The sequence below is a fragment of the Amphiura filiformis genome, chromosome 20 (assembly GCF_039555335.1).
Source record: "Amphiura filiformis chromosome 20, Afil_fr2py, whole genome shotgun sequence".
NCBI classification, from domain to species: Eukaryota; Metazoa; Echinodermata; class Ophiuroidea; order Amphilepidida; family Amphiuridae; genus Amphiura; species Amphiura filiformis.
In genome coordinates, this window is record NC_092647.1 from 25,165,706 (window position 1) to 25,237,794 (window position 72,089).

The following is a 72,089-nucleotide window of genomic DNA, read 5'->3' on the forward strand; positions in this document are numbered from 1 at the left end:
GGTTCAGGATGCAAACCATAAGACAGCATACAATACATAGAGAATATATTAGCATTTGAGCTAGGAACAGTGTAGGCTACTTTTATGTCATGTAAGTCCTTGGGAAAAGATATTGCTATCATGAGCAGACAGCAGCCACTTTACATTGTATATAGAATATATTGCTATCATCAGTAGATAGTATATTTTTAGATTATCATTACCTGGATTCTTTGTACAGCTATATTAAACTGTGCATAGAGTATATATTAGCATTTGAGCTTGGTACAGTGAGCTAGTTTTATGTTTTACAAGTCTTTGATAAACCCTTAGTTGCTATCATCAGCAGATAACAGACACATCACATAGATTGCTATCATCAGTAGATAGTATACTTTTAGACTATAGGAACCCGTATTCTTTGTACAGCTATATCAAACCGTGCATAGAGAATATATTAGCATTTGAGCTTGGTACAGTGAGCTAGTTTTATGTTGTACAAGTCCTGATAAGCCCTATTGCTATCATCAGCAGATAACAGACATGTCACATAGTATATATTGCTATCATCAGTAGATAGTATATATTTTAAGACTATTTCTTTGTTCAGCTATTAAACCGTGCATAGAGAATATATTAGCATTTGAGCTAGGCTATGCCCTTGATAAACCTATTGCCATATGTATCATCAGCAGATAGCAGAAACATATCAATTCTCGTGACATATAACAACCTTGAAAACATATTTCCCTTAAATAATTAGTTTGTCACCAGCTTACTTTATTCAACCTGCAAACCTATATTAGTACAAGACAAATGCATTGCTATCAGCAGAAGACAACATGCAATCTTGCAGCCAGGTTTCACTTGTATCTCACACAACCTCATCTATCAGGACTCTGTTCTCTAACCCCAACATGTTTGCATACTTGCAGGATGACCTTTGAATGTGTTGGGTACACAAACTCATACTCCCTTAGGTGAGGTCAAATTTTGAGCTATGCATATGGAATGGGGGGTCAATGAATTGTGCCATTGGGATTGAGTCCATTTTGCTCATCATGCTCATAGTGTTTGTGCAGGCTAATGAGGCACAAGGACAGTCCATTAGCTCATTCAATCTGAAACTGAATTTGGCCTTGCTAGCTGTGTGTATATGTGTGCAATAAGCATAGCAAAGTGTGATTATTTGTATCACACCTTGTAAGAGTGCCGTGTTTGGTAAACAAGTTTATTATCAATGTTCCATTAAGCAATGACTTTTTCTAGCGGTTAAAAACATGAAGAGTATAGAATTTGATAGAATCAAATGGGTTTGAAGTAGATCTGTAGTAAATGAAGGCATTTGATAAAATGGGAATGGGGTAGATCTGTAATAAGTGAAGGCGTTCAATTTTTGTGTGTGCATTACATTCTTGTTGTAATGATTAACTCTCCACGCAGGTGTCGACTGCAGATGACAATATTCAATTTTTTTTAAATCAAAAATGTCAGAATTGTAAATTTTCATGGCTATATTTGGTATCAGCATGAAAAATGCATTAAAATTAGTACAAACAAGCCTTGTATTGGTTCAGTGGTTCTTAAGATAGTTCTTGATATTTTGAAAAAATATCTTGATGTTTTGCGAAAATATCTCAAAACTTGTGACTTTTTATGTTGAAACCTATGGCTAGCACACAGAGCATTAACGACAACAAGGAGTTCAACATGGTGCTCAATTCTGTCACACTTTGTGTGGATGAACATTGATTCTCTCAATCTCATCTGCCTAGAATAATAAGTGTGCAGAATGGGCATGATTGTAAGAGAATCAAATCTGACTCTCGCAAACCAAGTTTAAGGAGAATCCTTGCAAAAATGGATTATTTGATTCTTGCTAAATTTGTAGCCCTAGTTTAAGCAAACCAAGGGGAGGAACTTGCTCTCCAAACTTAAAGGGGGATCCAGTTGACCAGGCAAACTTTCAAGGACAACCCAATTAAGTAGGCTTAAAATATAATCAAGTCAATGTTCACCTCTATACCACCAAACTTTGTACAGCTCCCAACTTAATGTGTTTTCCAGATATTTATAGTGGCCTTTAAGCTTTGCCCCACTCCCATCAGAACAAAATCACATTGTTTTTTGCAACAACAAAATAAAAAATAAAAATTTAAGGCAAAATTTCCTTGCACTGAGTGGATTGGGCTACCCCATATAAATGACATGCACCTCTATGGAAGACATGACAGGGCGTGTATATTTCTAATAGAGTCACCCATTCAGATAAACCCATTTGAAAGTCACGCTCCCTGTGTGGGAGATTAAGGTCATGCCTTCTATAGGGGGTGTATGAATTTCAACTGGAATAACTTATTTGGATGTAGATTGATGAAACAAAATGAACTCTGTATGAAAGCATTTTAGTATTTAACTAAGGCCAAAAAAAATATATTGTTGTGTTGCCCTCAAGTGGGAAAATGGAAAAGTTGGGTTGGACGGTCGGATTTCTTTCTTTTTTTTCTTCTTTTTTTTTCAAACCTTCAGTTTTTTTCAAATCCCCTCAAATATTAAATAATGCTTCTTCAATTAGGAAACATTTGTCAATTTTGACTTCTGGATACCTGTTAGACATCAATTAAAGACTATTCTTTCAATAAAATATTAATTTTAAGTGAAAAACATTGATTTTTTAAACAAATCTGTAAAAATCATCATTCAAAAAAAAAAAAAATGCCGACCCTGATTTTTCAGGATTTAGGGTAGGGCGGTTCAGGGCAACACAACAATTTTTTTTGGCCTAATTATAGTCTTTTGGGATTATGATTTTTATGATTTTTATGATATAGAGTGTGCACCTTTGGTAGCACCTCGCATCTGTCTCTGAAACAAATTGTGATTTCTCCAGCTACGGTGCATTTGCAACCTTCCATTTGATGTACATATGTTTGGATAACATTTGTGATTAAAGTGGACACATTGTTTTGGAGTTTCTACAACTTTTGAGGAAATATTAACTGTGACTTGTTTTTTCATCATCCTCTTGTATAATCTAGCCCATGGCTGCCATACTTGTACACAGTGTTAGCTTTTCACTGTTGTTGTTGGCTGTACAGTCAATTACACTTGTTATTCCATCAATTGATCAGTCTAATCATCTGAATGATCAATATTTTCATCTTCAAAGTACTTATCTGTGTGATAATCCAGCTGATTATCACTCTACCACAATGTGTTATACTAGGAGTGATCTCCTTAAGTACAATACTGGTATTTCAACTACATGTAGACTGCCTCAAGAAGTTTGGTACAACATTAAGTCACTTGGTTTAAATAAACAGAAACCAACTCGTCGAGGAAAGAAGATACTTTCAAACAACTTTCCAATTATGAGCTGTGTGGATCCATCTGCATCACCTGCAATGATTTCTCATTCCAATGAGCAAACTGTTCAGCAAAACCAATGTGAGCACTCACCAGGTAACCATAGCAACATGAAGTTAGGTCTATGGAATGCCCAGTCTGTCGGCAATAAAGGGGACACAATAACTGATATAATCTTGAATGCGGACTTGGACTTCTTTTTCCTCACGGAAACCTGGCTCCGTTCTGATGATCGTGTCATCACTGGGCAAATGTGTCCTCCTGGTTACTCATTTTTGGGTGTACCTCGTAACTCTGTCCATCGCGGTGGAGGAACTGCCTGTGTTTTCAAGAGCCAACTGAGTCTCGAACTCTGCGAAGAGAAACTACCTAAAAGTGACACTTTTGAACATTCATTATTTTATATGAAGAACCAGAACCTTTACTTTGTTGTTGTGTATAGATCATCATCTTTAAAGCAAATGCCTCAATACTTTCATGTTTTTGAGATATTTCTCAATGCAGTTGACCTCCTTCCTGGACGATCAGTGGTATTGGGTGACTTCAATATCCATATGGACATGCCCGATGAAAGCGACACCAAATCTATGCTTGCTATCCTTGAGTCTCTTAGTTTCGAGCAACTTGTTGATGAGCCCACTCATGTAAAGGGACACACTTTGGATTTGGTTATGGTTAAAGAGAATGATCATGTTGTCAAGCCATATGACATCCACCCTGTTCATGTTTCTGATCATTTTCTCATACTTTGTGACATTGATTTTAAGAAGCAGTCAATTGTCAGAGCCACCAATGTGTACAAAGCGCGTAATTTCCGCAATATTGATCCTGTTGCTTTTGAGGAAGACCTTGTGTTCAAGCTCAATACCACTGATGATTCCATGGATGAGGCACATGTAGACCTTGTCCAGTTTTATAACAAAACCTGTAGCCAAGTACTTGAGACCCATGCACCTGCCAAAGAAAAACCATGTACCGTTCGCATCAAACCTGAATGGTTTAATCAAACTGTTCGGGATGCGCGACGCTTACGTAGGAGGAGTGAACGGCGCTGGCGTAAAACAAGGACTGAAGTTGACCGTCAAGCCTATATTGATTCCCAGAGGGAAGCTGCAACAACCATTAGCAAAGAGAAAGCATCTTTTTATAATGAAAGGCTACTCAATTGTAACACTAAGGACATGTATAAGACTATAAATGCTCTTTTGAATAAGACCTCACGTGACCTTCCTGATAGTAGCTCTCCAGCTACATTAGCTAATGATTTCTGTAAATATTTCATTGGTAAAGTAGAAACAATTGGTGCTGATGTTGATGCTGTCCATGCTACCTCTTCAAACCCCACTTCTCAATGTTCTACATCTAGCACATTGCAATGCTCGCTTGACAAATTTGAAGCTGTGTCTGAAGAAGAGTTATCTAAAATAATAACGCCATGGACCTCCAAGTCATGTACCCTAGACCCCCGCCCGACCTGGTTGTTAAAGAAACATATCCATATCTTTCTCCCTATTCTTACTAAGATCGTCAATAACTCCCTCCTTTCTGGCTGCTTTCCTGCTGAACTACGTAGGGCTACCATCACGCCTGTGCTAAAAAAAGGTGTCCCTTGACAAACAGCAGCTCTCGAACTACCGGCCTGTCTCCAATCTGGCCTTTGTTGGTAAACTGATTGAGAAGGTTGTCAGTGTTCAGCTCACCGAGTATGTTGAGTGCAATAAACTGGCTGAGCCTTTGCAGTCAGCGTGTCGGGCTGCTCACAGCACCGAGACAGCACTCTTGGCTGTTCATAATACCATCCTCAGAGCTATTGATGACAACAGGGCTGTCTTTGTGGTGTTACTGGACTTGACTGCCGCATTTGATACGGTGGATCACCGTATTCTGTTGCAGCGGCTGAGCCAAGAATTTGGCATCATTGGTGATGCCCATAGAGTGTTCCAGTCCTACCTTGAAAATCGCAGTAGTCAGGTCTTTGTGAAGGGATGCTATTCTGATAAGGTTCATCTGCCTTATGGTGTCCCCCAGGGATCGGTCATTGGCCCGATATTGTTCACCTATTACACTCATGCCATCGGGAACATTATTCGTAATCATGGCCTCCAATATCACCTCTATGCTGATGATGTTCAGCTGATTATCACCTTTAATCCTGCCATCCCGGGTGATGCAGCTTGTGCCTTGTTCAAACTTTCCAACTGCATCCATGAGCTACAAACTTGGCTCACCAGTAACAAGCTCAAGCTCAATATGGCGAAGACTGAGTTTTTACTGCCTCTTCTGATTATCACTACATTAATCTCAAGCATCTCACCCTTTATTTGGATGGGTTGGAGATCTCTGTATCTTCATCCATAAAGAATGTAGGGTCATTTTTGACCATGACATGAAGATGTCCAGTTATGTTGCACATTTGTCCAAAACTTTGAACTGGCAGATTGGTAATATTTGGAGGATTAGGCGATTCCTAAGCTTTGATGCGTGTACCAATGCGGTTAGGACTCTTGTCCTGTCCAAGATTGATTACTGCTCCTCCTTGCTTAATGGCATCTCCCAGAAAAACCTCACCCGCCTACAGCTTCTCCAGAACAAGTTCGCCAGACTCATTTTCAGAGAACCAAAATATACGCATACTTCTCCTTTGCTTCATAGTCTGCACTGGCTTACAGTTGCTAAACGTGTCCAGTTCCGCACTCTCGTCCATGTTTATAAGGTTCTTGCTTCATCTACACCTGAATACCTGTCCTCCATCCTTCACACCCGTCATTCTGGGTACTCTTTGCGCTCTACTGCTGCCACTTGTCTTTCCATTCCAAGATCCCACAAGTTGGCTGGTGACAGAGCATTTTCCATCATTGCCCCTGTTCTATGGAATGGCTTGCCTTCCCACATTCGTGACTCTCCCAATGTCCAAACTTTCAAAAAGAACCTAAAACCTAATGTTTCCTCCCTCTTGCATTTTTCCTTTTCCATAGCGCTTTGTTTCTTCATTTAAAAAGCGCTCTCTAAATCTGTGTATTATTATTATTATTTATACTCTGATCAGCTCTTAATAGGCGGGAATTGTTCGGATTTTGTTACTTGGTGCGTTAAGTGAATCCTAATTTACGCACATGCAAATTCACAAAAGTGTCAGTCAATTACACAAAACACATTGCAAAGGTGCTAACACCCAACTACAGTGTGTCCACTTTGAAGTACGAAGTAAGGTACGCACATTTTGCGTAAGCGTACCATGCGTCGTGTATTAAGACGCTCATGTATTTGTGTGCGGCTAGCAGCGTGTTAATTCCTTTTGACATTACAGCGCACTGAAACTACGTAATTCATGTGTATTTTACTTCGTACTTCAAAGTGGACAAACTGTATGTGTATGCCATTCAATATCAATACACAATGTTTTCGAGTCCCGCCTGTTACAAGCTGATCATAGTGTAGCAGCAATATTAAGAAACTGATTTGAAGAAGTTCTGAAGTGTAGACATCTCTATGTACCATCTAATTCAAATTTTCTGGTGAGGATAAGCAAAAAAATGCAGAGAGTGAGATTGCAAGATGGCATTTTAAGAAGATTAACTGAACAAAATATGAAGCTTTTCATTTTGCTTTGAGGAAATGTAATTAAGAGGATTGTATAAGGATAATGTTCTGTCAAGTGTGCACTTCCAGTTCATTATCACTAAGTATTTTGGCTCTTATTGAAAAACGTTAATTTGCACAAATCAAATTACTTTGATGTAAATTCTTCGGTCTTATTTGGTGGATTGCATTTATGTGGGTGTTAAGTGCAGTAAATGGTACAACAGTAATGTTCAAAATCGCACTTTCAAATTTTATCATTGCACTCAGGAATCCATATAAATAATTGTGGAAATAACAAGAATGAAGACTTTTTTGTTTGCTTTTATGGGTGATATGAATAAAGATACAAAAGAAAATTGATGGTTTATACATGAGGGGTAAATGTAAGAAGGTCCTATCTGCAATAGCTGTGCTATACACATTTGACAATTTCTGCATTATATACTGTACGCATCGAAAATATGATCTGGCAACTATTGCAGAAAGGGCTTTCTTGCCTCACCTCATAGGTACAACTATTTGTATAATTTGTAAACTTGAAGTCCAGGGTCTGTTTGGAAAATCTATCATGAGGGAGCCTTTTTACAATAATACAAACTCAGGAATGACACAAACTTAGGAAACCAGAAAGTATGCTATCTTCATAAGATAGCAATATCCTTCATATGTTATAGAAATGTCAGACTTCCAGGTCGAATATAATGTGTTATATCACTCATACATAAATTCTAGACAGTTCATTGGTTGATTACCATTTATCATTTTTACCATCACCCACTCCATGTGATAGTCTTTACCATCATAGTGCTCTGCCGTAGTGCGCCTGCGCCAATCCGCGCGCTGACTCTTGGACTCGCCGATTTAGTTATGGGGTGGACCCCAAAATGTGAAGTATATCACGGCAAAACATGGTGTTATGTTGATGAAAAATGCATTTCCTACCTTAAATAGTATTTTAGTAATAGAATTTATGCATGAGTGATATAAAACCAATATTAACTGTCTTAAATTCGTGTAATGGTCGAAATATAATCACTCGTTGAAAGATGTATTGTTTCATTCCACTCGCTGTTCCGGCTCGTGGAATGGAACAATCCATCTTTCATCTCGTGATTATATTTCGACCATCACACTCATAGACAGTTAATATTTGTATACTATCTTCTGATGATAGCAACCACTCTATCAATGTAACTTTTTATTTCAACAGTTTTGAAATAAACACATACTTTATAAAAGTCACAACGTTTTGGTCGATAATATAATGTGTGCTATCTTCTGATGATAGCAATCATTTATCTATACAAATTTTCATTTCAACATTTTTGAAACAAACACATACTTTAGCTATAAAAATTACGACTTCCTGGTCGATAATATAATGTGTGTTATCTTCTGCTGATAGCAACCACGTTATCAGTACAGCTTTTCATTTCAACAGTTTTGAAACAAACACATTCCTTTAATATAAAAGTCACAATTTCCCGGCCGATAATATAATGTGTGCTATGTTCTGATGATAGCAATCACTTTACCAATACAACTTTTCATTTCAACAGTTTTGAAACAAACACATGCTATAGCTATAAAAGTCACGACTTCACAGTCGATAATATAACGTGTGCTATCTTCTGATGATAGCAACCACTTTACCAATACAACTTTACTTTTCAACATTTCTGAAACAAACATTAAATCCGGTCTATTTTATCTACCAAATGGAACATAAGCCTGATGACACAAACCATGATTACTTTTCAATGTGGTATCATTATTATTAGCCGTAACCTTTCCCATACTCATATCATCAACAGGTTCAAAACAATTTTACAAAAAATCTTACCACTTTTATTAATTTTTTTTCTAATTTTTTCAACACATTTGAAGTTAACATATAAAATGCATTCTAATAAGTTTACACATGCCTTGTATTTCATGAGACAAGTCTTGCAAAATATTTAAGATAAAAGATTATTAAAAAATATATATAAATTATTCAGTACTACTTGTACTGATGAAATACAGACAATTATGAATCCAAACTCGCTACGGTGCTTGGCTTACATCTGCAAACCTGATTGAAACACGGATTGTAATTCATCATTGTCATCATAAACAACCGGTTGACGTTCTTAAAATGCTATAGAGTTTCAAATCTCTATATTGTTTAAATGGTCGGGGCTCAAAATATATGTGGTATTGGTTACATGAATGACGTTGTTTCATCCTACGGAAAGTGTTTGGGTTACTTTTGAGTAGTAGAGTTTCGTGAATGCAACTATACTATGAATGATTAAAACAATACCAAATTACAAACAGCATGGACAAGTATGCATAACTAGAAACAATGATACACATAAAACCAACTATGCTAAGACCCCGTTTACACAGAGAGAAGTCTACTTCATTGCGACATAAAATTCAAATTGCGACTGAGGATAGCATGAATTATTTGTTGACAGGGTGTTTACATGGTAGTCGACTTCAAAACAAATTGTGAATTCGACTTTTATGCCATCACTTGCTCACGCTTCAAATGACCATTATGAAATCGACTTTTAAATTATGTGTTCATTTACACTGCTAAAGTCGAGTTTGTGCGACTTTGAATTGACAAATGTCGCTCTGGGTCGTCATTTGAAGTTGATTTCTGCAGTTGAGTTCAAAACGTAATGACCCTCTTTACACACAAATGAAGTCAAGTTCAAAGTTGACTAAAGACGACTTCAGGCTCTGTGTAAACGGGGTCACTATGTGCCAGTTTGATAATTACCCATGGCTCTTTATATCATACCCTCAACACTTAAATTAAATTTTTGTGCTTGATACAATGTATTACGTCTCCAGGGTATGTATGATAGAAAAAAATCATCGCTCATGCAACGGCCATGAAAACATTTGAAAACGTTCTGAAGGGGAAAAAACACTACAATAACATTCTAAAAATGTTGTCAAAATGTTATTGCAAAATATATTTTTTGCAAACATTTTTCTAAAATATTTTGTCAACCCTTCAACATTACGTTAGAATGTTATGCAGCAAGTCTTCAGAAATGTTTTGAATGTTATTGGAAACCTTTCATACCTTTTATACACCCTTTATATAACCAGCCATATTTCTGACCTTTTGCGAATGTTTTTGAAAATATTTGTGTTTACTTTACTTCACCATCTCCGCTATTATCACAACAGTGTTGTCATGTCCTAGTAAAGTTACAACAACTGTTAACTCAAAAGCCACATCGATGACGACAAATTTGCGCTGTAAACTATCACTCACTTAGTCAGGTTGAAATGTAAGCCCGCAGGCTACACTCCCAATACCATTCAGATCTCTGAAAATAACACGATAAAGATCAATAAAGCCTGCGATAAATACTACCCCTCGAGGTACGCATCCCTTAAACCAATATAAAAACCACTGCTAAAATATTCACTGTACATATATTGTGTGTACAAATTTACCTGCAATATCAAAGATTACTTCTAATGCTACTGAACCAATACTAGGTATGTTTGTACTCATTCGAATGCATTTTACATCCAGATACGAAATATTGTCATGAAAATGTAAAATAGTAAAAATTTAAGAAAATATATAATTTTTGGAAATGAAATCAAAATTTGACACCTATGCCTTTGGTTAAAATTTGACATGTTTAACCTATATAGACAAACCCTGCAACCCGTGCAAACCTGTGGAGTCTATGGTATCATACGACTTGTCTCACTAAAATCTCTTTTAACCGTCTTTATACCTGGAGTTCAAACAACATAATCCACTTTTCTAGAGAGTCTCTGCTATACTGAGCCTAGAACTGCATCTGCCTTCAAAATTTATATCATCTTTATATCTGGAGTTCAAACCACATAATCCACTTTTCTAGAGAATCTCTGCTATACTGAGCCTACAACTGAATCCGCCTTCAAGTATTATACCGTCTTTATACCTGGAGTTCAAATGACAAAATCCACTTTTTCTTGAGAGTCTCTGCTAATCAAAGACAAAAATATTCCCTCAAGTTTTAGGAACACAATGTAACCATCTTTAAATATAACAAGTTCAACTAACATAATCCACTTTTTTGAGAATCTTTGTTAGCCCAAGACAAGAACTTTCACTCACGTTTTGGGAACAAGATTTAGCTGTCTTATACCTCGAGTTCAAACACCGTAATCTGCTTTTCTTGAGAATCTCTGTTAGCCCAAGACAAGAATCTCCCCTCAAGTTTTAGGAGCAAGATTTAGCTGTCTTATACCTTAAAAGCTCAAACACCATAATCTACTCTTTTTGAGAATCTCTGCTAGCCCAAGACCAGAATCTCCCCTCAAGTTTTGGGAGAATGATTTAGCCGTCTTTATACCTTGAGTTCAACCAAAGTAATCCACATTTCTTAAGAGTCTCTGCTACTAGCCTTGGAACAGAAGTTTTATACTGTCGCTATAGTTCAACCAAAATAATCCACTTTTCTTGAGAGTAACTGCTAGTCTAATATAAGTGCGGTTATACGGTGAGGAAAGCCTACACCTGATGCATAGCTTAGCCCATATCCAAATCAGCCCTCCGGTGGTGAAATGTACACCCTTTTGTGTGTCAAGAACATGCACCTATTTGTACTACATAAAACATGGTGTTTAGGCAAGGCAACACTCGCTAGAGTACAATGACGGGCTTTAGCTCGCACCTGAGTTGCTATTCCATGGCTGCTGTCGGTTTTTTGATGCAAACTTAACCATATTTGGTTCAATTTTCAGGTTTGACACATGTTAAAATACAAGGTTTGAGCGCGTGCTTGATTTGCTAAATTCAACTGCTTTTGGTACAAACTAAACCATATTTGGTTCAATTTTCAGGTTTGACCCAAATTTATTTCCATATTTACTTTTCATGGTTCTCCCTTTCCGTATTTTATCATCTGCTTTTCACATATTGTATGCACAATAGGCTATATTTTGATCCTTCATACAGTGCCATACAGACTTTTTATTGGATGTAAAATATTTGATGTATCATGTCTTTGTTATTTAATCTATCCCCATTCTATTTCCAGTAATGTTTGATTTTTAACGTATGTTTGATGACGTAAAATTGATATGTTATGTAGAATGTCTGGTGGAAATATAATATTGATTTTACGTCATCAAACATTTGTTAGAAGTCAAACATTACTGGAAATAGAATGGGAATAGATTAAACAACGAAGACATGATACATCAAATATTCTATATCCACTAAAAAGTCTGTAACAGCCTTCATACTACTATTATTCTTCAGCAGGAAATCAAATAGACCATAAACAAATATGAATTAATGCACATGTATATTTTATCCCTATTTTTCATTTATTTCATCAGCAAGCTATTAAAATCCCATTAACTTAATGTCATAATGCCAAAAAAAAAAGATCATGTATATTATGGTGATAATCTAACTGTGCATACACATTCAAAATGTACTTTCTCTGCTCTTTTTATAATATTTAATACCCTTACAGATCTTTAATCACTATTTTCCTTCCATTTAAAGTGCAAACTTATTAAACTCAAATGAATTTAAAGTAATCATACAGAAAAAGATGTTTATATATGGTAGAAATTAAAAAGTGTGCACACTTTCAAATTTATTTTTCTTCTGCTTTTTGTATTATCATTCTTACAGATTTCTTTCATTGTTGTTTTTCAATTTAATGTGCAAACTTATTCAAATCCCATGACTTTGTAGTACAGGGTGTACCTCAAAGAACTGCACCATCAGACGCTTTAATTCTTGGTTATTTCAATGCCCAAAAGCAAACAGAACTAATTAATTGATGTTGTTGAGGATAAAAAAACAACTATCACATACTTTCATAATTTTGACAATCAACCACTCCATTCTTGAATAATAAGATTGCGCCTTATTTTTAATCCAATTCAGGAGTCAAACAGAAACAATACCACTGAATCACAATCATGACAATCAACCGATATTTAAATCTATGAAACAGGCAATTTTCCAAATTAAAACAGTAAAATTAAACTTGTTTACTGTGTAAATGCAGTCATGTTTAATTTGGGCATTAAAATACCCACAAAGTTTCTGATGGCAAAGTTCTTTCTGGGACACCCTGTAATCATACTGAAAAAGAAAATTAACTATATATGTATATTATGGTAGAAATTAAACTGTGAATAAACATTCAAAATTGATCTTTCTGCTGCATTCCATATAATCCAGGCAGAATAAATATCCAATGAACACTACAAAAGACTATATAGCTAAACTTGCATGTTCCGACAGGAATCGTTCTTGGCGGATATATTTAATTTAATTGACTTTGATCATAAAACATTAACTGGTATAAGCTGATAGGATGAATTACACGCAGCAAGTGGATATGCGGGGAAGCAAAGGAAATTCTTCAGATTTAAAAACACAAGATTTTTCCCCTTGCTTGATCAAATAAAGAGGATGAGAATTCATCAATTTGATTTTATACTACATTAAAATAGATTACTTGAATATTTTTCATAACTCTCTAAGATTATACTGCATAATAGTGCATATCCTCAAGTAAAAATGATGTTCATAAAGCGAGATAGGCCCTAAGTAAAATATTATGAAAATATTATGCATACACAGTTAGAACACTTGGGTAAATTTAACAAAACACAGATTACATAAGAACAACAGTTTAATTTGGTAAAAACATATTAAATAAAAACTTGGTAAAGCTTTACCTCACTCAGCTGGGTAAATGTTTACCTAATCGGAGGATTGTTACCTCGAGTTAGCTTGAGTTGAAATTCCCCTGGACAAGGAACTTACTGCTAATTTGTCTCATTGTAACCCGTACGAAACACGGGGAGCTGATCCTGGTTGCAAAGGTTTATTTGTGGAATGTCTAGGGTGTGCACTCTTGAAGCAGCAAAGTCCCTGATTTGTTGTTAAATGGTTTATGGAATGATGGGCCGCAGTGGTCAGTGACAACCTGTAAAGTGTGCTGAGGCTTGTGGATCAACGTCTAGGCGTTGTGCCTGAGCGTAGCGCACTATAAATCACTGCGCTTTTTTTACCCTGTGTTGAATCAAGTTTTACCCAATGGTTCTAACAGTGTAGGGCAAGTACAGCAAAAAAATAGTCAAATTTGTATTTACTTTCTGGTTAATAGAACAAAATTACAACACAGAGCAGTGGCCTATGTGACAGGAAGGTGAAGGTAAATGAGTCGAACCTGCATTTTTTTAGACAGGACAGAGTGCCCATCCCTTCTTTCGTTAGCGATGCAGCACACTTCCACTGGAGTTTCAATAGTATTTTCTTAACATTCATATGCACACCACGTTAACAGGGTTTTCCAGATCATGATCTAAAACCAAATCAGACTGGACGCAAAGTTCCCGGAACCACCGCTAGGTGGCAGCTTTGATCGAACACCTTAATTACTTTCATATGGAAAAACCAGGTAATGCTCTGAGATGCCCGAGATATCTATGATGTAGCCACAATTTTGACACTGTAGCACATGGAATGCCTTAGAATGGTTTCAAAAGGGTTGGAAACGCTGATAAATATACGAAAACAGCATAGATCAGGGCCAAAAAAGTGCATTCAATCGACAGATCTAATAGACCTGTGACGTCGCACGTCTCCGTGACGTCACAGGTCTATACATGTACAGGTAGCTGGGTATAGCCCCCTTCATCTGGCCAGACGCCACCAACGGCATCTATCTCTAGTTCCGAAAAAGTCTGGTTTATCCAAACTGATAAAACTAATGAGTACCATAACCTATTTTTGAATATGGTGCATATCAAAAATATTAGACCTGCTTATCCTTTCTGATACAATAATATGAGTTACTCACACCAGATTCCCTATTTTATTCTTCAATTATGGGTAACATTAGATCCACATGGCCCCACATCAACACAAATCACACATGTATCATATGAACACCCTCCATCATCAAAATAATATGATTGTCGGGATGTTGACAGTTAACATAAACGATTGTTTTGATGTTTATTGACAGGCAGACATGAACATCTCCACGCATGGCTGGATGTATTATTAATGTCATCATGTCGATTTACGTCATCGCATATTCAAATGATTTAAAGAGCGGAACAAATTTTGATCACAACTGGGTGAAGCGCCCTTTATTTGGGCTATTGCTGTTGAGATCCATACACCCCTGTATGGAAGACATGACTTTAATCTCCCACATGGAATGTGAATTTCAAGTGGGGTTACCTGAATGGATGACTTCATTTGAAATCTACATCCATACCCTATTATGGAAGACATGACTTACATCTCTCACACAAGGATTTTAAATGGGGTTACCTGAATGGATGACTTCATTTGAAATCTACATCCATATACCCTATTATGGAAGACATGACTTACATCTCTCACACAAGGATTTTAAATGGGGTTACCTGAATGGATGACTTCATTTGAAATCTACATCCATATACCCTATTATGGAAGACATGACTTACATCTCTCACACAAAGGATTTTAAATGGGGTTACCTGAATGGATGACTTCATTTGAAATCTACATCCATATACCCTATTATGGAAGACATGACTTACATCTCTCACACAAGGATTTTAAATGGGGTTACCTGAATGGGTGACTTCATTTGAAATCTACATCCATACCCTATTATGGAAGACATGACTTACATCTCTCACACAAGGATTTTAAATGGGGTTACCTGAATGGATGACTTCATTTGAAATTCACACTCCCTGTGTGTGACATTAAGGTCATAATCTTCTATACGGGGTGTATGAATTTCAACTGGAATAGCCCATTGCAGGTGAAAAAGTGCAACTCTGATAATAAAAAACTGAACATTTATTAACCTTGCATTCTTATACCAAATTACTTCTTGATTTCATTTTGAATCCTAAACTGGCACTACTCTTTCCATTTTCTCTGCCTCTGCAGATGATGACAGTACAGGAGGATGATCCAATCAACAACATCCAGTGGCGGTGCCAGGGAAGCATGGGGCAAATGTCCCCCAGTCAGAACTCTCTCCCTCCCCCAGTTGCCCTCCAGTAAAAACCAAAAAATTCCAACTCTCTGCAGTAATTTTGCACAAAATTAGTTGATTTCTGCCCCCCCCTGAAATTCACTTTGCTCCTCCCATCCCCCCCCCCCAAAAAAAAAATTCTATTTCTAGTGCCACCACTGACAACCGCATTCTCGCTTTTACTCCATCAAAATTGGAGTAGCGATTTTGAACTCTGTGAAAATCAATTATTAGGGTGGAAAGATGTTTTTGTTTGGAGTTTGTAAGTCAAACTGTTTCTAAAGTGGGTCAACTCATTCATTGAACTTCACATATTATTTTATGTGACTTTCAAATGCAGAATATTGGCACTCAAAGCCATTCAACCAAAGTGAAAAGTAGAACCAATAAACCTTTTCCCAATAATGTTCTACACTACCATTAATTTACTTCCGATTAATCAAAATCAGGATGGGGAAAAAGCCCAGCATCTGTATACCACATGTGCACGCAATGCTAGGCTGATAATATTCAATGCACTGTCAGCTCAGTTTTTATTTACAATAACACTATGGTTAAAACCTACACCACATTGTTGCTATCATACAAAACACAGAAGAGAAATTTAAAAAAAAACAATTTGAAAATTGAAATATTTATTGTTTCTACTTTGAGGGAAGAGGGTCTGATTCAGGGTGTTAGCTAGCCACCCGTCCACCTATCATTTTGGACAGGCAGTTTGCTCATGGGACAGGCAAAATTAATACCTGTGACAATATGCTTAATTCCTAAAATACTGCTTGAATTAATTCTGCACTACAAATAGGCTGCACTCATCACCTGTCATGTCTGAGATGTGTGCAATCATAGATTCAATACAATACCGCTCTTTTCAAAGACACTTATCGTACAAGTGTGAGTGAAACATACTTGTGCTCTGCATAATGTGCCATTTCCATAGAATAAGGACCCATGTTCTTTATGCATTTTATTTAGGGGGGGGGAATGGAAGATATAGGTAAAGCCATATACAGGGGGAGTGTGGGTTTTTAAATAATTAGCACATTTCAAATGGAATAGCCCAATAGCCGTCTGAGTGAAAAGTAGATCACTAAAAATAACAGGTTTCCATAGCAATATCAAGTTAAATTTAAACTAATTTCTTTGAGTGGCTTCTAACATTTGGCCTAGCTTTTTGGCTTCACTTACTGCAATACTATGCCAATCACCTATTAATAGATAGTAGCGTAGAGTACTATAAAGCGCTACTTCAATAAAGAGCCTCCATGGAAAAATTTATTTAACCTTTTCATTTCAATCTATACTAATTGATAATTTCTTGGATAAACTGTTTGCTGAGAGAAAGCAATAACCTTGTTTTAGTGGAATGAAATATAAATTCATGTATGATGTTCTTGCACTATGATCTAAAACAGCAAAGTCTTAAGTCTAGAGTCTGCAAAGGAAGATCAATTTTCATACCAGGATTTGAACCCAGGACTTAAGCCAGTGCTCTAACCATCTGAGCTATAATGTTCATCTCAAGTTCGGTAGTCCTGATCAACAATGAAAATTGTTCTTCCTTCATCAACTGGAGAGAAAGTATCACTGGCAATTGCATTTGTGTTAAAAAAAATGGAAAAGCCTGATATAGAAGCCAAGGACATATAATTTGTATGCATTCAAAAATGATTTGTATTTACCTGTGACTCCAAGTCCAAACATGTCTCATAATAGTTCATTGGGTCATGGAGAGTTTACATCATTGATCTTTGACAAAAATTGTTAAAAGTGACATTTCAAATGGCAGCCATTATGTTTTGCATTCATTAATTCCGCCACTGAAACAGACACCTAAAGAATGGATTAAACATATTCATTCGTACTAAAATCGAGAACTTGGGACGATAGGATTTCCCACTTCACATTCGCAGTTTAAATAAGAAGCGCGTTTATGAAATTCCAGAGCTGAAATCACTCAAGGTTGTATACGCCCGTAATCCAGTTTACCACGTTTAATGTTTACATGTCTCTTTGCTCTACTCTCTCTATGCTAGCTCTACTTCCTAACTATGGTTCCTGCTAGGAATATATTGCTCCAATTCTTCCATTCAATATGATGCACAAAGCCACTGTCTTCAACATGTAGATCCTGCTTAGTACAGCTTATGTTTTCTGTCTTAAAGGGATATGCATTCATTTCATTATGACACCTAAAATGTATTGATATTTTTGAAGAATACTGAAAGTTGTGATTGAAAAAAGCCAATACTGATTCAATTCGACTTGGAACTGTTTTCTTCTTCTTATACAAGTAAAATAAAGCATCGTTGAAGAACTGCCACATAGGCCCTTTATTCTGTTGTGCAATTAGCATACAACTCCCTTCATACACAGACAATTCTTTTTTTGGATATGGTACTGCTCAACTTCTTCCTCGAATTTATAAAACTTGTGGAACTTTTGGTGTGAAAAACTCTTGAAAAGGTTTGGTTTTCATACATGTACGAATGTCAAAATTGAAATCTACATGCATTTTGCTGGCAAAATGGCAGTACATCTCTCTCTTAAGAGAGTGAATTTCAAATGCGGTTACCTGAATGGGTGACTCCATTTGAAATGTACACTCCCCCTGTGTGAGAGATTAAATGCCTTCCATAGGGGGTGTATGGATTACAACTGGAATAACCCAATGTAAAGTTTGATCATGTTATGAAGATGATACCTTTTTTTTCTCTGGATTGTTTTTTTTTGTGAGCATATCACTGCCTTTTTGACATTTTCAACTCATTACCATTAACTGGAATTGTGTCAAGTAGAAAAAAAATCCAAATTGGTAGCATAATTACGCTGCATTAACAGGCATAATTAACCCGATTGTTGAAAGGATGCCGATTGAATCCCATAGGTATGGAACGCGATTTGTAATTAGCGGATATCGTTGAAGAACGAGGGTATGTTTTACTTGTAATGTATCTTCTTTTAGATGATCACATGCAATGGGCTATTCCAGTTGCGATTCACACACCCCGTATTGAAGACATATTCTTATTCTCCCACAGAGGGGGTGTAGATTTCAAATGGAGTCGCCCATATTCAGGTAACCTCATTTGAAATTCACACTCCCTGTGTGGAAGATAAAGATCATGTCTTCCACAGGGGGTGTATGTATTTCAATTGTAATAGCCTAATGTTTGCTACCGAGATTAATCAAACAGCAACTGCTATTTCAAGAAACTGAGTAACCACTTCTTGAAGTTAATGTAAATATAGCGATCTTTTAGTGGTGGCCAAGTTGAACTGAGAGCAGGAGGGATTAATAGTTTCCCACAATGCACTATGATTTAGAGCTTGGACATAAATTTGCCCAAAGAGGATATATTAGCGAAGCTGACTCCAAATAACTCTGTGTCTGACCATCAACAAACTCACCATATTGGATTGGCACACATGGGGACAAAAACACTGAAACTTGCATTTACCACCAAAGGCCAGAAACTGACATGTTGTTTGTCTTGAAGCTTTTAAAGCATCAGGGCCCAAAATGTTTTTTGGTTATCCTCCACAGCCCACAGGTTGTAGATAACCTTGACCTGTGTATACACCGGGCACAATATAAGGTCCAAATCGCACTGCATGCTGGGAATGCTATCCATCCTCCTCTGAGATGAAAGCAAAGTAATTCATCTTGGGCAATCAAATCTGATGTTTGCTGTAGAACATGATCAAACACCAATTGATATTTAAAGTATCCATCTCATCAATCTTCAGTCATCATTATGAATATGACTAAGAATGATGGGAGAAAAGCAGCTTGGAAGTTACACAAATCTGTTTCTATTATAATGGTATTATAATGATTAGTTCACTCTGTAAATATCAATACCAAAGTGGAACAAATTTCCAAAAGCTGCTATTGGGTGGGGTTTTTTTTACGATATAAATCTTGGAAGTAACATCAAATGATTTTAGAAAGTCCCAAACTGCATATTTCTACTCAGGCAAGGTTGGGGGTTGATAGTGGTTAATGTGTTCAGTGGAAACAGATTGGTTCGGAGTGATGCGGTGTGGACACCCGGCAACCATGATCCACCTCACGCACTGCAACACCCGGTATTTCTACCAGTAGATACACAATGGTTAACGGGAATAACGGTTGCTTGGTGTTGTACTTCTTTAATGTACATTTCATGTATCCTATTGTGACCTCCAGGGTCAGGAAAACATTTTCAGTACTTATTAATGCATGAATACGAAGGGCTGCCAATGACAATGATGTCATTTTGGATCATATACCCTGGTCATATAAGAGGTTCAAATGGAACTTAGGGTAGCTATTGCAGACCTGACTTAGAACTCCCATGTATCAACTGGTTTAATAGTTGTGTAGATAACATGTAGAAACAACATCATCCAAGGTTACTGTCTGCTATCTGTCCGATTGCAGCAAATTGAGTCGCAACAATGTGACACAAATCAGAGAACCCTGTTCAATCGTCGTATTTCTTTTTAGTTGCAAGTGTGATTAAAAGTGAATGTTGAGGAAACACATCTACGGGTGTTCTTCAACTTCTTCTGATGGCCACGGCTCTCATATATAACATCCAGAAAAAACAATTCAAGGTTACTGTCAGCTATCTGCCTGAATGACACAAATTGAGCTGAAATGATGTGACACAAATCGGAGAACTCTTTCCGTTCATCGTATTTGTTTTACGTTCTTGACGTACCTGGATAATTAAAAGTGAACATTAAGAAAACATATCTACATGTATGGGGTGCTCTTGTTCTTATGGCAGCTATTGCTGAGTAAAGCAGCTCTCATATGACCCATCGTTTTGTTGTCTATACAACATCTAGAAACAACATCAGCCAAGGTTACTGTCTGTTATCTGTTAGACTATGCCATAGTCTATTTTTGATAAATAAAAGCATGTTGTTAATGTTAATCATGATGAAAGCATTCAGTTGAACTCGAAATTATACTGATATTTATTACATCAAAATATATACTAGTATAAAATTGTTATGAAAAAGTTTATATAATTATATTAGTGACAGTAAAAGTAAAGTGTACGTAGGCTTATATTATTGAATGCAACATAAATTATCATAATAAAGATTCTGAATGTGATCAATCATGAAGAATCAAAATTTGCCCCTGCAGAGAAAATGGGTGCTTCCATGCCTGCATCCAGGGGCGTTCGTGAAAGGCATGTTAGAATGACCGCGGGTCATCACGTGTTTCGTTTGCATAAAACATCCATTGTGTTCTTGTGGGAGTTTGGCCAATCAGGGCAGGCTCGTTTGTTTATCCGGTTGCGTTGGGAGCCATAGCGAATCACAACACAATCAGCCATCATTGAGGACGGTCATAAATAATTTTATTTACCCACCCAACATCCCCCAAAAAATCTGGTGTTTTTTTTGGCTCTTTTCTTACTTTGCAGGATTCGCATAAGTTGCAAAGTGTTCCAGATTAGAGGTGGATTGTTGGTGGGAGTGCAATTGATATTAATTATATAAAATAATGGCTTTATATGTACAATGTCAAAGAAAAATGTAATAATTCTTTTGATTTGAAATTTTCTTAAGGAACTTGGAAGCTTGGGAATCTCTCGCAGGCTCCAATCAACAGCAGTAAAATATTAAATATGATAATTAAAATATGCTAAAGGCTTCAGCTATAATCTTCTCATTTGCTTCCAAAGTATCTCTCTTTCAGCTATCGGTGTAACTCACATCCAGCTTTTCAGCTTTTGCTTAAAGTATCTAAGCTTTCAGATATAAGGGGTATTTCACATCCAGCTTTTGCTTAAAGTATCTCGCTTTCAGATATAAGGGGTATTTCACATCCAGCTTTTCAGCTTTTGCTTAAAGTATCTCGCTTTCAGATATAAGGGGTATTTCACATCCAGCTTTTCAGCTTTTGCTTAAAGTATCTCGCTTTCAGATATAAGGGGTATTTCACATCCAGCTTTTCGGCTTTTGTTTTCTGCGTAAATGCCAAATACTTTTTATGATTGTTTTTGCTGAATTGAAGCCTTTAGCCTTTGCTATTCATATTAATTAAATTGTGAATTGTGTATGCATGTTTTTTGATGAATATACAAAATAAATCTCGACCGTGTTCAATGGCTGAGTAGTGTGGCAAGGAATATAACACTTTGGATGTGTTTTATTTGGTTTCTCTGTCTTGGGGTAATGTCATAATTGTATTGGCACTTCACTGAACAATCTGCAAGTTTATTAATCGCGAAATTCCAGGTTAAAAATAGACTATGGACTTCCAATTTTAAACGGGATTTTGAGTGGGCAAAGTCCCTGACACTCACACTGTCAATCACACTTGTATATCAATCAAATTTAACATAAGCAAATACAATACGGCTACCATGCACTTAGTGACGCTGCTTCATGCAATTACACAACACAATGGCGGCAGACTTGTGTACCATGTAGTTATTAATGGTAATAATAGGTACCCGGAGGATTTGAGATCTGGGCGACCAATCACAAGCCAGATCCATTTAAAGATGCATTACATCATGGCCAATTTTAGTAGGCCAGATTTCCGACAATCTCATCCATAGAAGCTCATAGACAGCCGTGTTAAGCATCTCTGACCGCAATCCAATGTCAGTAGTCCACTTGGGGAGCTAACAAACAGAGGGTGTAGGGTGACTAAAAAGATCAGATGTGAAAATCTATCAATTGTGCACACATTAATTAAATCAGAGTTTTAAGCTCAAATACAATACCCAGAGTATATGCAGAATGGGCAAGTGGACTACGGGGTAGTCTAGTTATCTGTCCAATTGCCACAAATTGAGTCACAACAAATTATGTGACACAAATCAGAGAACCCTGTTCAATCATCATATTTCTTTTTAGTTGCAAGTGTGATTAAAAGTGAATGTTGAGGAAACAAATCTACGGGGTGTTCTTCAACTTCTTCTGATGGCCAAGAAGCTCTCATATATAACATCCAGAAAAAACAATTCAGGTTACTGTCAGCTATCTGCCTGAATGACACAAATTGAGCTAGAATGATGCGACACAAATCGGAGAACTCTGTCCGTTCATCGTATTTGTTTTATGTTCTTGGAGTACCTGGGTAATTAAAAGTGAACATTGAGAAAACATAGCTATGGGGTGCTCTATAACTTGTTCATATGGCAGCTATTGCTGAGTAAAGCAGCTCTCATATGACCCATCGTTTTGTTGTCATCTAGGAACAACATCATCCAAGGTTACTGTCGGCTATCTGTCCGATTGCGGCAAATTGAGTCGCAACAATGTGACATAAATCAGAGAACCCAGTTCAATTGCCGTATTTGTTTTAAGTTGCAAGTGTGATTAAAAGTGAACATTGAGCAAACATATCTATGGGGTGCTTTTCGACTTATTCTTGTGGCAGCTATTGTAGACCATGGCCAAGAAGCTCTCATGACATAGAAACAACTTAGTCCAAGGTTAAGGTCTGCTATCTGGCTGAATGCAATAAAATGAGTTGGAACGATGTGATAAAATCAGAGAACCCTGTCAGATCATCCCATTTATTTTACGTTCTAGGAGTAATTAAAAGTGATCGTTGAGCAAACATGGGGTGCTCTATAACTTGTTCTTGTGGCAGCTATTGCAGGCTGCCTAAAAACCTGTCATATGACCCATGGTTTTGTTGTCTATATAACATCTAGAAACAACATTATCCAAGGTTACTGTCAGCTGTCTGTCCAATTGCAACAATGCGAGTCAGAATGATGTGACACAAATCAGAGAAACCTGTCTGTTCATCGTATTTGTTTTACATTCTAGGAATAAATAAAAGTGAACGTTGACGAAACATATCTGCGGGGTGCTTTTTAACTTATTCTTGTGGCAGCAATTTCAGTGGCCAAGAAGCTCTCATATAACATCAAGAAAAAAACAGTTCAAGGTTACTGTCAGCTATCTGCCTAAATGCCACAAATTGAGCTGGAATGATGCGACACAAATCGGAGAACTCTGTCCGTTCATCGTATTTGTTTTACGTTCTTGGAGTACCTGGGTAATTAAAAGTGAATGAAGAGAAAACATATCTACATGTATGGGGTGCTCTTGTTCTTATGGCAGCTATTGCAGAGTTAAGCAGCTCTCATGTGATATGACCCATCGCTTTTGTTGTCTATATAACTTCTAGAAACAACATCATCCAAGGTTACTGTCGGCTATCTGTCCGATTGCGGCAAATTGGGTCGCAACAATGTGACATAAATCAGAGAACCCAGTCCAATTGCCGTATTTGTTTTAAGTTGCAAGAGTGATTAAAAGTGAACATTGAGCAAATATATCTATGGGGTGCTTTTCGACTTACTCTTGTGGCAGCTATTGTGGATCATGAAGCCCACATATATGAGATAGAAACAACTTAGTCCAAGGTCTGCTATCTGCCTGAATGCAACAAAGTGAGTTGGAACGATGTGAAACAATGTCAGAGAACCCTGTCCGATCATTCTATTTGTTTTACGTTCCAGGAGTAATTAAAAGTGATCATTGAGCAAACATGGGGTGCTCTATATATGACTTGTTCTTGTGGCAGCTATTGCAGCTGCCTAAAAAGCTGTCACATGACCCATCATTTTGTAGTATATAACATCTAGAGACAACATTATCCAAGGTTACTGTCAGCTGTCTGTCCAATTGCAACAATGCGAGTCAGAATGATGTGACACAAATCAGAGAAACCTGTCTGTTCATCGTATTTGTTTTACATTCTAGGAATAAATAAAAGTGAACGTTGACGAAACATATCTGCGGGGTGCTTTTTAACTTATTCTTGTGGCAGCAATTTCAGTGGCCAAGAAGCTCTCATATAACATCAAGAAAAAACAGTTCAAGGTTACTGTCAGCTATCTGCCTAAATGCCACAAATTGAGCTGGAATGATGCGACACAAATCGGAGAACTCTGTCCGTTCATCGTATTTGTTTTACGTTCTTGGAGTACCTGGGTAATTAAAAGTGAATGAAGAGAAAACATATCTACATGTATGGGGTGCTCTTGTTCTTATGTCTGCTATTGCAGAGTTAAGCAGCTCTCATGTGATATGACCCATCGTTTTGTTGTCTATATGACTTCTAGAAACAACATCATCCAAGGTTACTGTCGGCTATCTGTCCGATTATGTAAATTGGGTCGCAAACAATGTGACATAAATCAGAGAACCCAGTCCAATTGCCGTATTTGTTTTAAGTTGCAAGAGTGATTAAAAGTGAACATTGAGCAAATATATCTATGGGGTGCTTTTCGACTTACTCTTGTGGCAGCTATTGTGGATCATGAAGCCCACATATATGAGATAGAAACAACTTAGTCCAAGGTCTGCTATCTGCCTGAATGCAACAAAGTGAGTTGGAACGATGTGAAACAATGTCAGAGAACCCTGTCCGATCATTCTATTTGTTTTACGTTCCAGGAGTAATTAAAAGTGATCATTGAGCAAACATGGGGTGCTCTATATATGACTTGTTCTTGTGGCAGCTATTGCAGCTGCCTAAAAAGCTGTCACATGACCCATCATTTTGTAGTATATAACATCTAGAGACAACATTATCCAAGGTTACTGTCAGCTGTCTGTCCAATTGCAACAATGCGAGTCAGAATGATGTGACACAAATCAGAGAAACCTGTCTGTTCATCGTATTTGTTTACATTCTAGGAATAAATAAAAGTGAACGTTGACGAAACATATCTGCGGGGTGCTTTTTAACTTATTCTTGTGGCAGCAATTTCAGTGGCCAAGAAGCTCTCATATAACATCAAGAAAAAACAGTTCAAGGTTACTGTCAGCTATCTGCCTAAATGCCACAAATTGAGCTGGAATGATGCGACACAAATCGGAGAACTCTGTCCGTTCATCGTATTTGTTTTACGTTCTTGGAGTACCTGGGTAATTAAAAGTGAATGAAGAGAAAACATATCTACATGTATGGGGTGCTCTTGTTCTTATGGCAGCTATTGCAGAGTTAAGCAGCTCTCATGTGATATGACCCATCGTTTTGTTGTCTATATAACTTCTAGAAACAACATCATCCAAGGTTACTGTCGGCTATCTGTCCGATTGCGGCAAATTGGGTCGCAACAATGTGACATAAATCAGAGAACCCAGTCCAATTGCCGTATTTGTTTTAAGTTGCAAGAGTGATTAAAAGTGAACATTGAGCAAATATATCTATGGGGTGCTTTTCGACTTACTCTTGTGGCAGCTATTGTGGATCATGAAGCCCACATATATGAGATAGAAACAACTTAGTCCAAGGTCTGCTATCTGCCTGAATGCAACAAAGTGAGTTGGAACGATGTGAAACAATGTCAGAGAACCCTGTCCGATCATTCTATTTGTTTTACGTTCCAGGAGTAATTAAAAGTGATCATTGAGCAAACATGGGGTGCTCTATATATGACTTGTTCTTGTGGCAGCTATTGCAGCTGCCTAAAAAGCTGTCACATGACCCATCATTTTGTAGTATATAACATCTAGAGACAACATTATCCAAGGTTACTGTCAGCTGTCTGTCCAATTGCAACAATGCGAGTCAGAATGATGTGACACAAATCAGAGAAACCTGTCTGTTCATCGTATTTGTTTTACATTCTAGGAATAAATAAAAGTGAACGTTGACGAAACATATCTGCGGGGTGCTTTTTAACTTATTCTTGTGGCAGCAATTTCAGTGGCCAAGAAGCTCTCATATATAACATCAAGAAAAAACAATTCAAGGTTACTGTCAGTTATCTGCCTAAATGCCACGAATTGAGCTGGAATGGTGTGCCACAAATCGGAGAACTCTGTCCATTCATCGCATTTGTTTTACGTTTTTGACGTACCTGGGTACAAGTGAACATTGAGAAAACATATCTACATGTATGGGGTACTCTTGTTCTTATGGCAGCTATTGCAGAGTCGAAGCAGCTCTCATATGACCCATGGTTTTGTTGTCTATATAACATCTAGAGACAACATTATCCAAGGTTACTGTCCGATTGCGGCAAATTGAGTCAGAATGATGTGACACAAATCAGAGAACCCTGTCTGTTCACTGTATTTGGTGAACATCGAGGAAACATATCCACAGAGTGTTCTATAACTTGTACTTCTTCAAAGTCAAGAATCAAACAAGGTCTGTCATGATAAACATTTTGAACATTCCTTGTGAACAGTTTTTTATGACGACTACTTTTTTGCAGTAAATTTGCTACTTTATTTTTGCCTGTATCTCAAGTTCTGCCCACCGGTTAAATCAGACCACATCACATATTGTTCTTATATAGTTCTACTAATGATCATTCCACTCACAGATCAGTTGCTAAGGTAGCTCAACCATTATACCTACAAGTTTCTAGTCGCTTTTTATATCTTCTGTATTACATATCATCGCATCATATCAAGGATTCTTTCTCTCAAACTTCAATATGTTTTCTAAAAATATATATAGCATGTTTTTTTTTTAATGTCACCTTCCCACATCTTTTGTCTAGCACTATTAAAGCAAAACAAAAATAAATAAAACCTGCTAAAATATTTTAAAACAAAATGAATTATTGCACAACCACTTTTAAAAACTGTCAGTAGAATCACTTCAATTTTGAAAATAGTTATGATAGAAGTGATAGACACAAACAATCAACGAAAAGCAAAAATAAAAGATAAATAGATCACAAGTATTTCAAACAAATTCCTTTCCAACCACTTTCAACTGTCACTTGAATGAATTTCAGCATCAAACATTCATTCTAAAAATAAGTTCCATGGAGTGCTAAAAATAAGTGATTTAAAAAAACAAAAAACAAAAAAAACACCAGAGAAATCCTTAGTGCTTTGTATGCTGGCAACATGAAAGTGTAAGTTTTGAGACATTTTCTCATAATATCAAGAGCTATCTCAAGAACCACTGAACCAATACTAGGCTTGTTTGTACTCATTGTAATGCATTTTTCATGCTGATTCCAAATATGGTCATGAAAATGCACAATTCTGACATTTTCGAATTTTTGAAGAAAATTTACAACTTATCATCTGCAGTCGACACATATGGAGAGGGTTCGAATTGTAAAAGCATACCCACTGCAAAATACTACAAATGAATGATGATACAGCCTAGCACTGTCACTATCTAAATATCCATAATTTTTCACCCTAGAAACAAGAAAACAAAACCTCAACACAGATATCTTAAAAATCATCTGATGAAAAGAACAAACGTGAAAAACCCCGATAACAACAGTCTTGTCATATTCAAAACAAAGACAGATCACTTCTAATTCGACGCAAATAAACTTGGAAACAAAACCAGAAAACAAAGGTACTGATGAAAAGTAATGAGTGCGCATTACGATGTCGCTATGTATCACGGAGTAAATCAATCAAAGAACCGACTCTCAAAGGGCACACCGCTTTTTTTTTATCTGTCTCTAAAACAATGTGGAGAACACAGGTTTCCAATTAACTTTCATATGAGTGAGTGCATCAGACATGCAAGAAAATAATAGCTGCTGCAAGAAAATTTGTGTGATTTCTTTCAGCACAAATGGCTCCCTTAAACACATTTATTTCATAGTTGTTTTAAAAATGCGCAATTACAACCATCCCATACCAGGGGCGTTTATTCTTCCGTTAATCGCCCCCAAAGGGAGGGAATAATTTTACCCTTTGGGGAAGAATTTTGCATTTTGAAAAAAGAAAAAGAAGAGAGGGAAAAACAGAAGAAAGTCAACAGGATTCAAGGAAGATTAAAAATAAAATTAACTAATTTGGGGGAAAATGTATAACTGGAACATGTATTATTATGTTTTATGGTATTTTTGGAATTAAATAGATGGTCAGTGGATGGCAATGAAGGACAACTCGAAAAATGTGTTGTCCTTCATTTAACTCCTTGAACGAGTTGAAATTCACTCTTATAGAGTGGTTTTCACTCTATTTTGAGTGGTTTTAAAGTTAAAAAACACATTTCACTCTTTTTTGAGTGGTCTGATAAGTGAATCACTCTTTTGGGGAGTGAGTTTCCGGGGGAGGCACTCGAATATGAAAGTGACATACCTGTGCCCACCAGCGTATGAAACTAGGGGTCTATCGGTGTGGAAATTTTCAGAAAAAAGGGGGCCATTCGGTGTTGGCAATGTCAAAAATGGAGTGATTTTGTATGGGAGTGCCTAAAATTTCACATCATTGACAATCAAAAATATAATAAACTCATTTATTTTGCTCAAAATGCGTGTGAAGCGTGCCGAAATTTCAATTTTGAGGACTAATTGTTCAAGAAAGGGGGTCATTCAGTGTAGGCTACTGAAAAAACAGGGTCATTGGGTGTAGGCTTTGCCAAAAATAATGGGGTCTTTTCATGGGCTCATGACGTATGTCAATATATGGGAGTGTGCCCCCCCTCCCCGCGATAGCAACCAACCTAAAATTTTACCTTTTTGGTCCATTTTGGGGGTTTTCAGTTGGGGAAGAATCTGGGGACAGATGTGACACAGCGCAGTAGGGTGAGGGAATAATTTAAATTTTCTGGAAGAATACACACTAAAAACTACGGGGTTATATTTTCCGTGGTCATTTTGAATTGACCACGTTTGGGGTTGTTTTGACCCTTCAAGGGGGTTGTACTGTTTTAATTTGACCACTTTCACGAGGTCATTTTAGCCATGACTGAACGTGGTCAAAAACTTAGTGGTCATTTTGCCGATACCGTCGCGCGCATTGATATCAGTTTCAATCTTCCGCTTTGAAAATCTCAATTCATGAATGAGTTTAAACATGAGCTGCAATTAATGTTTGTTGATTAATAAATAAAACTAATTTTTTTGACCGAAGTTACCCAATTTGTCAACTTTATAATGACTTGCATTTCGGAACTATTTGCACACACGGTGTGCATCGGCTCACGTGGTCACCGCGCCATATTTTGTTCTGATTGTGCAGCTCAGCGGATTGTCGTGTGTACTTGTCTGCATGATGGAATATGAAAAGTTAGTTGAAAAGTGAGACTGCAAGAATGCATATAGACCCTTGTCTATGCACGCAAATTCATTCCAATTTCATGCTGTCGTGGCTGGTGTCTTGGCTGCAGTTGTTATAAGCTTATATCATGTAAGCTTATATCATGTAAGCTTATAATACGTGAACTGTCATAGGCGATGACTGACTGTGTGTGAGTGTGATACACAGATGCATTTTGCAGTTTGCTGTTTATGTAATGCTTTCTCTGTGCAGAAACACACTTATGTCCTGGTGGGACCAGCATGACCATAGGCCTACTAAAAAAATCCAAACAACCCCTAAATGTGGTTATTGAGTAACCCTATAAAACAACCCTTTCAAATGGGTCATTTCATTTGACCCCTAAATGAGGTCATTAAGTAACCCAATAAGGCAACCCTTTTGAAGGGGTCATTTCATTTGACCCCTAAATGTGGTAATATTTTGACCCCAATGGGGTTACTATTTGACCCAAATACGTAGTCATTGCAATGACCCGACCAATGGGGTCAAAATGACCCGTTAGTGGTATGGTGTTTAGTTGATAACTATGCTGGGGTCAAAAATGACCCCGTTTGGGTCATTTTTTGACCCCGTAGTTTTAAGTGTGTATACACCCCTGTCCCATACTCCTATTGTAATAAGAGTCCCAAATTGTTAGTTTTGTAAATAATTTTGCTAATTTTTAAGGCAACAAGTTTAAAAGTGGCCATTTTCATATATGTACCTTTTCGCAACTTTGATGATCTTCAACTAATTAGCTTTATTCTTTAAGTTCTTGTACATAGACCTATATATATATTTTTTTAAACCATTCGGGCATTACTGTTTTCTTGGTGAAAAGCATAAAATTAACATTCCGCAGAAATTTCCACTTTCAAAGTTTTTCAGCTCTAATGCAGATATCATTTTTGGCTTTCACTACATTAGCACTTAGTTTCTTTTCTTCCCTTACCCCTCCCCATCTATCTTGATTCATTCTCCTCCTCCCACTTAACCCCATGAGAACTACCTGCCGATTGGCCAAAATGAACATTGTGTCCAATTTTGAACCAATCAAGGAGGCTATTAATAAGATCATCTGCAAATGCACGTTTGACCGTAAGTAGTTTTTTCCGATAATAAATGGCCCCGCATGGGGGACGCCATGTTGTATTTTAAACCACAAGTCATATTTCGTGAACTGCAGATTTTGCAAGTTTTTTCCATTGAAAATTCATTTCTAATAAATGCCCCTCCCCCTTCTGAAAATGTTACGCCCCCCGGAGGAACTAACTAGTGTGAATACAGTATACGTATACGCATATGCTTTTTCACAAACATTTATAATAAGCAGAAAGCATTTTTATCTGATGCACGTCTGATATAGGAACTATATGTCCTCCATCAACCTCACATGACAGTGTTCTATAGACAAGTTAGGACTTCAATTTTCTTGATGTAAAATTCAGCAATTGACAGTGATTACCTCTATTGTGTCTACCTACTCCCCATTCCAGAAAAATACAGCACTCATTTTTTGGGATTAAAAAAATATTTTCAAGTTCTGCCAAATGAAACATAGCTCAATTCTAATCATTCATTTAGTTCACTATTTCACTTGAAAAAAAGAGTCAAAAACATGCATTTCCGGCATGTTTCTGACAATCAAGTCACAAAAATCACAGACTTGGAACAAGTCTAAGCATTCCAAATCTTGAATATATGCCGAAATTTTGCTCTAATTTTCACTTTTTTGTGTTACTTTAATTAAATGGTTGGTTATAAGAATGAAATATGTCTTTTCCAAACTTTAGAATGCATAAACTAAAATTAGTCTTAGTACAAGTCTTTGGGCTTGATTGGCACAGCATATGAAAAACACCCTAAAAAACATGTTTTTGGCCCTTATTTCCAAAAATTGGCTAAATATTAAAATTTGACCTTTATTGCTAGTTAGGACTAACTAAAGGATTAAGATTTAGCTATGTGTCATTTGGCAAAACAGGATAATATTTTTTTTATTCAAAAAAATTAGTTCTGTATTTTTCTGGAATAGGAAGTACATTCTCTAATGCATTCTGGAAATCAATGTTGACACTAAAATGTTCTTGTTCGTGTTGCAAAGAATTGATTGAATTAAAAGAAAACCATGTTCTTCATGTCGCAACATGGTATACGTCAAGTCGTGCTATTTATTTATAATTCAGGAAGTGTTTTGTACTTTCATTTTTAAGGGAAGACAATATGTTTAATATGCATTATTCCCATGTCATATAACTTATTCATGTTTCATATGAATTATTCATGTTTATTATTTATAAATTATTCATGTTGGAACGAATGTTGCATTCATGTTCCTATACTGTTGATAGAAATATACATGTCGGGATCAATGTTTAAATTACCATGATCGTCTTGATCTCGTCTACTTCAACAACACTAGAATAATAAGTAATATTTTCATTAATATCTGCTCACTGTGTTTTTGTTTTTATATAGAAGTAGTATATACTTCGTCTTGGGGTTTACAGAACCTTGACAAATGTAATTCCATATTTCTTAACTTGCATAAATTGGTTGATTCATGTTGCACATATTATACCTGTAGTAGACATGACTGAATACAATGCATGATTTTGACTTAAAGTTTAAGTCAATGTTCTCAGTCACTCAGTGGTTGACAACATACAACTTACAAGTCTGTACTTGGAATTTATGCTGGTTTTTATTTTAATACATTGGGTAGCATAGGTTTTGGTAGTATGGAAATGGCACCAACATATTTTTTAAATCTAAAAATGGCCCATACCAGTGGCGGCACCAGACATTTTTTTTCAGGGGGGGGCATTGAGGGGTCAAAGGAATTTCAGGGGGGGAAATCACCAAATTTTATGCAAAAAGTGGAAATTTTCGTAATTTTGGGTTTTTACAGGGGCAAGAGTTCTGACTGGGGCTTTAGCCCCCATGCCACCCCCCCCACCCTGGCGCCATAATTGGCCCATACTAAAACAGGTTGCTCCAATAGTCAGCAGCTTGCAATGGGCTATTCCATCTAAAATCCACACTACCCCTGTGAGAAGATGTTAGAAATATCTACCACAGGAAGAGTATGCATTTCAAATGGAATCAACACATTAGGCATGCAGCAACTCCATTTGAATTTCATACATCTATGAGAGAGGGTGAGATTCAAATAGAGTTGGTTAAAGCCAGATTGTTACATTTCCATAAAAACAGATTTATTTCTTTTCCATAAAATGTCCCTTTTTAATTTTAAGCCAAACAACTGAGGTAAAGCAAAGAAAATTGGAATTTATTACCAGTGTAATATTACCAATTGGTGTCACTCTGTCAGTCGTGCTATGGCACTTCATTCAAAATCTCGGATTCTGACAAAAATACAGCACCTAAAGTCTTGATTTTTGCAGGTTATGTTAAAAGTACATTACAACCCCAGCATTACAATCGTGTAAGAAACAGAATTTTGAAAAATATTCAGGACATCCTCAGCAAATGTTACAACAAGGCTTTAACGTACTAAGTCCATTTGAAATTCATGCTTCCCATGTGGAAACCTGGAAGATATTTCCAAGATCTCCCACAGAGGGAGTTGTGACTTTAAATGGTTTAGGCTAGAGTCCGAAGTTTACCGTTTTCTAAAATCCACTTTCCGTGTTGTAATCCGTGTTGTAAATCCATGTTTCATGAATAAAGCTTAAAATGATATAATGTCACAATAAAGTGTTCAATATCGCGATAAATATGCTCTGATTGGAATATTTTCACGATAGTAGGCCCACTGTTACGATGTTTGGATGGATATAGGGGGTTCATGCCTTGGTAATATACCTTTATTTCGGTATTATTAAACAGTATTTTTATCATAAAAATTGACACACACAACTCATGATTGTTTTTAACATTTATTTCTCTTATATTTTAACAATTTTTGTCACATCATACAAAAATGTCATTTTCTGTGTTGTACCTCCGATTCCGTGATTTTCTTCCGTTTTCCGTAAAAAGGAAAACTTCGGACTCTAGTTTAGGCCATTAGTAGTTCACTACCATTTCTGCTGCATTATTAATGGTAAGTATAGCAACACCATGCTTATGCCAGAAAATGTGGTTCAGTAATTGCCGCTGATAAATCTAATTTGCTACCCAAAATAATAACAAGATAAGTGTGTCAAGTAAATAGTCTACATCATAATATTATTGTAAGAGAACTGCATGGAGTGGATATAAGATTCAGAGTGGTGTTGGTACAGATTGCCCTAGGAAATTAATAGATACATCACTAAACATGCTAAAGTGATGATACAGTGTAGATTTTCTTATAGAATGCAAACCCATTTTCTTTTTCAGATCAAATTAACTGGAGCAATATTATTATGTTGGAAAGTCTTTTTCTCTTATAGTAGGCCTAGTAATATGAAAGAAAGATCCCGTATTTTGAATTAGCAGCCATCGTAAAGAGAAGACTAAACTCAGATGATCAGAAAACGGATATACAGGTCTGTATTTACCGGTATTAATATTTCATAGTGCAGCTCTTACCACCAATTTGAGGCCTTATCATGCACCCGACTCAATACATGGATCCTGGGTTTGTCCTCCGGAAGTCCAATTTGACTGAAATTTCTTCCCACAATACAATGCTGATTGCAATAACAAAGGAGATGGATTAACCTACAAGCTGTATCTATTGTTATGCAATACACCTATTGCCTTGTGGGAAGGAATTTTTGGTACAAACTGAATTTCAGAGAAACCCAGGATTCACAAATTGAATGCAGAATGTGGTGGGTGCGAATCACTATATTGTACAGGCAAAATATATAATTCTTGATCATAAGCGGATACATGCGCCTTCTGCGTCAGTGTACTTTTCATGGAATTGACACGTTCACACGACCTACATGACCGAACCTTGACCTTGCCTAGCGACGATGTCGACCGTGTGATTGGTCAATTCTCAAAACCTGTGTTTGTGCCGAAAGTGCAATACAAATATCTTCTGTGCATACCCAAGTTGGCTCTCATTATCAAGAAATTAGATATTTTGCCTAAAGTCAGTTCTGCTTGACAGGAACTCTATATTTATCTAAAATCACAAATTAATGCAAAATACAGGTCACATTGATTTATAAAATCTTTTTATCATTGCACCTGTAAGAAATTTGTGTTTTTTCTGTCAAATTTTGATGCAAATGAGGGGGGGGGGAGACATGTTGAGATGCGTTTCAGTCTTTCAACTTGCTTGTGCATGGACAAGCAAGCAGGAGAAACAAGTAAGATACTTGCAACCTACAACATACACTGCACTAACACTCCCATATCTCTATAGTACATGTACACATTTCTTTTAAAAGTTGAAAAATAACCAGAGGGTTGGGAAATAATTGGTTATAAGCAATAATCAGGCCCACACAGGATTTAATTGAAGGAGGTGAGGCATTTCTAAAATGTGGACTCCCCCAACAAAAAATTGCTTGCATGCAAAAAGAGGACTTCACCATCCTAAAAATAGACTTTCTGGGGTGCTACTTTGAACAGTTTAGCATGAACAAGAGACATATCTGTTAAATTTTCTTTTTTTATTCGGACATTCTCGGACATGTTAACCCAGAAAAGTATAGTTGACTTTTGGGGGGGGGGGGGAGGTGAACTGCCACCCCAATCTCTGTGTACATACCTGACAATAACTTATGTTATATCCTAAGAAAATATTGTTCTCATTTCCAATATCAATGCATATCCACACTGTACAACAGACATTGATAAATGTACATATAGCCAGCCAGGATTGTCAATAAATATCCAATTTGTCCATCTTTCCTATTCTCAATAAGGTTAATTAGTTTATATAATCAAAGAGACTCTCTGAATTCATCTGCACCATAGGCTTATGTCTACACGACTTGATATCATTCCCATTCAGCTAAACTACACAGGGCCCAATACAAATCTACCTCATGACAATATACAGTGTACTTCCACTGTACTAATATGACATATAGTTCTCAATTGACAGTTTGACCCAAAATAAGGAAATTTTGCTCAAAATTATCTCTAAACACATCTGCCAACCAGTCCTCAACTAATTTATTCTACAAATCCGCTTACCTCAAAAACTCAGTACGCCTCAACTCAGCACCTCAGGCCCAACAATAGAATAATATTCCAATTAAATGTGCTATTATATAGAGTTCAAATAGCTATAGTCCAATACATGTGCTTCTAATACGCTCACTCGCTAATATAGCAAGCAGTAATTCCTATACACAACGTTAACCGTGAGCACAGAGTCACACGAGCTGTGTGCTGCTGTACACTTGTCAAACAGACTGAATTTATATGAACCTATAAACACACTTCCAACTCAGTGTCAGTGCGATACGTCGGTGCTGCGACTGCTCACCGCATATCATATGCATATAGAGGCTGAGGTCTGAAGGTAAAAACCTCCCTCGTAAGTGTCAGCTGGGAACTCAGCGGTGGTGTATGCACACACGTTGATGTTAAGGCAGCCTACGATCAGGCAACATGCATTAATTGGGCAATTCCAGTTGAAATCCACACTCCTTCTGTGGAAAAAATGACCTTAATCTCACACATAGGGATTGTGAATTTCAAATGGAGTTAGCAGAATGGGTGAATCCATTTGAAATATACACTCCCCATGTTTGCAACTAATGCCATATCTACCATACAGGGGAGTATGGATGTCAACTGGAATAACCCATTAATTAACAAGATCAGGCTGCTTTAGATAGCACAGTAATATAACTGACTTCAAGTATCTTTATTAGTGACAACCATCTCCACTGTGTTTACCTGGTTAACATGGTTAAATTTCACTGTGTTTATTTATGCAGTTATAATTGGCATGCAGTGTTAGCATCTGATGAGTACACTAAAAGCTTATGTCAATATACCATCAAGTTTTGTTCAGGGAATGCAATTTTATGGTTTGATATCACTCCATACAACTTGGTTAGGCCAAGTAAATAAAAAAACATGTTTCTTGTCCCCTCCCGCTTCCTTTTTTGAAGATTTTGCATTTTTATTTTTATTTTGCAATCTTTCTGTCATAACTTTTTGTAAAGATACTAGAGAAGTTGCAACTTCTTCTTATAAGTCTTTACAATCGTATTAGAAGCATTTGTGAAGTGTTTTGTGATGACCAGAGGGGTTGACATCTCAAAACAACAAAATAAAAAGAGCCTCTTCATGTTTTTCAGCTTCTAATCTTTACGCTATAAAAAGGATAAAAAGCGTCTAAATAAGGCAATTTAGGGAATTTTTTCAATAAAAATAAAAAGCCCCTCTTCCTCCTATTTTTCCAAAACCTGGACGAGAAACATGTTTTATTTTTTACTTTGCCTTATATTTAATTACCTGCTCAAGTTTCCCGTGTGTATTTTGTTAACCCGGTTTTGTTGATGAAGTAATCGTCATGTTGCAGAATTTGATATAGCATTCAATCACCCTTTTCCTTCTTCAACATAAATCAAATACAATCCTATGAACATTTCATTATGTGATCTAACAATGTTAATACAGACGTCTCTGATAGATACACGCATCTTCATTTTATGTGACATGTCATATCAAATGGTTGTAAGTAAAAAGGTACCTTATGGGTCCTTTGATAATATTTTAACTTAAGGGTAGACGAGGTATTGTTGGTCGAAGCAACCTAAAAATCAATTTTCATTATCTAGATCAATATATTATTGAAAATTAACACCTTGATGTTTTGCAAAAGTTCATTCTACAAATCGTATACTTTGCAAACTTGCTTAATTTATTGTTGTTAATGAGTTATGTACGTTTTACAAAAGTGTTGTTGTTTCAGCCCTCTTTACAACGTAACTCAAGAACCGCAGCATCTATAAAAGTATATCTGTGATATTTTAATTCTTCTACACGCTCGCTATGAATTGAGCAATGCAGTTTTTGCCAAAGCTCACTACCATTCGTAAGATGCTGTGAACTACCAAATCACAACAGTTTAAAATAATTAATAACCTTAAACGGGCATTTTGTGATCCACAGCCTCATCCCCATTTTTCTCAAAAAAAGTTGAGATTTTTATACCACTGGAAACCTCTGGCTACATAATGTTTATGTATCAAAAAGTTCTTGCAGATTAATTTGTTTAACAAAAATATTGTCAATTTTGAATTTCATTCTGGTATAACAGAACGTAATTACAACAGTGGCCTATGGAGCAGTGTAATACACATAGTCATGCATAACTCGCATAACGCAAAATCAGAATCAACTGAAATTTTGGGAATAAGCTTTTTCGTGGATATCATAAAAAGAGGATGCTAGGATCACAAAATCCTCCTTTAAGTCTAAAGAATAAAGACCAAGCTTTAAAGTTATATCTGGGGTTTTAAATTTGAGGTAATATTTTTGAAAATAGGAAGAAAATGTTCTAATTACTTTATTTATATTTTGCCAGTTTATTTTACCTATAATTTTGGCTATATATTAATACAGGTATTTCTGAATAATACAACCTTCAGATATGATGTGCACATAATATCAAAATTTCAGTTTGTGTATGCATGGTTTGCCCTTTTAGCGACTGTCATGTTCTGGTAGCATAATGATAGGCATTCAATAACTGTAAATTTTGTTCATTTTGAACAATTCCAAGTAAAAACGAAGTTGGTTTACTCACATTTTTAGTGACGTTTCACCACTACACTAAGTGGCTTCATCAGACTGGCAACTCATCACATCTGACTGCTCGTTTTTACTTGGATTTGTTCAAAATGAACAAAATTTACAGTTGATATCAACATTCCTAATGAACTTGTTCAAAGGAAAGGCATTCAATAAGGTGAAGAAAAAACTGCATTTTGGAGGAAATTTTGTTTTTTGGGGGTAAAGTGTATAATTTTGACAGAAAATGTGAGTGAAGTGAGTGGAAAAACATTTTTAGGATCATTTGAAAAATGCTCAACCAACCCTATTTGAAAATTCTTTCTGCCTGTAGGGTGTTCTTTGGGGTTCCTTTCTTCTTCTTTTCTTTGGTGCCAAAGTGTACTTAAAAAAATATTCAAGTAGGTCAGTAAAATCATTTATAAAAGAATTTCTTGTAATTTGTTCATTCTCATTTTTTTAATATATTTATACATGTCACTTTTTAATAAGAACTTGTGACTTTTTCAAAATAGAATAAAAAATTACCATTTCATTAAAAATTCCAACCAAGTCAGAGAGCTTCTATGAATACCAAATTGCATATATTTTTTAATTTTAACTTCCCCCTTCACCAACACATTTCTTTGACATAACATGAGTCCATGAAACATAATATTTAAGTTCTTTGCTCTAAGTGTTATTATAAATATTGCACATCGAGATTCTTGTTCGCCAGGTGTGCATCCAAGTAGGGTATTCGATTTCACTAAAGCTGCTTAGATTACAATACATAGAGCACACATAGGAGCGCTTTCAATTTTATTCTACCATTCATTAGTGGACTATTCTGGTTGAAATCCATACACCCTCGTGTAAGACATGACCTTAATCTTCAAAAGAGGAAGTGTGAATTTCAAATGGGGTCACCCATTCAGGTGACCCTGTTTGTAATTCACACTCCCTGTGTGGAAGGTTAAGGTTATGCCTTCAATAGGGGGTGTATGAATTACAAGCGGAATAGCCCAATATTAGAGAATAAATGGAATTAACCTTATGGCACAGTTCAATGGTCCGCTAACCTAAATATAATTAGTTTGAAAAATCACTGCGCTTCTGGGTTTATAGATTATTATCTTCATTTATTAACCAAATTGGTGTATCATTAAGATCTGTATCAGTTTTCTAAAAAATTAGAAAAAAGGATCCATCATAAATTTGTGTTTGGTTTTGCTTTTTACTTTGGTATATTTACTTGTTAATGCTTAGCACATGATGTTCTGGTGTAAATACATATTGTTATAGAATGCTATGTTCATATTTTAGCTGAATCAAAATTGCATAGCATTTTCAGGGTTCGATCACGAAATTTTATTCAGCTTCTTATAGGCAAAAAAAACTTATATGCGAGGGTCATTCAAAAAGTTCTACCTCCATCATCACATCTCTGTTATCTTACGTGCCAGGAAATTGCAATTACCTATGATTATAATCTTAAAGGGGCATTTCGTGATCCACAGCCTCATCCCCCCACTTTTCTCAAAAAAAGTTGAGATTTTTATATCACTGGAAACCTCTTAATGTTTATGTACAAAATATTTCTTGCAGATTAATTCGTTTAGCAAAGATATCGTGAAATTTGAATTTCGTTCTGGTGCACCAGAACGAAATTACAACGCATTGTCTATGGAGCAGTGTAATACACATAATCATGCATAACTTCATGAACGCAAAAATCAGAATCAACTGAAATTTTGGGAATAGGTTTTTTTCGTGGATATCTAATGAAAAATGACATAAATAGAGGATGCTAGGATCACGAAATCCTCCTTTAAGTCTTAGCTACAAATGAAAAGTAATTTGATGAAAATGTGATTTTTGGTTATTTTGATATGTTGGTTAAAGCGAAAACAGATTTTGTACGTCGGAAACAATTAAAAACTGAAGCCAAAAGTTTAGTAAGCATCATATTGTAGCTTTGGATAATCTCCATTTAAGATGAACATGTGTTTGGTTTTGTTGTGCTGTGCAAAAGACAGGATACCCATTAAAACTGTACTATCTGGAAACATTAGATATTGATTAAATTATTTGAACAAAAATAAAGCAGTTTAATCATTTTCAGAAATAAATCTGTCGTGATTTCCACATAAATTTGGGCAACCTTTTTAATCAAAATTAGCCTTTCTTTTCATACCGTTTCTGATGGAGTAAGGAGGCATTATGATCTTCCACATTTGGGCTCATAAGTCAAACCAGTGTTTGCCACATTATACCTCACTGCCTCATGTTGGGTCACAAATATCCAATAAATTTCAAGGCAAAAATTATCCTTCACAATTACATATCCCCATACATGTAATACCTTGATTGTCCATTTATTACTGCCTCTAGCATTACCGCACCTCTCTCATCACAAGGAGCGAAATAACTCAATTTATCTCACTGAAAAAAGACGCACATCATCACCGCCCCAGCTATCCAATCAACATTTCTCCACAAATAACCAATTTTAATTACTTCTCTGATCCTCTATAGGTATTGGTTGAGCCCAAAATAACTATATACTTTAGTTTCACAAGATCCATAGTTTCGCATGCAGGTTCGTAGCAGTTGACAGACATTGAGAAAATTAAATTGGAGAATTCCAAAGGAGGAATGAAGCAGCAAATTTCTAGCTGCAAAATTAAAATGCAATCACAATCGCAGTATTATTTAGAGAATAAACAAAATGCATTTTCGTTCAATACTATCCTTTACCTTGCCTTAGAAGATCTATAGGCAGGTCCAATATTTTGAGTAGTGTATGTTGGTACAACCAATTTTCACTGTAAACCTCATTCAATTGAATATTATTAACTAAAAACTATTTTATTTAGCATCAATTTTAATTTAATTTTAAATTAAAAGTTACTGCCATGAAGAGATTGAAAAATTCTAAAATGAACTAAACTTGTTTACAACTTCAGAGTGCGCATATTGCGCACTTAAGACATACGCCTACAACACACACCTCAACAAGCATGTTACGTGATGACGCAGCCACTGTCTTCTACTATCGCCTCATATATCACACCCAGGAACCAATGAAATTCATCGCTTACAAGCTAAGCCACGCCCACTGACTAAGAATTATTCCCACAATATACACGGCAGACTTTGCATATCATATTTTTGCATTTAAAGCCTTCACAAAAAGTAACGCAGCCGTTATAATTACGCTAGCTCCAAACTATTCATCGTATTCTCAATCATTCGGAGAAAGTTTGATGGATAATTTATGTGCATTTTGATACCCCATTGTCCAATGCCGTTCATTAGCATTTAGGACAGCGTTCAAGCTTTGACTTGCGTTTGGCGGACAGAATAGTGGAAACTTTAAGTGAAAGATATCCTACTTAAAGGAACATTTTCTAGGGTGAAATTTTGTGTAGAAACTGAATCTGACATAAAAAATGCATAATTATCAACTTGAAAATTTTCCCCATAGCACTGTACAGGCATATTTCTGCCCGAAGTCCCCAAATTGGAGCAAAAATTGGAGCAAAAAAAATAAGTCCTTCAAAATGGGGATACTCAGGGCTAAACAAAAAACATGTTGCTCTAGAGGGAGGCATTGTTAAGGGCAACATGTCTTTTGTTTAGCCTCAAACCTCCCAATTTTGAAGGACTTATTTTTTTTGCAAAATCTTTGACTTTTTTCAAGCCCTCAAAATCCTTAGGGGTGGGGGTAGCATTTTGCAAGTTATTTTATTTTCTGTAGATCTAGCTTACTTGTTTGTTATATCACCATTTAGCTAATGAAATACTGAGCAATAAACACTACTAAAGCATCCCTATAGCTCATACCATTGTGGAGATATGGCGTTTTCAAATTGAAAATGATGCGAATATTGTATATTTTTCTAAATCAATTGTCACCCGAACCCTCAAGTTTCTACCCCCGCTACAAAAATAAAGAAATATATGGATCCCATTCAATGCTTTTAATATCACAATTGTACCCTTGTTACACAATTAGAATAGAAAATTAGGCACTATTTGATAGTTTTCATGTTCATATACTCACAGGAAATCTGCAAGTCAAAATTTTTGTCACCCCAAAATGGCCATTTTCGGCCAAAATCGGACCAAAAAATGATTTTTTCTTAAAATCTTTAAAAGATAGGGAGTTTTAAGTGCCAAAATCTGAAACTAGATGACATTTTACCCTTGGAAACATATAAACATTCAAGAATTTTGGTTCTTTTCACCCCTAAATACTTTTTTCACACGTGTGTCCACCAAACGTAAGTCAAATCTTGAACGCTGTCTTAGCAACACAACAGTGTTTTTAATTTTTAAAAAACCCAAATTTAAATTTGCCCCTTAGATGGATCAATAGTTCTTACGCTAGCATTGTTTAAATTGGGTGTATTTTCCTTTAAAAACCAATACTGTGTTGCACATATTGAACGACATCGGACGACTATGGGGTATCAAAATGTGCATGTACATAAACCACCCGTCTCGCTATGTTAAAATATTGTGAATACAATAACTAGTTCTGAAGCTTTATGCATATTTATAATCGCTGCTATACTTTTTGTGAAGGCTTAAGATCTGTAATTCAATCGACACTACGGCCATTTCATAAAAATAATCAAACGATACACACCACCAGTTTTTTACTCCTGTTGAATTTCACGATAATGGACATAATAAACTTGACTGGTGTATATTAATTCAGATTGAAAACAATACCTAATAAATCTATACCATCAAAATGTTTATAGATTTAATGAACCACGCACTATCGTAAAACAAACATCTGTGCAGCACATACAAAAAAGCTCCATAATTTAAGGTGTATATATTGTAAATTTGCATTTTTATAAAATTAATGTCAAATAAATTTAATGAAGCGTACCATCATAAAAATAAATATTTTTCATTGAGCCCCATTTTGCCACGCATGAATTAATACACATATTTCACAAATGTCAATTAAGTTTATGATTGCCTTGATGAATTATTCCGTCATGAAAATGAACAGTTGCTACAAAGCAACACAAAAATCGCTCAATTTTTTGGCAATATAAGAGAGAGTTCTACTAACCTCAAAATGGCACAAAATTAACATAAAATAAAGCGCAAAATTGACACTGAAAATTAAATTATCAGAATTGACTTGCGACTTGAGTCGATTTGCCTAGTGACACATACAACACAAAATATAATATCAGAATTTCGACTGCAGCACAAGGCAAATATGTTACACACAAAAATAACCCTTATAAATAGGTTTTCTGGATTAAGCAGGATTGATACAAATTTCCAGGTGCTCTTTATAATGACCTGCAGTACAGCACAAAGTTATACAAAACATAGCTGGGAAAAATGCTACACTGTAAAAGCTCCGCAAAGTGGTTTTGTATGTTGAGAGCCTTAATGCCCTCTTTTCCGTAACCCTGGTATTACATTAGAGTTCTTTCCTCCCTCCGGCACTGACTAAACAAAAGACCTATGCTCGTTGCAACCACATCCAAAATATGGTTATGCCCGGATAAATTACTAAATGGAATATTTCACCTCCAGGTCTGATATGCGATAGCAAATGGTGTTTTCAATTTGCGCTTATGTGTTACGGTAACGACTCATCTTGGCTGCGACAAAAGATTGGTGACGTCTGTTACTTTTGTGGTGTGATGATGATGATGAGGATGGTAAATTAGTGGGGTTTGGTTGAGAAGAATTGGGCTATTATAGTTGATATCCATACACCCCCTATGGAAGACATGAGCTTAATCTTCCACACAGGGAGTGTGAATTTCAAATGGGGTTACCTGAATGGGTGACTCTATTTAAAATCTACACCCCCTGTGTGGGGGATTAAGGTCATGATTTCCACAAAGGGTGTGTGGATTTGAAATGGAATAGCCCGTTGGAATAAAGTAACTCTGAGGCATGCAGCTTTCACATTTGTCACCATAATCCATGATGCAAAGTCAGAAATGCACAATTTCTTTGCTATAAATGGTTTCTTTTTTGATCCAATTCAATTCTTTTGACAAAGCGAATCAATACTATTGATTTCCATCCAGATTCCCATCCGCCAAAGGTTAATATTCTGATTTTGCTTTTCTTACTTTGAAAGACAACACAATGAAACGTTTGACAACACATGTCACGATGTGTTCCTAAGCGGGTGTCGTGTGTGTGCAATTAATTCAATGTGTTAAGTGTTAAGGAGGGCTGGATGCGAGTATAATCGAGCGGTGTTTGCACTAAAATATTGAGACTTGTAAAGGTGACACACATGAGGATTTGTATGGGTCTCAATGCTTGATATAAGGGGCGTCATTTCCTCCCCACCCCATGTGCATAATGCATGATTTTTATCAGGAGGGGGAAATTACGCTCAGAACATTTGTTTTGATATGTTTGGCTTTAACTCAAGAACCATAAGACCTTTAGAAGGAAATATTAATATGATTATTCAGCTTCCTTGACTCATTTCCTATAAGATCAATGTATTAATATTAACCCTAACCAAACTGAACTCACTAAAGCTCACTGATGCAATGAGGTAATCAGCCTAAGTCATATATACCCAGGGAATCGCTGGCCCGGCCAGCCAAACCTACAGGTCGGTGATCTTCTGCATGGCATGCGAGGGGGCTGAGAGTCGAATCCTGTGGTACCAAGTGACTTCTTTGCTTATCTTCTATCCTTTTTCATTTGTTTTTTCTCTTCCGATAGCAAAAAATAAGGAGGACACTAGAAAGTGGCTATAAATTTGAACAAATATGCCTCCTACTATCCCACTGGCCTTAGTGTTAAGAGTGTGTATCTCAGTAGAAATGTTGGATTAATTCTGTGCCCAATTAAACCTGTCACATTCAATACAATTTGCACTCATGTGACCTCCTATTTAATAACATGCACTACAAATACTTAATCTCCAATCTTTACTTTGTCACAGTTTCACGCTTTTTACCCATTCCTATTTACAATGGTAGTAAACTGGAATAAGGCCTTGTTCACACATTTTATACAGCGTTGAATATTCGATGCAATAACTATTTGTTATATTCGATTCTATTTCTATTCTGTTTCCAACCATGTTTTTTACGAATGTTTGTTGATGTAAAATCAATCATATATTTCAAACAGAATTTTGATGTCAAATACAATTGATTGAATAAGAAATACTTGCAACTTGCAATATATGGAGTATGAATCAGCCCTAATTTACTGGGTGGGAAATTTGGTTGCTTATTCGTTGTAGAAGTAGTAATTTAATAGGATTAATTTACCAAAGCAATGAGTTTACACTATTTTTTAATATATTTCCCTGCACTATAAGCAGAATGCACTCATCACCTGTGTAAGCGTGCAATGATAGATTGACTACAATACCGCTCTTTTCAAAGACACCAATCTTACAGGTGCGGGTGATCAGCATGATGTGAAAATTCTATAGAATTCAGGTCTTTATCCCTGTATGACATAACATCTGGTGCAGGGCAACACATTCAAAAATAGTGTAAACCCATTGCTATTGTAATAACCCATCTTGTGTTAGGTCATCTTTTGGATCTTTACGCATTCAACATTTTCAGTATAAGCAATTTTTATTTGTTTTTTAAATGTCAGAAATTTGGGGAAAATACACATGTGTTTACTCACCTGTCAGCTTGTTAAAACTGTAACTGTAACAAATCTGAAATCAAAGAAACGAAAACAATGTTTTCAATGAACAGAACAGCAAGCTAGAGATATAATTATCCCTCCCCCCCCCCACACACAAACACAAAAGTAATGGTAACCCTGCATGTTACCAAATATCGTGGAAAAGGGTATTTTTTTACCAAAAACGTGGACCACAAAATCAGAGTCATCCATCAGCACCCAAAGGAAGAAATGTCATCCCGACATATAAAGATGGCTGGGTGTTTGTCCTTGATTTTGCATGAAAAATGGGGATAAGTTTCATGAAAAATCATTGCAAATGGGCCTTTGAAAGATTTGATAACACACATGGTTACCAACTTTTCTATTAAGTGGGGGGAGGGGCACCAGGAATTTTACCACTTCAATATGACTTTAGTATGATATCTTGTATTTTTTATTAAGAAAACATATGAACAAACCCAACTGACCAATTCTGTGTCCCAATAGCAATATAGCATTGCACTATAGATAAGATAACACTAATGTAACTACAACAATATAGCAGATGCTGTGGCCAAATGCCGGTTGCAAGTGGTTTGGCCATGTCATAAGAATGTGCAATATTAAACCTTCCAAAGTAAGTTTACCATCACGATTTGATCAAACCTAGAGAAAGGGGTCGTCCACTACAATTTTCGCCTCCCATCTGTCAATTTTTTGTCCCATTGTGGGAGGGTGGGGAAAGCCAATTTTCACTCCTTTTTGTAAATTTTTTGTCCCATTTTTAGTCATTTATTGACACTTTACTCTTTGCAATCCCAATTTTATCCCTGAAAATTTTATGTGGTGAGGGCAATTTTCCACCTAGTTGCAAATCCAGATAGCTGCCCAGTTAAGTTGTCTCAGAAATGCTAGATGACTTCACTACAAAGTCAAGTGAGTCAAGACGTGTCCCAATAACACCCTTTCCCCTTTAGTTTTCCAGTTTGTCAGCCCCATTCACTCTCTGATGTAATACAAACTGTACAAGCAATAAATGTCAACATGTGGTTGTTAACATCAAACCATTTTCAATTATTCCTTTATCAATTTCTCTGCAGGATCCTCACCCTGAGTAATTCAAAGGTTAGGGCATCTGATGGTCAAGGTGTTATAAAGTGTAAAGTTTCAGCACTGACAGAAGTAGAAAGTCAAAATTTTGACTCTCACATTTCAATGTGACAAAGAGCGCTTTCACATCGTATTTTAGCCTCAACTGGTAAGGTATTTGAGGCATTATGGAATTGCTCTAAGCATGTTTTAAAGCAGATTAACTGAATTGAGCAAAGCACACTTATCAATATGCTTTTTGTTTGAAGCAAATCGGACATACGCTTTTACAAATATATCAATTTATATTTTCTATGTATCTTATTGCTTTTATCAATAATAAATCAATTTAATGAGCTAAAATGACTGGAGAAGCTCATTAATATGTAATTTTTGCCAATATTTTGCTAAAAATCTGTGCATAATTTTGCCTTGCAACTTGGTCAAAGTGTTTCTAATATGTTGTATAGAAAAAATATTAAATTTGTGTACATTAGGGTGATTCACAAAAAATGAAATTGGTATTTTTCAACGGACACAAATATGAAAAAAATTCAAAAAAGTTTAGGGGGGTGCTACCGGTCAATGAACTTTTGTACACAAAGTCAATGGGATTTTTTTGTCAAAAATTTCAAACGCTTATTTCAGGGCCTAAAAAGTCTACCAGGCTTGCAAAACTGAAGTAAATGTTCAATGATATACCTAACTTTGTGAAAACATGAGTTTTTAACAGATTAAAGTTCATAGTTGACTGTAATAATAAAAAATGTTTCAAAAGTGACAGAGGAGTGTAGCTCAAGAAAAGAATACCCTGGGATATCCCCTGGAATCCCACCAGGCACCCCAAATTTATACCTTATTGAACTGAACTGTTGATAAAAAAAAAAAAAGATTAAAATTCTTCACATATTAGTTTACCCCAATGGTGATACCAGCTTTTGAAATCTTATGTAATAGTAACTATCAAAATCCATACATCTGTATCAGGGGTGGTCATTATGGCCATACCTGATGAAGATTTGTATTGTTTGAATTGAATGACCACAGGAAGGATTAGATTCACCATGGTTGAAAAGAAATGTATATAAATTCCGGTCACAACATTGGATAGTGGCCAGTTCAAAACTACACCTTGTGCAAGGTACTTGTGACAATATTTTGGCTGTTCCAGCAACTGCCTTGCCCCAAATGTAACAGTTTTCACAAAAATGCAATTTTCTGGAAAGCGGGTTAACATTTTTACAATTTTCTTTAGCATTTATTTTAAGGACATTACTCACACTATGATCAAATATTTTTGGCACAATCAGGGAAAATTAACATGGCTTTTTTGTGTTGTAAAGAAAATGGCTCATAAATCCCATTGACTTTGTGTACAAAAGTTCATTGACTGGTAGCACCCCCTAAACTTTTTTTATTTTTTTTTATATTTTGCAGGTATGATTTTATTATCAAAATGAACAAAATGAGGGGGTGTCCCGTTGAAAAATACCAATTTCATTTTTTGTGAATCACCCTAGTGTACATCGTGGAACATTCAACTACGCTTGTTACTCCGCGACTAATCATGCTAACTACACGCGCGTACAACGCTACTCTACGCGTCCATATTAGCGAGGCTATCTGTGTACAACTGCTTACTACGCACAGCCACGCAAAGAGTATGTTCCACGATGTACACGAATTTGATAATTTTTCTATAATGTATTATATAGTGAAGCCACCCTCTAATTTGCATATTTGCATAATTAATTAGCATTTATGCAAATGAGCTGAAATTAAAGTTTGTTTAAACTATCGCTCTGTGCTGAGTCACACTTGAGTCCTGATGGGACCAAACAAAATGCTCAAGCCTATATGCCACTGGCATTGGAACATGGGGGGCCAAGGGGACCAGAGGCCCCCCCCCCCACTTAAATCAAACCCATAATGTGCTGTGTAAAAATAAAATAAAATAGGTGCTTGTGTTTTACGCTGCAATTCAAGACATGAAAAAGACCTGAATGTGGGAAGTACCTTTGTGTCTTGTCCATTAGTTACTTAAACTTAATATCTCAATTTCTTCACTACTAACAAAAACTTGCATTTGGTCAGTTTGCATCATAAGTTACAGAAATAACAGAAATGGACTATTCCAGTTGAAATCCATACACCCCCTATGGTAGGTATGTCCACATTGCTTATTATAGAGGGCGACGTTCAACTCAAAAAGCTCAAAAAGTTGCGACCACAGTAAATGGCTTAACTGTGTAATCCCCATAGGAAAATACAAAATTTTGAAATTTGGACACCAGAAACTTGGAGACGTAGTCCAAAAAGTGCTGGTCCTTTATCCTTGATACAGAAGTCATCATGCAGTGATAGTTAGATTTCATAAAATAAAATCGCCTTTGTGTAAAACGGATCATCGTGGTGAAAAATGATGCATTACTGGCTCTTTTGTACAGTAAGGCATTGTCAATGATGGCCGCAGAAAAATGAAAAATTTTAAAAACAGACATTTGCCCATAACTTTGTTGATATTTGAGCTACAGACATGGTTGACCCCTCAGTTTTTAAGTTAAATGATTACCTTTTTAAACAAAATAATGTCCATGTGAAAAAACCTACTTGAAAATTTTGTGATCATGCCTACCTATGGAAGAAATGACCTTAATCTTCTACACAGGGAGTGCGACTATCAAATGGGGTTACTTGACTCCATTTGAAGATAATTTCTTCCATAGGGGGTGTATGGATTCCAACTGGAATAGCCAAATACCAGAAATATGTTTTAATGTGCTTCAAAATGTTGTCTCAGCATTAGCCACCCACATACCTTATTAGGCCTAATATGATCAGCATTCCTCAATTGGCTACATGTTGTTATAAGCCTACATACCACAGAAAATCACATCAAACCACATTAGATGACCATGATTTCTAAATTGCCTGCATGTTGTTAGGCCTACAAAACTATATGAAACCCATCAGGTGATCATGATTCTAAAATATGGTATAATTGACTGTATCATCATAACTACTCCAGGTGGAACATTTATGAGAAAATATTTTGAAGTCCCTTTATCCAGAATTCAACTGTGCACCGGATGCCACATCCAACTAGTCCTTTAAGGTAGACCTTGGCAACTGGAGGCCGAGCTGGCTTCGCTTAAATAACTGGTTCCACTTTCTCGCGCTGAACAGGAAGGTGCGCATGGTTGTGAAGTAGCCTTCAAGAGTGCAGACAAGAACTGGTGGATTTTGTAATGTCAGAGTGTGCCTGCCATGGTCCCTTCCACACTGAACAAATGCTAGCCTCTCTACCTAACAATTAATGGGTTTTTAGTGGGTTCGCCGTCGGACAAGTTTAGAACTGTCAAGCTTTCATCAGGAGTGACTCCGACTTCTTCAGGACAAAGTACCTAAGAATGAGACATGTAGACCGCCCCTTACCTACTGATGGCTCTGAAAAGAGCCGTTCACTGAAGACTGCCCCTTGTCAACAGAGAACAAGCAGATCTCTCTTATCTGCTAATACAAAAGGTTTGGTGGCTCTGAAAAGAGCTGTTCACTGAAGACTACCCCTTGTCGTAAAAGCCTATTCCACAACCTCTCTACTTAGTTTTAAAACTCTGTCTAGAGTCTCGATCAATGACCTTGCTACTACTAGTTAACAACCTCAGCCAAGAATCTTCTCAAAGGACTACTGTATCTTAACCTTCCCAAGTGAAACAATTATGTAATATATTTCTAGATATTATCTATTTTATTTACTTGCATATATTCCCAATTTTTATAAAGTCGTCTGCATCACCCACAAATCATCCAATACCGCATATAATAATGAAGAAATGAGTCAGCCTTCCTGGTAATGAAAGTGATTGACCGGGACTCAATCCCGCCGAAGTCCTGATTTTTTTTGCTCTCTCTCTCCTAATTTATTATATGTCAGTTTGCCCAAGCATCATAAAGTCATTAAAATTACATTAAACACATCAGACGATAATGATCACAAACAATCTATTTTGGATTAACCTTGTTTAAGGCGGGGCAATATACCACCATTAATGCTCTGCGTGCTAGCCATAGGCTTCAACATAAAAGGTCCTAGTTTTGAGATATTTTCTCAAAATATCAAGAGCTATCTCAAGAACCACCGAACCAAAGCAAATATGTGACACGATCAAGAGAAATGAGTTGGATATTGATTTTGAGATATTGGCAAAGAAAGTGTTAAAATTCTTTTGTTTTATATTGTTTTCAGCGATTGATCAAGTGCCGTAACTTCACAAAGAAAAGTCGTATCAACATGGGGTTTTCAGTTTCTGAAAGCTTTAAATGTTCTCTTTAGAAACATATGTAAACTCATTTTTGACCAGGGTTAACATGTGACTCATTCCCCTTGATCATGTCAGATATTTAGAAAGTACAAAATATCTTGTTTTCTGTTATTGCTAAATGACATTTTATTTACCAGTACTCTCTGAACGACATTTTACCGTTGCTGTGAATTAGTAAAATCACAAGTGTTTGATACAAATTACCAGGGCAAATTACATCCTTTTGAAAACCTCAACATCTGTTTGCATATTTCTATTATGTAAAGAACAAAAGAAAACCATTTATGAACAGAAGCTTATTTTACGTAAATTTATTCCCAGCAAACTACACATCGTCTGTTTAGTGCCAGAAGTGGGTAAGTGAAATAGTTGCCATGTGTAGCTGTCATGTGTTAGATGAATACAATGTAGTGTACAGTGAAAATTGTCAAATGTTCACAGGGCAGCTATTTACACTTACCCACTTCTGTGACTGCTTAGGGGCGCATGACACCAAATCACTGCGCGAAAGGTGCAATGGTGATGAGTTCCGGTTAAAAGTATATAGCTACTGGAGACAATGTGGTGTCCTTAGGGACCATGTTCTTCGTGAGGTTGGCATGTTCTGATTTAAATGAAAGATGCTAACCTATTAATGACTAAAATAGATATGAAATTATACAAATCGATTTCACAAGAAAAGTAGGCCCTGTCCGAATTACTGCTAACGGAACAAGTTTTAATGCTAGTTTTGGCGTTGAAATAGCGGCGTCGCTTTTCAACATTTTTTAATAAAAAACTGAATCTGTAAAGTTCCCCAAAATTGAAGCTAAAATGAAATTTCAGTCCTTAATTAATACAGGGATGACGTTAAAAAGTGAAAAAAATTGTCACGCCTGGTAGAAAGCGCCGCTTAAAAAAGTTGATTTCTACGTGCTTTTCAATGGAGAAGTTATTTGGTGGTTTACGCCCTTAGTGCCATAAGTGGGTAGGGTAAGATAGCTGTCACATGTTAGATGAGTACAATATACTGTGTGTAAATTGCCAAATGTTAACAGGGCAGCTTTTTGCACTTACCCACTTCTGGCACTAAGCAGTCGATATACTCCTCTGTCAGGACACAGTTCTTTAACCCCAAATATGCTTATACATTAATAGCATGACCTTTAACATGTTGGGTACAAAAAATCATACTACACAACTTGAGGTCAAATGTTGAACTATGCTTGTTGACTGGAGGTAATTGGACTTAATGCCAGGCTTAATGGAGCAGTATTTACTCTCTCTGGAAATTGGATGCGCCAAATGAAGCATTTTCCTCCAAAATTGGCCCAATTTTGGCTCAGTTTAATTCCTCAAATTGACTCATTGTAATACAGTATGGCAAATCTGTGTGCACCAAATCTAACTTTCACTTGGCCAAAATTGCAACATACGGCCTCTGAGTAAACACTACATCGGAGAGAGATCATTTTGGTTTACAGTTCTAGATCACATAATTTTCAACCTCGTACTAGATTCACAAAAATAACACGCTCATGAAATTGTCAGTTAACGTGGCGTCTTCTTGTCTGACCGATGATATACCAACTAATAAAGCTTCTAATCTATGTTATTTATTACTGCACTTTCAATTATGCCAAACAATTTTCATGATTATGTTAGCTAGGCCTACATTCATTAAAGAGCGGTCATATTCAATTTAGTTGTCTATTTGATGGACATAATCCGTGCACATAATTAAATGCAATGCCTGATGTATGATATGAGGGCACAGCAGCAGATAGGTGTATCCCATCATGCTCTGCAGTACCACAGTAGAACTGCACATGCCATAGAAAGTGTACACAAAATCCCTCACTTCAACTTTCAATTACTCGCTTAAGACTTGATTGAAAAAATATGATCTCCAAAGTATTGTGAAACTATCCATAGCTCTCAATATCTAATAATAAAAATAAAATAAATGTTGGTATTTATACAGCGCCTTTCACATGTGAACATGTACCAAAGCGCTTTACATTTATTCCGCCGTCATTAGAATATGTCAGCTGCCATACAATGCCCAAGGCATGCTCATACCTTTAGGCGGCGCTCAATGGACAGTATTCATAACAGCTCCCCATTTCACACCTGGGTGGAGAGGAGTAATCGAGATAAAGTGCCTTACTCAAGGGCACAACACGATGGCGTCGCCAGGGCTCGAACCCGCAACCTTACGATTATGAGTCCTTGCCCGTTCCGCTCGGCCACCGTGCTCCGCTCTTACGTATGTTTTTGTATGTATTTGCTATGGAGCAAGCAGATGCATGATGGGATACTCCCTTCAGCTGCTGTGATATGAGGGTACAGTATATGGTTCACTGGATACAGTCAGCTGATATTATAGGAATATTCACTGTTTTTTAGTGTAAAAGTGTGAAATTCAATTGATAGACTCATTCCTCTCCACATCCACTCCAAAAAAATGGAGAATTTGGCATCTGACAAAAGCTTATATTTTTCTCATAAAGGCAACACGCAAAAAAAAGTTTTACGGACAGACCACAGATATTGAAATGTGTTCCAATATATCTGTGGGCAGACAGACTTTTCAAGTAGGGTTTATAGTCATTCAGGAATTATTTTCTGGAGGCTAGAATGACACTAAATTATCACCAAAATCTGGCAAAAATTTGAGTATTTTTTTGGCATACACATTTTGAAAATGTTTTACAATTTCATGTAAAATGTCCTATTTTGTTTTTGACAAACATTTTTCAGCTTAACCACAAGCAGGCTATGTTAGCACATATGCACATCTATGCTACTAACAAGGTGCAAAAAAACAAACAATTTTTCCAAATGAGCAAATCGCTGAATAGACCTTTAAGGAAGTGCACTTTTGTCATGACATGATGTCATATGAGGACATAAAGAGGCAAAGAGCATATGTGTACAGTGGAAATTTAATAAGACTTGAACAAGACAGTGCAATTTTTACAAATGCAAACTCATGTTATTGAATAACTCTTCATCACCAAATTAAACTGTAATAATGACTTCAATTTCTCTATGCAAGATCAAAATTCACAAAGATGGCGAAAGGGGAATGCAAATGAGGAACCGCAGAGGAATTAATAAAAGGCTGTAAATCTCTGTTGTAGGGATCAAATATCTTCTTTTAATCAGACCTCTTAAAAAAAACTTAAAAGCTCATCATCAGACTGCTTTTTATATATTAAAATTATGAAAATTGTTCACAATTGGCCTTCCGTGCATTTGTAGTTATAAAGATATTCTGCACTTTTCGACACAGGTGAGTATTATAAAATACTGTGGTATCATAAGAACTGCTGAAAAGTTTTCAAATTTGGAAACAGAAAAAATAAATTAAACAATTACTTATTTTAATAAATTTGTATTTTCATTTTCAACTGCTAGAAAATATTAGGGGATCTAGAATGAGCGTTTATTGCGTTTCGACAGTATTTTTTGTGGAACATGAGAGCACCTCAGACCTATCGAATTGCATTCTGAATACAAAGCATGTCTTTCTGATATCAAATAATTTTCACTTTTTGAAAATCACAATATAATACAAATTTTATGACAAATTATAGAAAATTGATATTTTTCAAATTTTTTATATATAACAGTCCTCGAAGTAAATTATATAAATCTAATGATATATTCTTAAAGTGTATGTAGCTGGGAGGAAAAGCCAATGGTCAATTGAAAATTTTGACCTTTCATATTGAAGATATGGATTTTTTCCCCAAAAGACCTTTTTTTGTGTGTGTTTTGGGAAAAAATCCATATATTCAATACTGAAAGGTCAAAATTTTCAATTGATCGTCGGCTTTTCATCCCACCTACATACACTTTAAGTATAAATCATCAGATTTATAAAGTTTACTTTAGTACTGTTAAATATCAAAAATATCAATTTTAATGATTTGCCATAAAATGTGTATTAAATTGCGAATTTCAAAAATCAAAATTATTTGATATCAGAAGGACATTCTTCATATTCAGAATGCAATTCGATATGTCTGATGTGCTCTAATGTCCCAAAATAAATACTGTCCAAACGTTCATACCCCTTCCCTTAAAGCAACTTCATCAGAATTCCTCTAAATACTTCTTCAAAATACTGTGGTATCACAAGAACTGCCAAAAAGGTTTCAAATTTGAAAACAGAAAAAACAAATCAAAAATTGCTAATTTTAATCAGTTTTATAACCATTTTCAACCTTTATTTTCAACTGCTAAAAATATTAAAGCAACTTTGTCACTGAAATGAGTCATCCCAAGGGACAGTGTTTGAAGAAGAGAACTATCTCATACCTGCCAACATTGATAATCTAGAAAACAGAGTCCAATATAGACTGACCAATAGAGCGAAGTGAGAGGAGCGTTTTAGCGGCGCGGGTCTGGGGCAGCGCACCGAAAGCTCCTAGGTAATTTAAGCCATTAACAGTACCCAAAACAAGCTATTTTTACATCTTTTTTATAGGGTTTTACATTGTACCAAAATAACAGCATCGCACACTAAGTTAAGCACCAGAGGAAAACATGATCACTAAATAAATAAATAAAACATTTTAGGGGGCGGGCATCGGAAAATCTGGAGTACTTAAAATTGGAGTAGTTTGCAGGTATGCTATCTGATTAATTATGGTCTAATCATAGTTCTGCTATTACGTAAAACCAGGGATTGAGTTTAAGGGCGATTTATAGCACACCTAAACCTAAACTTCTTACAGAGTGCAATTTAATAGCACACCTGACAGTCCGCCTTAACATGTCCAGAAGTGCGATTGGTAGTATGCCAGTTATTTTCAAAACTCAACCCCTGGTAAAATGCTCTTATTTTCAATTGCAAACCCCAACTCAATAATCATGACTCAAAATATGAACTCAGGTTGTGGGGTATGAGTTTTTGTTCATTTATGAATTCATACACAAGCATATTGGTGTTAAATGACCATGTTTTTGTGTATGTGATCCTAATGATTCTAAAAAAATTTTATTAACTTTTTATTACCATGTTCAATCTCCAATTTTACTGGTAGAAAACATTACCGCAAGATCGTCATGGAAATGAGAGTGATCGCAAGGGACAGCATATATAGGAAGTCGGGAGGAAGAATCTCTCCACTGTAAGTATCAGGTATCTTGGTTTAATCACAGCTCCCATGATTAAACTGTCAAATAAGGCATTGATTTGTAAGCAGACTGATGCCTTGATTGCTGTAGATGTAAAAATAGTTGTCTTTAAAGGGAGGGGTTTGCTTAAATGTTAAAAGGGGTTTCAACAGAGTGTACTCCTGGTCACAAAAACACACCTTGGGTCCTCTTATGAGTAGTCCAAACTGCTTAGTGTTACATATCCCAGCTCAATATCTCTATTTTACAGTAACGTAACATAGTTTCCTGCAATTCATAGATTTACAAACATCAAATATCATTTATTTATATTCAGTGTGTTTCTACTTAATTTGAAGTGATGCAAGGAATGCACGGTACCGGCCCAGTAGAAACAGATCGGGTAAAGGTAAATGCAGGGTGAGTGAACCTCGACGCCAACCATCGACCACCTTTTGAGGTGGTTAATAGTGGTGAATATGCGGTAATGTTCTCAGTAGAAACAGAGAAGTGAATTGTTACACTGCAATTACAGCGCAGTAGAAACAACCCAATGATGGTGAGGAGTAAAATGTGGCTGAAGGTGAAAGCGCAGCAATGTGAGGTACTCAGTATAGACCACTTGACATGTGACTGGCATTATGCGCGCAAATTATGGCAATTTCCATTGTTCTTTGCCCTGCGGTGTGCGTACGCATCGCAGTTTGCTCAGGGCACATGCATTTTAAATCGCCCACCACATTTCATATAGTACAAGAAAGCCATTGAACAGTGTAGTGGCTCGTTCATGCATATCGATGTCAAGTGGTCTATAAACACTCCAATTATCGAGCTTGGCTTTCAGTGGTAAATGACAGAAAACCATGGGCAAACCCATCCTCCTTGTCTCACACGGGGGTGTAGATTTCAAATGGAGTTGCCCATTCAGGTAACCTCTAAAATTCACACTCCCTATGTGGAAGGATAGGGTGTGTAATGGATGATGCCATTTCAAATATACACTCCCTGTGTGGGAGATTAAGGTCATGTCTTCCATAGGGGGTGTACATGTATGGATTTCAACTGGAATAGCCTAAATTTGTTCTTGACTTGCCCATCTGTGTGGGTAGGGTGATTTTTTTTGTACCAAGAGTATGCCATTGGAGAGATGCAGGAAAAGAAAGCCTTGAGGAAATCTATGAAACAAAGACCAATCAGACAGACTTGTCAACCAACGGACCAATTTTGCAATCTGATTAATGGCTTGATTGTCAAGGATGTAACAATCGTAATGTTTCAACGGAACTGTACTGGAAGCAGAAATGGGAGGGTGGTGAAGGGGTATGCCTGCAGAAATTGGGAAAACAAAGACAACTCAAACAGAACTGTCAACCAAAAATCTGACTTTGCATTTTGACGGATGACTTGCTTGTCATGAATGTAAGAATAGCAATCATTAACAGGCGTTGTACTGGAAACAAGCACAAATGGGAGGGTAGTGAAGGGGTAAGTCTGAGAAACAAAGAAATGTCAAACTGTCAATGAAAGGATGATTTTCTCTTTCTGATAGATGGTTTGATTGCCATGAATATCTGAAAAGTAATGTTAAAGGTAGCTGTAGTTGTGGGGTATACCTGCAGAAATTGGAAAACAAAGAAAGTTTATGCATAAATGCCAACAACATCTTTAGCGGCTTAATGTAAACTGATTGGTGCGTTCATTGCCTATGGTGCTGGTGGAATCCAACAAATGTAGGTGATATTAGGCCAAAAAAATAACAAGTTTGTTTCCTGTAGCATTTCGTTTTTGACAGCTTTTTTGCTCATTTAGATTTTTTTTTTTCACTTTTGAAAAAAGCAAAAAAATGGGGAAAAATCGCAAAGAAATACTATAAAACACTACTGGAGTAATCGTTTACACATCACTCAACATACAAGCTTAGTGAAAAACTACTGGAGAAACATCACACATTTTTTTAAATACTTTTTTAATCTGCAGGTTGAAAGGGATCATAATTATTCTTGAATATGAAGAAATGTGATTTTTTTTTTGTGTCGGAGAGACCCACTGTAAATTTCCATTCCAATTTGCAACAAAAGTGTTTTTTTTCATTTGAAGACATGGATTATAAAAAAATAAAATAAAATAAAAGACCGCATTTCGCATTTGACTTTTTTGACCTGCTACAGGAAACAAACATGTTTTATTTGGCCTTATGCATAGAAGCTTGCAAATTGGGGAAAGACCAAAACTATGAAAGCAACAGAACTAAAGTCCGATTCAGACTTCACATCGCAACATGCTTTTTTATACTGCAGCATGGCGTGATGAAATTTAAATGTAAAACATGTCATAAAATAAATACCTCTTGATGAAACAATTCCAAAGTTTAATTTTCTAATTTAATACCGTAGAAAGGCAAATTGGGTATTCTCTGTGCTGATAAAACTAAAAGACCCCTGACTGGGAGAATGGGTAACATAGAGACAACTGAGCAATGCTCCGGAACTGTTTATCACATTTCATGTGAAAATTGCCCCGCTGCATATGTTGGTGAATCTGAACGCACGCTTAGCACCAGGCTGACGGAACATAAACGCAAGAGCAATGTCTCCTCGCCAGTCGCTCAACATGCTCAAGCCGCGAAACACACCACCCTGTGGAAGGATGTTTAAGTGCTTGATCAGGACTTCAAAAAAAAAAAAAAGTGATTTATAGTGCGCTACGCACAGGCACAACGCCTAGACGTTGATCCACAAGCCTCAGCACACTTTACAGGTTGTCGCTGACCACTATGGCCCCACATCATTCCATAAACCATTAAACAACAATTCAGGGACTTTGCTGCTTCAAGAGCGCACACCCTAGACATTCCACAAATAACCATCGCAACCAGGATCAGCTCCCGAGTTTACGACGGGTTACAACGAGACAAATTAGCAGTGAGTTCCTTGTCCAAGGGAATTTCAAGCTAATTCAACTGGTTTAACCGTGGTGTAAGGGAAGCCATCAACATCAGACGCCACCCCAGTTCACTCAACAAGGACAAAGGCCGCCACTAGCTACCTCCGGTCTATGAACCTGTTCTGTCACATGACATCGCCAGCTCGTCATGTGACATCCCAGATCAATAACCCAATCACCATCAGTTTGAAAAGCTCACATAAGTGAAAAATTTTAGTTGAGTGTATAGGTTTAAACTCTACCAATATAGAGACAACTTGCCTTTTAAATGATATTGATGATACAAAAAGTGTCATGTACTGTAAAAGATAGAGAGACAGATGGATACAGGGAAAAAATTGCAAATTTGCCGTTGATCATTTGAGGCTTCCAATACTGTCCATGTAATTGGCATCAAATCATCAATCATTATGCCAGTAATTATATAGATATAGCTAGTAATTGTTATTTCTACAAGGTCACTGTCATTATTGTTCATCAATTGCTTTTTTAATAGTCAATTTGCTCTTCCAATATGATTTTAAGATGTTATTTTTTCTAAAAGTGATATTAAAAAGTACCAACATATGGTTGTGAAATAACCTTCATTGAGAAAAGACACCATTTATTTTGCGCTTGTTCAATTTGTACTTTTGTGCTATTAAAAAGTACCAACATATGGTAGTGAATTGAAATAGCCTTCATTGTGTAAAGACACCATTTATTGTGATCTGAGCTTGTTCAATTTTTACTTGAATTTGTTCTTAAACTAGTCCTGTCCACACGGAGGGCTATTTGCTCAAGCAATGATGCGTTGCACGAGCACAGACTCAGGGAAATCTGCCGTCTGAACGCTTTCGAGGATTCCAGTCCTTGAGTTTTTCCACAAATTTATCCCATAAAAAATTTAGCAGATTTCACAAGTTCCCCGAGTGGTGCTCGAGCTCTACTCCTGTGTGAACGCTACATTTTGCGATTCTCGAGCACTGAGCTTGACCTGTGCATGGTGGTGGAGTTCCATTGCTCCATTCCGGTACATTAAATATTGCAATTGTCGCTCATTCTGCCTCTTCTTTCTCAACAACTCTCTTCTTCCAATCCTATGTCGAAAACTCAACGGTTTCGATGCCAAATCTAGAACATCATCACCACTTTCCATCATGAATTTAAGTAGGCCTATAAACAAGAGCAAAATGCTCTTCGCAGAATGCAGATCGTGACATCGCAATCGCGGTAATTGGTGCCTTTTGATTTGGTGGTATGGTTTGTTTACGTTCTGCCGTAGTCAATTTCGCGATACTACAGAGGTCACATTCAGCTTTCGGTTGTAATTCTCGAACTGACGTCATCAGGCATTGCGAAACTCAAGGATTACACACACTCGGGGATTGACTTATGGATCGCAATCCTCGAACACGCCCGATCCTCGAGGATCCTATGACCGCCTGAACATGGCTACTAATGCATACCATGTAGTTTTTGTGGTTTGATTTATAATTTTGCTGTGTGTCCCTGAAAAAGATCAGGTTATCTTCTCAAAATTGCAGTTTTTTTTTTTTTTTTTGGTTTTTAAACCAAACAGACAAAAAAACTGCAATTTTAAAAATCTCTAGGTTCTGGAATTGGTTATTTTTGACCATCAAACTACCTAAGCTCATTTCTGTACCAACATTTATTTTCCCATGTCATTTATGCAGTTTGACTGCATGTATGCACAGGTATTTTCATCACAAGTTCCAGTGCATGTATTACTGTTCGTCCTAATTGTTTTTGCAGGCTAACACTTCTGTGGGTTGTGGAATTGTTGGCTATCGAACTTCTCCGGCTTCATTTATTGTTCCTAATCCCCCCCGTTGTGAGTTTTACTTGTTTCCCTACATCATGTTGGTGTGTGTAATGCTCTCTTTTCAGTTTACCAACATATGGCGGAAATTGGTACGTGATTAGAGCACACATACAGGATGTAGTTACGCAAATTGGGTTGTTTGTCATCAACAACATTCCATTCAATTAAAGGGGGGTATACTGTATACTGTTGACATAGTTCTTTTTGTACAAAGAAAAAACATAGGTGTTTAATCACATTTGTAGTTATGTAACACCACTGCACCACACTGGCAACCCATCACATTTGACTGTTTCGTTTTATAGGTGACAGGAACCACCATAGAGGGCGTGAGGAGTTGTTCAAATATATTATTAAACGCCCTCGGGTGTGACATTTTCGAAAGAGTGTGTTTATTAGGTCTCTTTTACAACTATAATTCCTGAAAAATGCGTTATATAAGCTTAAAAATCACGCCGAAATGACACACTATCAAATCAGGATCAATGACATCTGAACATATTCCTGACAAACAAGACGTGTTCATGGTCTATTTAGTCAAATAATGCTATATCAAAACAAAAAACTCTAACAACTAAATTTACATCATGGCATTGACAGCACAGAAAGCTAATTTCAGCAATTCCAAGTTAAAACTAAGCATTTCAAAAACTTATAAGATCACACTCATTCCAACACAAAACATATCACGCACATAATGGGCCATTCCTTGTCAAATCCATACACCCCCTGTGGAAGACATAACCTTAATCTTCCACACAGGGGTGTGAATTTCAAATGAAGTTACCTGAATGGGTAACTCCACTTAAAATCTACACCTCCTGTGTGGGTGATTGCGATCATGTCTTCCATAGGGGTGAATGGAATTCAAATGGAACAGCCCAATCAAGTCAGAAAGCTGTCAGAAAATGGGACAAATCCCCTCTGGCATCGAGACCAAAGAATCGGATGAGAACACGCTCTAGACTTGATGCGCTACCAGCCCAAATGGTTCCACCTTCAATCGCACAGTTCACAAACCTCCATACAACACTTACAGCTCAAAATTTGACTCTACATGTAGTAGCAGGGGATGAGTTTTTGTACCCAACTTATTCAAAGGTCATTCCATGAATATACAAATGTATTGAGGTTATACAACTGTGCCTTGATAGATGAGCATGTTCAAGATCTTTGTGATGCTTTGTTTTCAATTCTCAAAGTACGTGCAGTAAGCTCAGATGGGAAAACCAACAGAGACAAATAATTTATTTAGCATTTCAAGGAAACAATGTGTTTCATGCTTCCAAGGCTTGAAACAAATTGCACACAATTTTTCATGAAAAAAAATGCCATTTTCTTACCTTTTGAAGAAAATTTGTTCATCTTTTAAAGTGAAGCTAATGCATCTATCCATTTTTTTCTGTATCCCGATAGCCTTTTAAAAAAACATCTGATAGTACTGCTTTTAGTGATATGCTGCTTGTTTTGTTATTTTTAGGTTTTAAATAAAATTATGGATAATAATGAAAATTATAATACAATTGTGTATCTTTCTTAAAATAATGCTCTTGGCACAAAATGGTAGAACAGAAATGGTGTACTAGTTAAGGTACATATTTTAAGCATAGTAATTGGACCAATATGAAGTTAGCAAATATTTTAATGGTGATGATAGCTTTCTTCTGAAGATAGGAAGTTCTTGAGTTTGAAAGGAAACAGTATAATATCTTCTAGTTTTTGGCCACTTTTATTTTACCTCATTTGTTTGGCTCGAATTTAAAAGGGGACAATGTGATCAGTGAAACCAAACATTTAAATAGGAATCTATTGTTTATGCAAATCAAATTAATGCTTAACTTAACCCTTGACAGGGAAACTTTTAGGCCTCATATTAAACTGCTAAATAATTTGCTGGTCTAAAGTAACATTCTGAAGATCGGAATACTGGAAATAGAACCTTACAAGTTGCAGCTCCATGCCTATAAGGTATATTGCTGATCGAGATTGAGGGGCAAACGTGATGCATGCTGGGAATAAAAAGGGCTCAAAAGCTACAGAATTCGTCACCCGAGATCGAGAATTTGAGCCCTTTTCCTTCCCAGCATTTATCATTTTTGCCTATCGATTGCTATCAGCAATCAGCAATCTGATCAGCAATATACCTTATGGTATGCACTTCTGCGGATCATCAGGTAAGCACAATCTCTACAGGTTTTCAAACCCCATCTTTTTCAGCTTTGAGTATTATGTTTATTTGCACAGCGCTGTGTGTTTATAGATTATACATGTTAAGTCAAGTTCAAATCTGTGTCAGATACGGAAATGTCATCTTTTTGCAATACCGGATGCATCTGTCATCCTTATTTTGTCAATTCTTTCCTCTCCTTTTCCTCTCTCTTTCAGTGCATCTCCTCTTCTCAATTAAATACCATTATGTAGCAGCTACAGCGAGGTCAAGTGTTACCCACATAAACCTCTTCAGCTGTCTAAATGTTTGTCCCCCAATCAGCTCAGCCTCAGTAGTAATGTGACTGTTTAAACCTTGTATAATCTATAGCATCGCACCTGACCTAACCTGATTCTAGATGTTCTTCTTGATGTAAAAGATAACACGATAAAAGTAGACTGTACACAAAGAAAATCTACAGGTGAGCAAATGCTCAGTTGAATACAAGAAGGTCGGAAGTGCATAGTAATAATAAATCTTGTTTTTGCCATAGAAGTAGTGATGTAACAGGATTAATTACCATAGCGATAAGTGAAAACAATTTTTGAATGCATTGCCCTGCACTAAATGCACGCTGTAACTCGCATCGTACCATTGAGAATCAAATAGGCATTAAAAACTTCGGTCGAAGTTTTGCCACAAGTTTAAAAAATAACGGTTAGTTCATGAAAAAGAAGAAGTGAAATTTAGCAAAACGCGACGAGGTTTATTTGCCCGTAAGAGAGCTCTATTGTTCCGCTATTGTATCCGCTATTGTATCCACTATTGTATTCTATTCATAAAAGCTACTGCAAGAATCGCGGCAAGTCCTGATATTGCTGATGTCTACCGCCGGCGTTGCGCATTTATTAACAATCAAAATTATCCCATACTCTTGCATTTATAGTCTTATTCTCACCTTTTATATAATATTAAGAAATTGCAATTATGAAAACTACAAACTTTGAAAGTGAAAATATATTTACCATCGAAAATATATCATACTTAAATTCTATAGAGTCTATAATATATGCAACCCAGAAGTGCCCATTTATTTAAATTGTTGTAATAGCGCCCAAATATCCCCACAAATATCTTATACGATTTTATTGATTCATTTTGGGCTAAATCAAAAGTCAGAAGTAGTTAAAAGGGCAACATCCTCACCATTACTTGCTGCTTTACAAATTATCCTCGCTTGACCAAACACGCATAGTACGTTGATCGAAAAACCTAGCGTGGTTGTCTTAACAATGCAAAAGAGATGTACAGCTTACCCACTAACACTAGCTCATTTACAAAAACCTATTGAACAGTTACGTAGTCCATCGATAGTGCGGACACTCTTCACTCGCAAACCACCAAAATTCGTGCTATTTTGGCGTTGGAAAAGAAATCTCGTGAATAGAGTGCCCTCTCTACTATCTGCCTACATGTTTACGTTCTAGAGATGCCAACTAAAATCATCCAACAACTTCATTTTAAGAATTATTTCAGTATAGAAATCAATAGGAACAGAAAGAGTATGGTCTACACATTCCAGGAAAATGTTTTATTTGTTTCTTCCGCCATTCTATATTTCCCTAAAATTATCACATTTTTTCTCCAAAATCCAATGTAAATGATTCTCCACGCTACCCAGAAATTATGTGCGATAAATCATACAAATTTGCCACAATTTTACATCACTTTAGACAGTATTGCAATATCTTGATGATTTTAGGCATTTTCAACGGCAACTTGAGTATATTCAGAAGTCAAATATCGCGCCAAGGGGATGACACTCTTATTCACGCATTCATTTACAACGAAACTTGTATCGAATCCGGTGGTTTTGCGACCAATGAAATGTCCGCACCCCTGGATTTATTCCTCCCTGGTATGAATTATTTATTAGGTTTGTCAAGGCAATAACCACGATCCGTTAATATAAAAGCACTTGCAATAGAATCCCGCTGAGTTCAATGAACTGCGCCCTGAAACCGATGGAGAGGTGCCTAGACGTTCGCTTTTCGTATCTCTTTCCTTGTTGGAAAGGTATAACGTTGAGGAGATAGGAACATGTACCGTCATCCGGGACCTACTCTGCCATGTTTGGCTGAGTAACGGTACATGAACACGGTCTTTTGTGCCTATGTAAATTAGTCATTGTGTAAAGATGTGTTTATACCCATGGGTTACTCATCATCAGACTGAATCCTTGTCGTTAACTGCACAAGTTATGTGTACAATTTTAGAGAACGTTGACCGACAGAGGGTGTCAATATAGGCCTTTCACGTGTCGCTTTTGAAACATAGCGAATCATGCACATGCTCAGCAGGCAAATATGACGGCGATTTAGTACACTGATCATGCGTGCGATTCAGGTTTCTGCAAAAGCGATTGAGTATAAATGCATCTTTAGAAATGACCGGCGATTGTGTGTTCTCAAGTGGGTTTTATCATGTTAATTAGTGACCTGACACACATTTGTATTGGTTCGATCAAGCATTGAAATGCTGTCATTTTTTGTACTGGATCGTTCAAGCATCTCCAACAAATTTTTCAATGTAAGTGCCTCTGGCCCTAGTAGAAGTCAAAAACGGATACTATGGCCAGAGTTCTAGGGCTAGAGGTGCCCCATAAAGAAGCTATTCCATTGACCCCTATTAACAGGTCAGTGAGCTCTCCATACACAAATGAACAGGCCTCGAAATAAGGCGGGCCCTCGGGCCCTCGAAAATCAGTGAGGGCCCGCAAAAGATACAACCGGCGGGCCCGAAGGGCCCGCAAAATTTGTGGCAATTTTTTATCACTTACGGACTTAATCTTACTGCAGAATTCAACAGTCATGCAACACCAAAAATCACCCGACTATATTGCATTCTAAATTCACATTTCAGGAGAATTTAAGTAAATTCAAGGCCAAAAACATTGTTATTTACTTCAATCTTTAATAATATTTGATAGTTATGATGTTAAAGTAGGTGTAATAAATCTGTTTTTTCCCATAAAAGCTGCCGATATTGTGTTTTTTGGTACTTCCGGGATAGCACAATACACCACCATAATATGCATGTGCAGCAGGTCATGAATATTAATGAGGTTCTGTCACTGTGGCGGGTTTATAATAGCACTGCAATGACTTTTGCATATTAAATCACTTTTGATTTTGATAAAATTGGAGATATAAAGGAAATGAAAAAAACAAACCTGATTAACCGGGACTGATACTAATGACAATGTTTAAAAAACAATAAATCAATTCAAAATAAAATAAAAACTTTTTTTGAGAAAAAAAAACAGCATCCTCTAAAAATAGTTGCTTGTCCCATTTCTTTTTTCTTTGGGCTTCTCTCTTTCTATTCTTTCTAGTAATTCTTTATTTATTAATTAATTACCTAATTACTTAATTACTCCTACTTATTGAATAATCTATTCATTTGAATGTTAACATAATTATGGGTTATTTGTTTCTTTATTTTTCTTAGGCTCCTTCACTGGTCACTTTCATAAATTTACCATGTTTACTCACTTTTTGTGGGGTCACATAGGTTAAAATCAATGGCCCAAGTTTGGGCCCCAAAAATTTGTGAGGGCCCTCAAACATTTAAGATCAAGGGCCCAAATGGCCCTCAGAAATTCTGGCTTATTTCGAGGCCTGCAAATGAACAAGTACAATAGGACAAGGCCAGCACCTATTACCTGCTTTGTAACATGTTATTTTGAAGTCGTGAAGATTAGTAATCGTCTGTGCATATGAACTGCGCATTTATGATGCAAAATATTAGTTCTATATAATATAAAATTACAAATACTGGTATTATGATACACGGTATAGGTGATATATAAAACGACTAATAAAATCATGTCATCATGGCGTCATGTCAAAGGTTCATTATATCCCGTATGTTTGTCTAAATTCATGTATATATTTGAAAAAAATATTCTACACCCATTTAATATGTACTCAGGTGGAACCTTGCCTTTTTAATTTTCATTTCTTTTAATGTAACAAATTCAGGTTTTTCCATTACGCAGGGCCACTTGGGCAATACAAATTTAATGCTAACATTGAATGAACATGGGAGAATCAAGAATGGGCGTTTCTAGTACATACAGCGTCTGACTCTACCTGAGGACCTAGCCTAAGTCCCATGGGCTCCAAGAGTGGCTCTCCATACACACATGAACAAATACAATGACGGGTCGCCATTGCACTCCATACACAAATGATCAAATACAATGGAGAGTCCGACTGCCATGCAAATGAGCCAAGTGCCCTCTCAAGGGTCTGCTCTGTGATATCACACTGATCAGACTGATCTTTATGTTATTACAGCGAGGCTCACATACAATGTTCAACACAAAGTGAACGATGTTATAACTTGGAGGGCTAACAAACCAACACCGCCAAATTCGACTGGCGTGTGAACAACGTGGGATGCTATGAGGAAATTGAATACTCGTTGTCTGATCATGCATGTGTGTTTATTGTTCGGATAGCGGTTACTTAGCAACTCTCGTTCCGCCTTGGGTTTATTGAATACACTCTATATAAAGTCATCAATATGTCGTTTCCAGTCCTTGGCTGAACTATTGGGTTCAGCTATTAATTTTTTAATAATTCTGTTAACCCCATAGCATTAAAAACTAGTATTTTGATAAATAAAATAGCTGGATGCGGTATGCAGCTGATTGGGGTGGTTACGGGTCGCTAAAACCACTAACCGCCAAATATGGATATCCAACTAGTTTGCCCGCAGGGTTGCAAAGAACCGCTAACCCGAAATATGGATATCCAACTAGTTTGCCCTCGGAGCTTCAAAAACCACTCACCCCGAAATATGGATATCCAACTAGTTTGCCCATGGGCTACTAAAGCACCATTAACCGCGAAATATGGATATCCAACTAGTTCACCTCGCATGGCTACAAAGAACCACTTAGCGCGCAATATATTTTTTTACCTCAAAAAAGAATTAATATCTACCAAAAAACGTTTCAAAACGTAAAAAGGGGCCAAAGTTTAAAAAATCTTTCCTGTGTGGCTTTTCACCCTTTTTTTAAACTTGGTCCCATTTATGAAAGTTTCTAAAGACCCATACGAAGTCATCTATAGGCTACTTGTTGGTTTTCTTAGTTGTCAGTGTTTATTTTGTAGAGCAAATGAATTAATGTTTGTGCGTAATTGAAGTTTTTTTCCGTATAGACGTTATAATGTATTTTGTAGCAAATACTCACTTTGTTTAATTCTTCATCGTCATGTGCGATTCTGCGCCTTATGTACAGATGTAGGGCCTATATGTAGCAGGTTGACACACAGTCAATTTGCTAAGTATATATAATACTCTACTACTCTTTATGATCACGCAATATAATAAAACATAAACCTTGAAATGTTTTTGATAATGGTTGCATGTAAAAATTAGGACTCATTCTTCATGTTATTACTACTTTACTAAATGGGACCAAGTTTTAAAAAGGGTGAAAAGCCACACAGGAAAGATTTTTTAAACTTTGGCCGCTTTTTACGTTTTGAAACGTTTTTTTGGTAGATAAAGACCTGGCTTGTAATTCTATGGAAATTTCACATTTAATGCAGAGTCTGTGTACGTTTCACTCGCACCTGTACGATATTAAGTGTCTTTTGTCTTTTAAAAGAGCGGTACTTTATTCAATCTATCTATTCATGATTGAATACATGAACATACATGAGAGGTGATGAGTGCATCCTACTGATAGTGCAGGGCAATACATTCAAAAATCATTTTCATCTACTGCTATGGTAATTAATCCTGTTACATCACTACTACGGTGATTTCATTGAATGCAACAATATCGTAAGAGCATAGTAATAACAAAGCAGTAACAACCTTCTTTCATTTCAGCATCAAACTGATATCTCTACTTAACCTATAGCTTCTGGGAAGTAAGAAAATGGTATCTGCGATTGGCACACCGTGGCAAAGGAGTGTACACATTATCTAACAATCAAGCAAAAGGCTTGAAAGAATAGTTATATAGACCACTCGACATCATTGTTTATCAACAGAGGTGAGGGACTGGTCTATCGATATGCTTGAACGAACCGCTACACTGTTTAATGGCTTTCTTGGACTATATGAAATGTGGTGGGCGATTTCAAACACACATGCCCTGAGCACACTACATTGCGTACACACACTGCAGGGCAAAGAACAATGGAAATTGCCATAATTCCCGCGCATACTGCATGCAGGTAATGACGTCACATGTCAAGTGGTCTATATAATGAACCATATAAAATGATCATAAAGTTCAAAGAGTGTATATAGCAGCTGTTCCATGACCTAAACGCACGTAGATACATCTTTCTTGAACTCCTGCAACAAAATCTTTAGTCATACAATGGCTGCCCTGTTTCAATGCCGCTCTTCAAACACCCATCTCCTTCTTCAACCCCACAGGTGTGATGATCAGACTTGGAAAGAAACTGTCGCACCTTATTTGTCACCCTTTTACAACCCAAGTAGGGCACATCGCAGATTGGATTTTGATGAGTCTTACTTAAGTGTGTGTATAAGTAAATCTCCCCTCACTATAATAACCCAAAGTATCATCAATTCCAATGCCACAGTTCATGTCACCTCTATGCAACATTCACACTTAAAAAGTTGACCTCAAGTTTTGAAGTATGAGTTTGTGTACTCAATACTTCAAAGGTCATTCTATTAAAGTACAAGTATATAGGGGTTAATGAACTGTGTCCGTAGCTATGAGCATGTTTTCTTATATAGTGTTTGTAGCTTCTCCCCTAGCGACCTACATTCTATTCTATGTATACAACACTGGATGGAGTGTATCATCTAAGATCTTCTTGAGTAAATAAAGCACATAGGCTACATTTTACTATAAGTGTGTCATTGGGAAGACTTGGAGCTATGGAAATTTAGAAATCAATTCGATAATACGGGTTAACAGAGGGGATAAATTCTGTTTAAGATCAATAATTTAATAAGAGGAAGTGTATAGAGGAAGTATAACTATGACTATTCAAAGTTGGCACAGTGTCATCTTTGATCACTTAGTTAGGACTTAGTTTCCAAGAGCTTCATGTTTTCGAATTTGTTGGCAACATTGTTTTTTGAGTCATGCAGTGGTCTGCAATTATTAAATGCTGCATATTTCGCATTGGGTTATTCTATTTGACACCCCTATGGAAGACATGACCTTAATCTTCCACACAGGGGGTGCAGATTTCAAATGGAGCCATCCATTCTGTAATCCCACTTGAAATTCACACTGTTTGTGACAAGTTACGGTCAAGTCTTTCATAGGGGTGTATGGATTTCAACCAGGGCCGTAGCAAGCGGGCCGGCCGGGGATGCCATGGCCGCCCTCTTTTTGAGAAATTTGTTATGTTTTTCTTTATATCTTTATTTCAATATGGGCATATATTTCAACTTGTGCATATATTAGTAATTTGGCCACCCCACATTTGTGATAGCCACCCCACATTTTTCAACCGTGCTATGGCCCTGATTTCAACTGAAATAGCCCAATTGTTCCTGAAAATGTCCACTTAACTATCCAAACATGTGACATGCTCCCACAAAAAACTGAACATGACAAAACTAAGCTTTGAAAGTTTTAGAGACAAGGTTTACATAAACCACCCATCTGAAGTTGGAAAATGTTTATGTCTCCTACATGTATCTGCATCAACAACTGCAAAATAATGCAAAAGATGCAGGTTCTACGGATGTAGCCTGGGAATAATCTGGCAACATGCCTGCAGTCTTGTGGGCCAAGTACTTCAAACACAATTATTCCAGTATTCTGCTGTCTTCAGAAGATAGCATTTTTGAAGATAGCATTTTTACCCATTTTATAGGCATGTTTCTTTTAAATCCAACTATGTTTCAACATTCACAGATTGAACGATGAATGTGCTGGCTACAAAAACTCATACCCGGTATTCTACAACTTCAGGTCAAGTTTTGAGCTGACGATTTGGTACACATGTAAAACGGGACATATTGATCCATGTTAACATTCTGCTGTCTTCAGAAGATAGCATTTTATTAGGCATAGCTATGGTTTTTTAATCCCAATATGTTTCTACATTCACAGAATGACCTATGAATGTGTTGGCTACAAAAATGCATGTTCTGCAACATAAGGTCAAGTTGTGTTTTGATTGTTAAACTGGACATATTGAACCATGTTCTACTCATACTGAGAGAAGTGCCAAGGTGCTTGATACAAGCGATGCATGAGAAAGGTTAATATCATGCATATAGTAGGGATAACCATCAAAATTTCATGTTGACCCTATTGCTACAAAAGATTGTTTTCTGAGTAGAACTAATCAACAGAAGTATTTTGGTGG